Source organism: Panicum virgatum, chromosome 9K (assembly GCF_016808335.1).
Source record: "Panicum virgatum strain AP13 chromosome 9K, P.virgatum_v5, whole genome shotgun sequence".
Lineage (NCBI taxonomy): Eukaryota > Viridiplantae > Streptophyta > Magnoliopsida > Poales > Poaceae > Panicum > Panicum virgatum.
This window is the reverse complement of record NC_053144.1, coordinates 39509917-39581711: the sequence shown is the minus strand read 5'-3', so window position 1 is coordinate 39581711 and position 71795 is coordinate 39509917. Positions and strand designations below refer to the sequence as shown.

General features: G+C 45.1%; 3 protein-coding genes and 1 pseudogene across 6 annotated transcripts; 3 read left to right on the top strand and 1 right to left on the bottom strand.

The window, feature by feature from the left end:
• The first annotated feature begins 45649 nt into the window (after window positions 1-45649).
• Window positions 45650-50738, top strand: LOC120651368 (auxin transporter-like protein 3). Its single transcript, XM_039928842.1, has 4 exons — window positions 45650-45943; window positions 46045-46625; window positions 48403-48868; window positions 50034-50738. Exons 1-4 carry the CDS (start codon window positions 45740-45742, stop codon window positions 50391-50393), a joined length of 1611 nt encoding a protein of 536 aa, XP_039784776.1. The 5' UTR covers window positions 45650-45739; the 3' UTR covers window positions 50394-50738.
• Window positions 50739-59136: 8398 nt separating this feature from the next.
• Window positions 59137-62284, top strand: LOC120651367 (annotated as a pseudogene). The gene is made up of 4 exons (XR_005666148.1): window positions 59137-59587; window positions 60001-60141; window positions 60228-60512; window positions 61334-62284. The product of XR_005666148.1 is annotated as an uncharacterized LOC120651367 (transcript).
• A 780-nt stretch (window positions 62285-63064) lies between these two features.
• On the top strand, window positions 63065-64301 carry LOC120651364. Its single transcript, XM_039928838.1, has 2 exons — window positions 63065-63295; window positions 63385-64301. The coding sequence occupies exons 1-2, from the start codon at window positions 63169-63171 to the stop codon at window positions 64140-64142; spliced, it is 885 nt and encodes a 294-aa protein (XP_039784772.1). The 5' UTR covers window positions 63065-63168; the 3' UTR covers window positions 64143-64301.
• A 106-nt stretch (window positions 64302-64407) lies between these two features.
• Window positions 64408-71203, bottom strand: LOC120651365 (uncharacterized protein At1g10890-like). 3 transcript variants are annotated; one of them, XM_039928839.1, is made up of 5 exons: window positions 70798-71203; window positions 70601-70687; window positions 68829-69038; window positions 65295-65514; window positions 64408-64906 (listed from the first exon to the last, which is right to left on the bottom strand). In XM_039928839.1, exons 1-5 carry the CDS (start codon window positions 70911-70913, stop codon window positions 64673-64675), a joined length of 867 nt encoding a protein of 288 aa, XP_039784773.1. In that variant the 5' UTR covers window positions 70914-71203; the 3' UTR covers window positions 64408-64672. The 3 variants fall into 3 exon arrangements, with proteins under 3 accessions (XP_039784773.1, XP_039784775.1, XP_039784774.1); XM_039928841.1 differs by having other exon boundaries at window positions 64425-64906; window positions 70601-70691; window positions 70798-71193; XM_039928840.1 differs by lacking the exon at window positions 70601-70687 and having other exon boundaries at window positions 64425-64906; window positions 70798-71198.
• Window positions 71204-71795: the final 592 nt, after the last annotated feature.

Sequence of the window (71795 nt, the reverse complement as noted above, 5' to 3'; positions counted from 1 at the left end):
GGGCATTTGTTTAGCCCAGCGGGAAGAATTTTGCGAGGAATGCCTTGGAGCATTTGGCCCAGGTGTCGATGTCTTTTTCTTTGTAAAACCACTATTTCGCCTTCCACAGGAGGGAAAAGGGAAAAAGACGAAGCTTGATTGCATCAGCGGCGACACCCCATATGACAACGGTGTCGTAGAGATCCAGAAAATTCTGCAAATGTGCATTTGCGTCCTCGTTTGGCTTGCCACAGAATGGGCTAGCCTGCACCATGTTAATGAGGCTTGACTTCAGCTCAAAGTGCATGTCCCCAACATTGATGTTGGGGCTAGTGGCCACATTGCCGGTGGAGGGGACGGAGAACTCGCGGAGGGTCTTTTCAGCCATAGCCTCAATAGCAAGTGGTGCTTCCTGAATGGGTTCCTGTGCCGGGAGAAGAGCGAGAGGAGGAACGATGCGAGGTCGTGTCCTTCTGACGAGCCTCTCTGGATTATTTGTGTAGTTTTTCAGCAGGGAGAAACCAGTCATACACTACCCCTGTCTTCTTTCAAAACAAAAATAAAAGAAGATATAAAGTGACATTAGCCTGAAAGAGTAAAGACTATATCCTGAGTATAAAGCCTAGGTTAATATTAGCACAATAACTTTGTTCACATGCCGTCCCTGGCAACGGCGCCAGAAATGTTTGTTGGCATTTCGTAAGTTGATACCGGGTTTGCGATGGCCTCGGTAACAACCTCAGAATTGCCTGTTGGCGGTCCTTAGTGCAATCAATAGAAATGAGGGCGCCAACCCATCCTAGCAACTGCACCCAAGGGTAATGCGACACAGCACACATCCACACTCCAAGAGGAAGGAATAAAAGAGAGAAACAACAAAAGAAAAGGACTACTCTATCTTAAGTCAAGTCAGCTGGAGCTTAGGCTAGGTTAGGTGTCCTAGTGCTTCTATCCAAAGCTGGGTCATGTTAGGGCATGGTTAGGACTGCAGGTGCCAGGAAAATGGGATAGCGGGGAGAAGGTCCCGCACCAGAGTACATCAAGTCCCGTTACCTCTTTGCATGAACTCCTACACCGAATCCGAACGTCGGGGAATACGCTAAACGCAACACAGCTGTTACGCCCAACGGACAGGGCTATCACCACCTGCCGTCTACCCCAGTCACATCGTGAAGCATGGTCATATCCGAAGGATCTCGAATACCCGAGTACCACGCTCGTGTATGAAGTCACTACTCTAGTGTCCCCGGGTCTCCCACCCTTCGGGTGGACAAGAAAAACACTAGAGCAAACCCGAAAGCACAATGAACCTCTATCCGTACCCGGATCATCTGGCTTAACCAAGACCTTTGCATAACTCATGAACGAACTAAGCATGGATTGATAAACTATCAAGATAGTAAAGCAACCATGGCATATCTCTGTATTATGAATAGAAGTCTGACAAGATGAATACAAAGCCATACCGGGAGCCGAGGCTTGCTCAACGACCCCGAGGAAGACTTGCTTCGCTAAAGAGAACTAGCCTAGCTCCACTACCTAGCTAAGAGAGAAAGAGAGAGAGAGCCTTCTTGGAGAGAGTGAAATGAGAGGTGTGTGTGTTGAGGGGGGTGGAGAGAGGCCCTATTTATAGCTCTAGAGGTCGGTTCCCACCAAAAGCACATATGGAAGGTGATCAGGTGCCTTGGCCGTGACTCCTCCCTAAGATGCACCTGGACGTCTTGCAGGCCAGGTTCGGCCGACCCCACCTGGCAACCTCCCGTGCTGATCCTTTGCTGGGTGGTTGATTCGTTGGATCTTATCCTTATCCTCTAGTGCATCTTGCATGGAGGTCCCGTTTCCTCTGACATATGAGCCCTCTTTATAAGGGTGTGACGCCGGATGTGATATTCTGCGTAGTTGTACGGCGTCTGCTGTGTGTTTTCATCTTATTCCGCTCTTGCTCATCTGAAATGTACAAAACTCGAAAACAACTTTGGAGCAAGGTTAGTGATACAAATATGTGAGTAAGGCATGTAGTTTTCCTTTATTATTGAGTATAGTTGATTTGGCACTTAAGCACCGTCAACAAGTATCGAGGCTGTCATCGGCATTGTTTTCGCTGATGACTAGATTTCTAGGAGTAGCATCTAGTGTATTAGCCTGATCATTCGATCGGCCTTTTGTCAAAATATGATCAATGAATCAGTCTCCTTTCTGTCAATATCTTCTTTCACCCAATGCAATTCTCTGAACCTCTTCATTGTACCAACTGACAAACAAAAATCTACACTAATCTGAACACAAACATCTAATCTGAACATGATCAACCTCTGCTGTGTGTTGATTTTTTGCAATAAGGGCGATACATATCATATCGGCCATCACGATTCAACCGATAGCAATAATCAATCGACTATGCATCTACCCAAATGCTAGGATAATATTTGTTCAAATATTTTCTATTAAGAGCTCTAGAAAACTCTTCTCCTTCAAGCATTTCCAGAATGTATGCGTTACCAGGAACACATCAATTTATTTTGAATGGCCCCTCCCATGTTGGTGACCATTTGCCAAATTTTGAACTCTTTGTACCTATCGGCAAAATCAGTTTCCAGACCAGTTGTTCTTGAGCAAAAGTTTTAATTTTAACCTTTTTATCGTACCATCGGCCCACTCTTGCTTTATTCGCTTCAACATTTATGAGAGCTTTCAGCCGATGTTCAGCCAAATCTTCTATTCCATCCTTCATCAAAGTTGAATATTCATCGGCTGTTAACTGATCTTGAAACATGACACATCGCGAAACCAAGTTTTAATTCCCACAAAAGAACAGCTTCATGCCCATATACTAACCGATATGGAAACACTTTAGTAGCACCATGACAGGCCATCCCGTATGCCCATAAAGATTCACTAAGCGTAGTATACCACTTTCTAGGTTGTTCATTAATTTTTCTTTTAATCAACTTGATGACTCCTTTATTAGATGCTTCTGCCTGACCATTAGCTTGGGCATAATATGGAGAAGAATTCAATAATTTAATTCTCATTCCAGTGGCAAATTCTTCAAATTCCTCTGACGTAAACATAGAACCTTGATCGGTCATAATGGTCCGTGGAATACCAAACCGATAGATAATATGCTCTTTGACAAAATCAATCATCCCTTTTGATGTTACATTTTTCAGAGAAATAGCTTCAACCCACTTAGTGAAATAATTTGTTGCCACTAATATAAATTTGTGGTTCTTGCTTGATGGTGGATATATTTGACCGATCAAATCAATTCCCCATCCTCTGAACAGCCACGGCTTGATTATGGGATTCATGGCAGATGCAGGAGCTCTTTGCACGTTCCCAAACTTCTAGCATTCTTGGCAACCTCTATAATACATGAAACTATCTTCCAGCATTGTTGGCCAAAAATAACCGTTCCTCTTGATTACCCACTTCATTTTATATGCCGATTGATGAAACCCACAGACACCTTCATGAATTTCTCACATTAGGACTTTTGCTTCTTCTTTGTCAATGCATCTAAGCAACGCTCCATCAATCGTCCGATAATATAATTTCCCTTCCAACAGCATATACTTGATTGCTTGGAATCTAACCTTTCTATCCACTTTTTTGGAAGGATCTTTCAAATAATCAACAATCTCTTTCCTCCAATCATCAGCTATCAATTCCAAGGTCATAACCCCTTCTATCAGTCGATACCCAGAAGCATACTGGGCTAACTGATTTGTATCAGCATTATAAAATTTGGGGACATATTCAATAGTCACCTTCTTGAATTCTCTCAGCAACCGGACACACTCTTCATGATATACACGTAGAATATCATCTTTGCACTCATATTCTCCAATCAGCTGATTAATCACCAGCATGGAATCTCCAAATATTTCAAATGCATCGGCTTTAATCTGTTGGAGTAATTGAATCCCCTTAAGAATAGCACGATACTCAGCCTGATTATTGGTTGCAGATGCTTCAATTGGAAACGAGAATTCAAAATTTGCCCCCCCCCCCCCCCGAGGAGAACTCAACACTACTCCAATAAAGTCCAAGGAACAAGATCTACCATGGTTAGTTCTGATCCACAATGCTGTACGACAAAATCGGCTACTGCTTCATCATTAATTGCTTTAGCTGATTCATATCTCAAATCAAATTCTGATAGATCTAACATCCATTTCCCTATTCTCCCATTTAAAATCGGCAATGAGAGCATGTATCTAATCACATCATCTTTGCTCACGACAACACACTCAGCCGATAATAAATAATGTCTAAGCTTAGTGCAGAAAAAATATAAGCAAAGACATAATCTTTCAACAGGAGAATACCTGGTTTCAGTCTTCAGCAATCTTCTACTCACGAAATATATAGCTATTTCTTTTTCTTCAAATTTTTGAATAAGGGCGATCCAATAGCATGTTTATCAGCCGATAAATATAACTTAAACGGCTTGTGCTTTTGGGGAGGAACTAACACTGGAGGATTCACCAAATAATGTTTGATTTCATCCAATGCTTTCTAATACTCTTCTTTTCATACAAATTCCTGATCGGCCTTCAACTTCAATAGTGAACTGAACGGCTGAATCTTCCCGGATAAATTAGATATAAATCTCTGAATAAAATTAATCTTGCCGATCAACGATTGAAATTCAACTTTTGTCGTCGGGGCTTCAACTTTGTCAATGGCTGAGATAGTTTTCTGACTAATTTCAATTCCTCGCTCATGCACCATGAAACCCAGGAATTGACTAGCTGACACATCAAAGGCACATTTATTCGGATCATCTTCAAACCGTGCCTCCTTGTGCACTCCAAAGCTTTACGCAAATCAGCCAAGTGTTCTCGGTACCCCTTTGACTTCACAACCACATCATCAATGTATATTTCTACAATCTTCCCGATGAGTTCATGAAAAATATAATTCATGGCTCTCTGATATGTAGCACCGGCATTCTTTAGCCCGAATGTCATAACTACCCATTCGAACAAACCAAGGTGTCCTGGACATCTGAATGCAGTCTTGTGAATGTCTTCTTCTGCCATAAAAATTTGATTGTATCCAGCATTACCATCCATAAAACTGATCACTTTGTGTCCAGTAGCAGCATCCACTAGCATATCAGCTATCGGCATAGGATAGACATCCATCGGTGTAGCTTTGTTAAGATCCCTGAAATCAATGCATACTTGCAATTTTCCATTTTTCTTATAAATAAGAACCACATTAGAAATCCATTCGGCATAGCGACACTGCCGAATAAATTTGGCTTCAATCAACCGTGTAATCTTGGCCTTTATATCTAACAAAGCCTTAGGATTGCATCGTCTTGCCTCCTGCTGATATGGCCGATATCCCGGCTTTATAGGTAAACGATGCTCAACAATGGATCTGTCCAAACCGGGCATCTCTGTACTCCTTGAGTAAACTCTTTAGCTCCTGTTTGTATTCGGGATCGAAATTAGCACTAATAAACGTCGGCCCCGGTCTATCACCATCCCCAATATCAATTTCTTCTAGCATATCGGCCGACGTGAACCCATGCCCTAGTTTCCCCTCTTCTTCAAGAAACTCATCCATTAGGAACTCCTTGAAGAACCGACTACTTGGATCGGTGTCGAATCATCACCAGTCGATAAACCATCATTCTATTCATCATCAGCTTTGGTCTTGACCCACCAAACTTGTGACTTGACCCCTTTCTTGTTCAGAGTCTGCTCTTGTTCTTCTTCTATGATTTTCAGCTGGCGTAACCTCTGAACGCGCCTTTTCTGCGACCTAGTCAAACCTTCTGGACACCACTGCTGTTGATTAGTGCGATGTGTGCACGACTCTCTCTCTTTGGATCTCTGCGCATTGGTTGATCATCTTGCACTCTGTCATCAGCCATTCTCTCAAGCCAATCATGTGCGGGTATTCTTCTACCAACAGGATCACGTAGCATGGTCCTGCCCCCAGTCGATCATGCACAGATATCCTTTTTCCTAGCCGATCATGCACGGGAATACGCTCACGTCGGTGAAACTCATCATCATGATGTGGCTTCTTATATGATCGGCTTCCTTGACCATTGCATTCGGGACAATTATCTGTCGATGGCAATGTCAACCCTTCTTCCCAGCAGTAGACAGAAAAGACACTTCCAATGCTCTTTTTCACGATGTGCTTCTTCTTCTTTGCGCTGCTGCCTCTCGCGGTCACGCTGGAATTTGTTCAACAGCATTTGAGATGTGACACGCCTCCGTGGCACCGAAGAATGTTCGGCCTCCTCCTGCGGACTCTTCCTTTGACTTCATCAGCTGTCATCTATACCTTGGGATTAACAACCCTAGATTTTTTAGCTGATTACGATGTTAGGATCTTGGCTCATGGAGGACCCTTCTCTTTGGTCATGTCTACCATGTTGGTGGCAAACGAATGCTGATCAATCTTCATTGTCCTCTTAGGAGTTTCAAACTTCAGCTTCCCTTGCTCGAAAGCCAACTGAATCTGATATCGGAAGACCTTGCACTCGTTTGTGTCATAAGACGTGGCATTATGCCATTTGCAGTACTTCATGTTCTTGAGCTCTTCTTCCGATGGGATCTTGTGGTATGGCTTCAACTTGATCAATCCTTCTGACAATAACAAGTCAAAGATCTTGTTAGCTTTGGTGACGTCAAACCCATATGATTCGGGTTCTTTCTTTCAGAACGGACACATCACCGGCTTTTTGTTGTTTTGGATCCACTCAGCCAATGCGACCGTTTCTTTCTCTTCATCAGAATCAGGATCAACAGAATACTCAACAAGATTTACCTTCTTCTAAAATGGCTTCATTGATTCGTATGACCGAATCTCTCCTGTCATCCGACTGGCGATCTGGCTAATGCTTTCAAACTCCTGCGATGTGTATTTCTCCTTGATGTGTGGCAAGAGTCCATTAAAGGTTGCATTGGCTAACTGCTGGTCTGACAGAACTAGACTGTAGCATCAGTTCTTGACATCTCTGAACCTCTAAATGGAGGCAACCACAGATTCATCATTCCTTTGCCTTAAGCTAGTCAGATCTGTTAACTTCAATTCAGTAATTCCAAAGAAGAAGAACTGATGGAACTGCTTTTCCAAATCGGCCCAATATAATATGGAATTTGCTGGTAATGTAGTAAAGCATGCAAAGGCCGACCCAGACAAAGATAAAGAAAACAATCGGACTCTGAGTGGCTCCTGATTGGCTGCTTCTCCACACTGTAGGATGAATCTATTGACATGCTCAACTGTGGAAACATCCCCTTGTCCTGAAAACTTGGTGAAATCAGGAATCTTGTACTTGTGTGGGAGAGGAATCTGATCATAAGCCGAGGGATAGGGACTTCTGTACATGATGGACTGTTGCTTTAGTCTTAACCCGAATTGCTCCCTCATCACTTCAGCTATTTTGGAAGCCCAATCAATCTGCTGACCAACTGCTGGTGTTTGCTGAGGAGAAACCAGATTTGTTGGACTTGCAGCTGCTGCAAGTTGTGGTGACGTAGGGGTCATCGGCCGTCCTGCCGATGCCATCTGTTGTGCCTGCTGAGCCATCGGATTGGGTAGTTGATGAGCCATCTGGTTAATTGGCTATTGATACATGGTCAACGCGGAAGTAGCCGCCGGCTGTGGAGCTGATGGACTAGCTGACTGCTGAGCTGAAGGGTCCATGTATGGCATGTTGACATTTCGCAAAACTCCTGTCATCTGATCGTGGAATATCTAGTTAATTCCACCCTGATGAGGATATCTAGAAATCAGAATCTCTGAAGGAGTCTTGGGCTGTAGAAGAATTGCAAGATGCTGCTGTGGGATCACTGGCGATGGCGCCGATGCATTGAACTGTTCAACCATATGTGGACTCCATGTATTTTGAGCAGTCGGCTGTGCTGCCGACGCATTCTGCTGAGAAAGCCATCAGCTGAGTAGCCGATGCACTCTGCTGAGGAGCCATCGGCTAAGTAGCCGATGCATTAGACTGTGCAGTGGATGTCGGAGTAAAAAATTCTGGTGGCAAGCCAAGTCCAGTAGCTGGATTCCATCCTTTTGGGAATCCAGATGTAGATCCTCCTTATACCGCCATGGGAACAGGTGGCGGAGTCGAGTAGATGGGATTTTGCTGATGTGGTGATGTCACGACAGTAGTTTGCGTTGACGCCTGATTGTTACTTGTTTCTGGTCAGCTATCTGGAGCCGACAAAGCTGCTGCTACTGCCTCTTCTAGAGGAGCGAAGTTCATCTGATCTGGCTGTATATAGCTTGGTCCCACACAACCTGGGAACGTACCTTCCGCAAAGGTCTTAACCACCGCATTGTGCACCGTATTACCCGTGACTGTCGCACTCTTGATGAAAGCTTGCCCCACAGCCTGATAGATCATGTATGTCATCTTGTTCTTACGCTGTGCTTCTGTCAAAGGCTGAAGCTTTGGGAAATCAAACTTCTTGACCACCTCACCAGATCTAGTGATACTGTATGATTTGAGGCATTCACGCTCATATCTATCCACACTTTCACGCAACTCCTTCTGCTGATCTTCCTTAAGCTTGTCCTTATTAACGGGGACGTAGTTTCCTTCATCAACTTCATCGATTATTGTCATATTGAAGCTTCTTGTCCCACCAGGCATGCCAAAAGATGTGTTGACACAAAAATCAACACACTAGAATCCGAGGGCAAGTGTTCGCCAACCTCCAGAAAGTCAACCAAGCGTGCCAGTCAATTTGACCTGTAATTGACAAGGGATAAACAAAAGTTAAATCTGAGAGCGTATCGGCTGGGATTCCGAATATCTCTCGCTCAAACATATCGGCAAGCTCTGCCGATAGAAAAAATAACAAAAAGATATTAAATATGTGTGCGGAATAAATAAGCGTGTCGACAGATTCAGCCGATGCGGAGAACGACGAAATCAGCTTAGGGGAACCGATTACACGTGCGTAACAAGATCCAAGTTACAAATGTGTAACTTAGATTATGTTACTCAATAATGCTTGAAACAAATCTAAACCAGTCTTTATGATAATATGATGATATTACAAATTCTATAGCCGATCTATCGTGTTTCGAAGCAGATAAATATAATAATGGCCAAAAACACAGGAAAAACCTATAAATCTAGCCGATTCGATAAATTATGAATAAATCAAGACGAGAAAATAGCGATGCACCCAAGATCAAAGCCTAGATGAATTCGATAACTTTTGAATAGATCTGAAAGAAGCCACAGCGATACGCTCGGAAGTTAAAGCTCAGATTTACTCGAAAAATGAAGACTCACCAACAAATCAAGTCGCTCGAATGTGAGACGTCCTTAATCAACTTGAAAGAACTCGCCGAAAAAGAAAATAGCGAAGTCGCCGACAGAAAAGTAAATTGCAAGGAAATTGTAAAGCGTTGTTGTATTGGATGTGTATCAACTTTCTCCGGTCCTGTACAACTGATATATATAGCCGAACGCTAACAAGTCCTAGCCGATTACTGCAAACACATTACTTGACTAAAAAGTAAAGATTCCCTAAAATAAACTATCTAAAAATTACAACCGAATCATCAGAATTCCCATAAAGTTCGGACTTTTTCTTCCTTCTGACTCGTCGGCAACTTGCATCGGCCGATTACCAAATCGTGCAAATCAGTATCTTCATGGAATATTCTTCTGGCCTATCGGCCGCAGTTCCATCGGCCGGCCCCGATACTATGTGTGCATATTTTGGTTTCTTCCAAATTGGCAACCTTTCCTTCACAGCATCACCTTCCTTGACACGTGTCAAAAAACGGTGTCAACATCTGGTAAACAATCGCAAGTTATTTCTCCTAATTTCGATTTCCCATTTGTGAGTATTCATTGTGTGCACATTCTGCTTGGAGTTCTTCAGGATGTTCTATTTCAAGTGTATTTACACATCAGGTGGTGCCCTTCATGAGCTTCCTCACATTTTATTCTCTTATTTTGACAACCAAAATTGGCACGGCTGTGCAGGCCGGTCTAACCGGTATGCATAGACCGGTCATACTGGTCAAGGTGACTTTGTCAAAATGTAAATTTGACTTCACCATTGCGTAGCTCTCGTCGAGACGATCAAAATGCTTATATGGAACATCTGATTTGGACATCGTATGAGAGAGTTATGACTTCGGGAAGACTTCACCCAGACCCAGACCGGTTGACTAGGGCAGTCAGACCGGTCTAGATAGCCCAGTCCGAGTTAGGAGTTGTATTTTGACATAAAATTAATTAATTAGGGTTTCAACTCCTAATGGGATAAGACCATCTATCCCTATAAATATAAAGGGTCATGGCCGATTGAGGGCATCCAACCCAATCGAACCAATCATAACAACCTATCTTTAACTTTTTTAACTTTCTGTCTAGTTACCCTACTTTTCCAATCTCAACATGATATTCTTCCTTCATCTCCATGACATTTGAAGACGCCCTAGCTAGCCTACCGAGTCTAGGGCAATCCAAGGTGCGCCTGCCCCGACAGGGTCCCTCCCGGATGCGTGTTCGTTGAATCCTCGTCGGGCTATCTTGGCGAGACCGGTCTGACCGGTTGGTACCGTGGCACTGAAAGGAGCGTCGCTGCTCGCCGCGCAATCGTGCGCGTTCATGTGTTGGCCTAGAATAGGCGCCAACAGATCACTCGTGAATTCTGCTTCTCAGGAGTTTGTGCACCCCAGATGTTTTTGTTTTGACATCAGGCACCCAGATGTTGATGCCTAGAGAAATATGGTAGCAAGACTTCTGACAACAACATCACAATTCATCTTTTCAGAAATTGTATGTACCACTGCTTCAGATACAATGAAAAGAGAATTGACTGCACACCTTTTGTTCAGATATCTTCAAAAAAACTCAGGAACTCCTCTTTTTTTGTAGTAAGTTCGGCACTTGTGCTGATCCGAAGAAGTTTGAATTGTTCTTTTGATTTCTGAACATACAGATTGGGGAAAGCATTGTGGATGTAGTGCTGCAACAATTTTGTACAGTAACATTAGTTGTAGTTACCACCATTCTATGTGGTGTTACATATTGGTGTTTACTCTGCACCTTGCTCCTGAGCAGTGTCAATGTTTAGTGTATTCAATATCAAAGTTCATCCTTCAGAAATCAAAAGTATTCCTGGGGTTGGAACGGCTTGGCTCACGAGGTCAGCTCGGCGTCTGGTCCGGTGGCTTATCCCAAAATCACGGAGCATAAAAGCCCGCACAGGAACCGGCCTGGTTTGCTATATCGTGCGGCTGATGGTATGGCTACGGAATAAACTATTCTATAGCCGGTCACAGATTATACTAGAGTATAGAGAGAGAAAGGAGGGTTGTGGACTTGTGGCCGGCTCGGTAAGGTAGAAGGAAGGGATGAGGATTAGAATTCAGGTATGCAAATGAGAGGATTATGGGCCGTTAATAGGCTAGCCGTGCTTGGGTTGGTATTACGTGCCAAGGTGGCAGCCCAGGCAAGGACACGATCACTATAGCTATCGGACCAGGCTCGTGACATGTTTCAGTACTATCAGGCATCGACCCATGGTGTCCGGCCCATCTGGTCATCTACTATATACTAGGGAGGCTACTGTTTATGAGCTCGAATCCTTGAGCACTTGCTTATTTTGCATGAAAAATCTTGTGGGGTGGCTTGAAAATATTACCACCCCCACCCAGTTCCAAACGGGAAATGATGTGCTATATATTAGCAATGGCGACTTAAATGTAACGATCCCCCAACCGGTGTGATGGCCCCCCTTGAACCAGCGGTGATGAGGTTTGTGCAGCAGTGATAGGTACAAGAACACTTGTTTGTACAGGATTCCATAAGGAATAAACACTAGAGATTCCTAAGCCCTGACTCGAGGTGACTAGAACAACTGTAACAGAAGATGTTAGCAAGGGATAGTATTGAGATCACGCTAACTCAAATTAAATTGCAGGGTTTCAAGGTACACTATAGGGTTTAAGAGTTATTTGTACATGTATCCATCGCTTTACGTAAAAGGCGGGGCTCGCTCCTTCAGTAGTCAATATCGGAAGGGTGGAGCAAAGCATGCGAAAAGATGTCAATCAGCTGGACAGAATGATGTGTTTTGCAGAGGCGATGACGAACGCCCCTACATTTTAACCTAATGATGCGTGCGGCGCTGCATCGGCAAAGCGGCCGCTTTGTTGGCTGGCTGCCTGCAGGAAGGCCTGCCGCTCCTGCCGGCCGGCCCTCCTCCATCCGTCCAGGCAAACCTCTGCGCTTGGGCTCCTGCGCACCAGATGCTGGATAGCTTCCTGTGTGAAGGAGAGGGAGAGAGATCGATAGACAGGGTGCTGGACCAGCTGAGCGGAGCCATCATGCGTGGATGCAAGCATGCTGCTGCGGGATCGGGATCACTGAGAGACAGAGCATGGAGGCTGAGTGCAGGTGCTCCCTGGGACGAGGGCCATTAATATTGCATCGCATCCAAGAGATACGTGGTGGTGTGCATGTGGTGGTGTGATCGCGGCCCGACTCACCTGCCCCTGGTGTGTGTGCTCCCAGCACCAACAAAAACGAAGCCGCACCGCACTACTGCAAAACCTGTCATTACAAAAGTCCTATCACCGTCGGTTCCCTTTGGAACTGGCGATGATAATGGACATCCCGTCACGGTGATACTGATTGAACGGACATCACCGCCTGTTAGTAATACGACCTAACGGTGATGCAATCACCATACCACTCTGTCACTCCTCTCCGTCCCATTATTATTGCTCTCTCGGTGACCAAGCGGAGATGGGCCGATCCTAATCTAATGGATTTCTAAACCTGCAGTGATGGTATTTCTAATTAACTTGACCGTGATGAGGGTTGTTCTAGTAGTGTCAGTGAAGCAAGAGCTGAGTTGTGCAAACAAAAGGAATATTTGTCAGTAGATTTTTTTTTTAGATCCAAGGAAGAATTGTATTATATGAAAGCTGAGTACATCATCAACTTATACAAAGCACTCTCAATATACTCATGCACTAAGTTTCTTCAAATCTCAATCCCAAATCTGTGCAAAACATTAAATAGAAGACCACACAGACATACAATACTCAGCAAGCAGGCTGAGAACAAGTGCCCAAAGAACGGCAACCAACATCCCTGTAGGCTGGAACGAGTACAATCTTCTTCTTTCTCTTTCTGCCACCGATGAAGAAGAGAGACAGATCCCAATCTATCCAATCCAAGACTGATCGACATCAGCTCGGGGGACAGACTTATTCTCACAAGCCTTCCACCGTGATTGGATCTAACCACGACAAAACGGAGAAGTGGCCGGAGAAAATTATTCCACGACGATGGCACCATCCACACCTCAATGATGCCATCCGGAAACCTAATATTCCATGTGGTCGCCCCAAGAAAGTTGCCAACGCCGTAGATGCCGCCACCTCCTTCATCAGAGCAGCCATGGAGAGACCCAATCCAGCCTATCTCTTCACCGTTGCTGGAGAGGAGGACGAGGAAACAAATCTTCCATACCATGAAATGCGGCATGGAGAAACCCTAACCCTAACCTAATAAACTCAATCTATTAGAGACTATTGGAAGATATGGATCCCCACTCCCTCCGGCCTCCGGCGAGATGCAAGAGGTGGGAAGGAAGGGGGACCAAATGGTGGAGGAGGCGAGAGCTGGTGGATCGGTAGGAGGGGGCGCGCTGCCCACGTCAGGGCGGAGCGGTGCGAGGAGAGGTAGAGAGAGATGGGGATCAAAGAATCTATTCAGGCTTGTTGTAAGCAAATATTCAGGCAACAACGGAACATTGGGTGTTGATCTCCACTGACTTGGTCCAATGGCCGAGTCGGGCCCTTGACTCGGCTCCCTGGTTGGGGGAGCCCAACCCAACTGGGTTGTGGGCCTCTATCGTGCCGGCACTATATAGAGGAGGTGGGGGCTGCAGAGGAAGAGTACTGAGTGAGAATCATGCCCATTTGCCCACCACCAGGACCCAACCGACCGAGTGAGTGAGTGTTGATCAGCTGAGTGAGAATGGCGCCCATTTGCCCACCTCGGTGACCCTACCGACCGACTGAGTGCCGGAAGCGGCGGGAAGCCCACTGCCACTGTTCCACGACGCCGCCACCCTTGCACCGCCGCATCGTCGTCTCGATCTGCATCATGCCGTGGCCTCGACCTCGAACTACTCCGGTGTTCTCCGACCTCCATGGTGGCGCCATGGAAGTCGGCAATGTTTTTCCCACTATAAAGTCTACTCCCACTCGATCTACTCCTAGACATTCCAATAGATTGTAACAGTTCCAACAAGTAGCTTATCAGCAAACAAATTAAAGGTGTGGGCATTGAAAGTGCCATGCATGTCTCATGCTCAACCGTGAGCTGGGAACCCCTCCATTGGATTCTATCCCCCGGCCCTCACGCATTGGAGCCTTGGAGGATACAATGCAGCATGTAAAGTTCGCTAGCTAGTTTGAACCTGGTTCTTGGTGGCAGAAAAGAAATTACGGCACGATCGACAAAATAAGAAGCCACACCATCATAGCAAGCTCAAAGACGACGCGCATCTCAATGACGTGGAATATCTATCTTGATCCGAACTTCATTAACATAATACGGAACTAGTAGCTAATTACGTGCAGCGTGTACGCATCATCATCAGGGCGACCTGCTTGAGGATTTTGCATGCCAAAAGACAAGTATAGTAGCTTGCTGGCCTGAACGAACAGTGAGAGACGGCATGTATGATGCCTCATAACAACTCTCCGTATCTTTATGAGAGTCATACGATGCGAGAATAAGATCAGGCAGGGATCTCCCAAAGGAATAAAGTACACACACACACAATGCATATGCAGTCGGGGTCGACAGGACTGAATGAATGCTCAGGTCGATCGGTATAATAATACTACGATATGATCGATGTATACATGTCAATGCAATGCGGCCGTCGCCTCGCCTCTGAGGAATATAATCGATCGATCGATCGGTACACTTTAGCACCGTACCACATAAAGTGGCCTCCTTTGACAATTAGTCGGAGTCGCTTTTGCCAAAGGCCTTGTCTCATCTACACCACTACCACGTTCCAAAAGCCATCGTCACGAGCAGATAGCGTGTGTGTATGCTCTCTCTCTCTCTCTCTCTCTCTCTCTCTCTCTCTCTCTCTCTCTCTCTCTCTCTCTCTCTCTCCCTCCCTCCCTCTCCCTCCCTCTCCCTCTCTCTCTCTCCCTCTCTCTCCAGTTGCATCTCTGCCGCCATGAGAATCAGCTAGATGGATGGAGCATATGGAGATTATTCCAGCTGCAACCCTCAATGCAGGCAAGTGGTGGTATGTGTATGATTCGTTATGAGTAGAAACATACGATAGTGGCGCGTAGCCAGGCGCGCAGGGATACCGGCTTTGTCTTGAGTAGGAGGGTGTGCCGCGCGCGGCAGCCCACGAGACGCGGCGGGCACCATGTCCCCTTCCGGGCGGGTGCCCCTCGTCTCATCCCTCGTCGCTGCCGCGAGCTCTCGCTCGCATGATGAAGAGAGGGGTGCAGGACGGCCAGCTCCACTGTGTCTGCCTGCTGGATTTACGCCTTCAGATGGCAGCATGCATGCATCGTTTTTTGTTTTTTTTAACATGCAGCACATATATATAAGCCTGCTGAGGATCCAGACAGACCGGAATTACTTTAGATTCGAACACAAGTTCTCATATGGTGAACTGAATTTATTTATATTTAACTAGTAAAAAAGAATTAGATTTGACCGTTGAACTAGCTACCAGCAGCTAATTAATTAATATGCATGCATGTAAATGAAAAATTGACAGATAGTATAGCGTTCTCTCTTTTTTTTTCTGAAGGTTGAAGGTGTGAAGTATTCACACATTATATTTAAAGTTCATATAGGATCATTATTTACAGCTGCTGAGCTGATAGTGAGTGACCATACCAGTTGGTGATTATTATTAGAATCCAAATAAAGCCTAGCCGACTGCTATAATACACATGATCCTACTGCAAGCAAACACGGCGGCAGGAGACGGCCGGCGTGTCGCCGAGAACATGCGGCCATCATTGGTGAGGTTGCTAGTGCTAGAGGAGGAGCCCCAGCCCGGCGGACAATCACTTCAGCTTGACCGGTCATGACCATATTGACATGCCTTGTCGTTAAGCAAGGGGTGCCTAATAGGGCATGCGTGCCACTTCAGCAAGATGAAGCTTTGAACAAAGTTTTTGGCTGTATTGTCGTCCTTTGTTTCTAGGATCCTAGAATTAGGGGTACGGGTACCTAATAGATGGGCTAGCTCCAAATGATGCCTACATTCCAGGGCGAACAATGATGATAATAAATGGTCAGAAAATTTGGTTTGACCACTATCCTGAATTGTACTACTGGCTATTACTTTTTGCTTTTTTAACTGCCACGAACTCCTCTAAAAATTCAATTTCTATTTTGATTGCTCATATTATTTGAGTTTTGACAAAAACAAGGCCATGACTGCTGCACGAGTGTACATAATTGACCTCAACGACATTGCCCACGCCGACCTCCCCTTTGGAGTAGATACACACCATGCCAAAGCCACCTGTTTTACATTTCCATATGGGATTCATGTACTTTTAGTGAAGGGTTTCAAACTCAAGTTAAGGAGGGGGTTTCTTTTCTTATAAAAAGAATACTCATCACTCCATTCTAAGTTATAGATCATCATTTTAACTTTTCAAAACCTAATAGTCAATCATGCTCAAGCGTCTGTGATGGAATAAGACATGGAAACTAAAATTCCTTCCATATGAACCAACTGATTAGCTAGGCCAAGGCAAGTTGCAGCGCTGTACGTGGCTGTGGCCGCTAATAGTAAACATGCATCCTGCGGAATCTAAACGGAGTAGCAGGCTCGACGCACAACAAATTCTACTTAGCTTTGCTCTAAGCAGCAGCATTTGCATCGGAGGGGCCAAAAGAGAGCAGGGAAAGCGGAGACACTGTGGCAGGCGGGGCGAAGGAATGTCCCCCAGCCCAGGTTACCGCCGTGCCCCCCGGGGCTCACGCGCTCCGTTGCATGCTCTCGTCCCAGCCTGCTTCTCGATCGTGACCCGCTTCGATAGATCTCACACTTACATCTGGGTCCATCGCTGCAAGAACCGCCGGGAGGGCCCACATCCTTGCTTCCGGGCCTCTGGCAGCGGCACGCAGATGCTATAATGAGTGCCATGATGAGTGTGTTTCTTGCTGCTGCTGCTGCATCACTGGTCTCCATGTGTGCAAAGTGCCTTTGGAGTTTGGAGTGCTCATACCTCTCTCTCTCTCGTTCGTGGATGGATGCAGCAACTGACATAGGGCAGGGAAGAAAGATATTATATATATAAATAAATAAACAAGAGGGAACGCATTGCAGTTCTCAAAAGCTGGGTGACACGCTCGCCACAAAACGCAATTATGCGGTTCTCTGCTCTCCATGCCCTCCGCTCCTCTCTCCCCGATGCCCCGGGCAAGTTTTTTTAGAATCACACAGTACAACGAAGACGCCCACAATATACATGCACACTCACATTCTATGAATACACGTATGCAAATCCTATACCTATGAGCACCTCCGAAGGACTGAGCACCGGCAGATCTGAAGATTTCCGAAGTCACCACTGGCGCCTCGTTTACCCCTATGAAGTCACCCCGGGCTAGTTTCTTTTACCATTCCTTTCCCTCTTCTTTGTTTGGATGCGTTGATGAAGGTCCAAGCCTCCATTCTCCAATGAGACGCGATGTTCTAGCTAGCTCGTGTTGGTATGCTGCATATTCTTTCATGCAAAAATATTAATATTTTTGGGTAGATGCAAAATATATATTGTTGGTGTGTCGACCGTGCATGTACCCATCACCAGTAACCAAACCAGTGTACACTATATAGAATGCAATTTCAGGTAGATGCAAACTACCTAGGGCTGTTCGAATTGAACATCCTGGACGTACAGCACTATCAGCTTTCACTGCCAGAAAACGACACATTCGTCCACGAACATTAGTACTGGTCGCACTTTCGACCGGTACTAACGTCTCAATTTAATACCGGGCAAACACTACAGTACCCCCTGGGAGCCCATTAGTACCGGCTGGTGGCTCCAGCCGGTACTAAATTGAGTTCCACCCTGTAGAGCGTGTTGGTCTTGTTAGCGGTTGTATTCGTCGTTTGATTAAGAAAGCTTTTCATATATTCTCCCTTGGCAAAGAAAGCCGTAAATTTTATCATGAATTTAACGTTGAGTTGTATGGTACTGATGATGATCGTGAGTTGAAGGCTCGATATAATGCAAGACGTGAAGAGTCGGGGCTGGCGGAATATGACCGTTCCGTGTCAAGACTTCGCGAGGCAGTTCACAAGGCATCGGTCAAAAGATCTCATGATGAGTAGTTTGTATTAGGTAGCTAGCATGTAGTGTAATCTATATTTATTAATTTGGACTTTTATTTATCATGTTGTTTAATTTAAGCATGTTATGTGATGGATGTTCGGACCTTTTGTATTTCAATGTTAAATTCGCAGAAATGGCATTTGTATTTCATTATGTTATGTGACAAATGATATGAATACAAGTAAAATAATGTTGTTACTTAATACAAAATTGTAGATCAATGGACCGACATTGGATGTACGGCGACCGGTGCACCATGGTGTGGATTAATAGTCTAAAGTCTTTTCTCGATGCGGCGGAGGCCCACAAGTTATCGAAAGGTTTCATGTGTTGTCCATGCCGCCTTTGCCAAAATAAAAAGGAATACTCTAAGAGAAGCACTCTACACGCCCACATTTATGAAAAGGGTTTTATGAATAACTATACTCTTTGGACCAAGCACGGTGAACCTGGAGTTATGATGCAAGATGGTGAAGGAGATAATGATGATAATATTACAGACTGGGCTCACTTTTATGAAGCGGAAGCCTTTGAAGATGAATCCATGGATGATGCTGAAGAAATGGACGAGGCTGGAGAAAATTCAGCAGAAGACCAACCACCTGATGAATTAGGTCAGGTTCTAATGGATTCACAAAGAGACAGTGAAACTTTGAAGGAGTCAAAGAAGTTTGAGAAGATGTTGGAGGATCACAAAAAATTGTTATATCCAGATTGGAAGCAAGGACTGAAAAAGTTAATTACGACACTTGAAATGTTGCAGTGGAAGGCAGCTAATGGTGTCACCGATAAGGGGATTTGAGGAGCTACTAGGAATCGTAAAGAACAAGCTTCCAGAGGGGAATGAACTGTCCTCTACAACATACGAGGCAAAGAAGGTTGTTTGCCCTCTTGGATTGGAGGTTCAGAAAATTCATGCGTGTCCTAACGACTATATTCTCTATCGCGATGAATATGAGAAACTGGATGCTTGTCCTGTCTATGATGCGAAACGGTACAAGATCAAGCAAAATGATCCTAGTGATGTCGACGGGGAGCCTGTTAAGAAAAAAGTTCCCGCAAAGGTGATGTGGTATTTCCCAATAATACCATGTTTGAAGCGCCTTTTCGGAAACAAGAACCATGCTAAGTTGATGCGGTGGCACAAAGAAGAGCGTAAGCAAGATCAGATACTGAGACACCCCACTGATGGGTCCCAGTGGAGAAATGTGGATAGAGAATTTCCAGATTTTGATATGGACCCAAGAAACAAAAGGTTTTGTTTAAGTACGGATGGAATGAATCCTTTTGGCGAGTGGGGCAGCAGTCATAGTACATGGCCTGTGACACTATGTATGTTTAACCTTCCTTCTTGACTATACATGAAGCAGAAGTACATGATGATGCCGGTGCTTATCCAAGGCCTGAAACAACCTGGCAATGACATTGACATGTACCTAAGACCGCTGGTTGATGAACTTTTACTGCTGTGGAAGAATGAAGGTGTACGTGTGTGGGAAGAGTACAAACAGAAGAATTTTGACCTCCGAGCATTGCTTTTCGTAACCATCAATGATTGGCCTGCACTTAGTAATCTCTCCAGTCAGTTGAATAAGGGCTACCAGGCATGCACCCATTGCCTTGATGAAACTGACAGCTTTTATTTGAAAAATTATCGGAAGGTCGTATATATGGGTCATTGTCGATTCCTTCCCCTAAACCACCCCTTGAGAAAGAAAGGGAAACATTTCAAAGGGGAACCAAAAACTCATGCTAAGCCTATGTTCCATGACGGAAAACGTGTTTTCTCGATGATAAAGGATGTTCGTGTAGTGTTTGGAAAGGGCCGTGGCAGCCAACAAGTTTCGAATGATGAAAACGGACGTGCTCCAATATGGAAGAAGAAGTCAATATTGTGGGAGCTACCTTACTAGGAAGTCTTGGAGGTACGCAATGCAATTGATGTGATGCACTTGACAAAGAATCTTTGTGTAAACCTGCTAGGTTTCCTGAGTACGTATGGGCAGGCAAAAGATACCTATGAAGCAAGACGTGATCTAAAAGAAATGAAACAACGAGAAGACTTGCGTCCTGAAAAGAGAGAGAAAGGACAACACCACTTGCGCCCTCCTAGTTACACTCTCAGCAAAGAGGAGAAGGAAAGTTTGTTTGATTGCTTGAATAGTATGAAGGTACCGTCTAGGTACTCCTCGAATATGCAAGGAAGAATAAATATGAAAGAGAAAAACTTCACAAACTTAAAGTCTCATGACTGCCACGTCCTAATGACGCAATTGCTTCCGGTTCCGCTAATGGGTATTCTACCAGAGAATGTCAGATTGGCGATTGTTAAGCTATGTGCCTTCCTCAATGAAATTTCGCAAAAGGCTATCGATCCAAATAAACTCACAAAGCTACAAAATGACGTGGTCCAATGTCTTGTTAGCTTTGAGATGATGTTTCCACATTCATTCTTTAATATTATGACACATCTTCTGGTTCATATTATGAAAGAGATAAACATTCTAGGCCCTGTATTTCTGCACAATATGTTCCCTTTCGAGAGGTACATGGCAGTCCTAAAGAAATACGTTCGCAACCGGTCTCGCCCAGAGAGATGTATCGCTAAGGGCTATGGAACAGAGGAGATCATTGAGTTTTGTGTTGACTTTACTGATGATCTAAGGCCAATTGGGGTTCCCATGTCACGCCATGAAGGGAGACTGAAGGGAAAGAGCACACTAGGGAAGAAATCTAATATGTAAATCTCCGAAAGTAAAATCCGCAAAGCAAACTTCACCGTTTTACAGAATTCAACTCTCATGGCTCCATATATGGATGAGCACATGAATATTGTACATTCCGAAAACCCACAGAAGTCTGAGGCCTAGATTACATGTCATCACATAGATAGCTTTGCTGTTTGGCTCAGACGAAAACTCATGGGTGATAGAACAATTGATGAACAACTTCAATGGCTGGCTAGGGGACCATCGATCGCAGTAATGCAATACCAAGGGTACGAGATAAATGGATATACATTTTACACAAGAGCCCAAGACAAAAAGAGCACGAACCAAAATAGCGGTGTGCGTATTTATGCAATAGGCAATGATGGGAATAAAGACAGCTACTTTGGTGTCATTGAGGAGATATGGGAGCTTGACTATGGACCTTAGAAGATTCCTTCGTTTCGGTGCCAATGGGTGAACCAAGCAGGAGGCGGCATAACAACAGACCAGTACGGGATGACGATAGTGGACTTTAAAAAAATTGGATATAAAGACGAACCATTCGTCCTCACCAATAATGTCGCACAAGTGTTCTATGTGAAGGACATGTCTAGCAAACCTAAGAAAAATTAAGGCAAATCCGACGACAAGCCAAAACGCCACATAGTTCTTCCAGGAAAAAGAAAAATTATTCGAGTTGAAGACAGTTCGGATAAGTCAGAAGACTTTGATCAGTTTGATGACCGTTCTCCATTCTCATTCGATGTTGACACCAGCATCCTGTTATCCAAAGAGGACGCTCCTTACTTATGTGGCGATCACGACCAAGGCACTTTTGTAAAAAGAAAAGTTATCAATGTTTCATTAAATAATGATGTGCAATTATTATGTTGTACTTTGATGTTCATGTGATCAAATGATTTATGTAATATATTTGCAAGAGCAAACTCACAAATGTTAGTATTTTTAATGAATTTATTTGAAACCGGGCAACTTAAATGTATATTCCTATTAACAAAATGATATAAACTACAAAAATTTCAATGTGCATGTGCAAGAAAACATATCTTACTATTTTGAATGAAATTATTTAATTTCTTCAAAAAAACACATTTCAAACTCTTTTTTGACTCAATATTACAAGTTCAGAGCATAAACTTATATTCAACTTGATGCAGTGATGTGACTACATAACTATTAACCTTTTTAATTGTGAAAACAATAAATAAATGCATTTTAATGCATTTATATAATAATTTACGCACAAACCACATTTGAAACACAAAAAAAGAAAAATTAGAAACAATATGACGAATTAAGTAAATTATATATACTAAAATTAACGAAGTGGCTACAAAAACATAATTTTGCATGGGCAATATAATGTATATATCTATTTTTTAATAATTTATTTTAGTTACTAAACATTAATAACATATAGGACATGAAAAAGAAAATATGTAATTTGGCTGTTTAGTACCGGTCCAAATATATGTCCGGTACTAAACAGCCTCAACGAAAATTTTCTGTCAGTTGAGGCTGTTTAGTACCGGGCAGAGCCACCGCCCGGTACTAAACGCGCCAGTTTAGTACCGGGCGGTGGCTGCGACCGGTACTAAAGGTCGCAGACTCCAGTTTAGTACCGGGCGCAGACACCACCCGGTACTAAACTGACAAATCTATATAACCCAACACTTAGCCCCGATCTCGATCGATCCCCCATCCCTCTTCTCTCGTCGTCGTCACCGTCCTCGCGCTTCGCCGCCACCGCGCTGTCGCCTCGCCGAAGCATCCCGTCCCGGCGGCATTCGCGTCCTCGCCTGCGCCCGGCCCAGCCGCCGCCGCGACTCGCCACCGCCGGTGAGTCCTCTACTCGCTCATCTCGCCTCCGCGTCGACCCCGCGCACCGGCCTCCGCGCGCTATCGCCGCTGCCGATTGAAGCCCCGGCCGGCCCCCTCGCCCTCATCGCTGCCGCCTCCGTCTGCGCCGCCATCCCGGGCCCTGCACTCCTCCGCGCCGCCACGCGCCCTGCTCTGCCGGCCCACCGGTATGCCGCTCCAGTCACGCCCGCCTCCCCCACCCCGGCCGCCGGCGGCTAGCCCGCCCGACCGGCCCGCACGCAATTGAGCTGACGTCAGCCCTCTAGGGGCTGACGTCAGTTTTTTTGTTTTTTGTTTTTTTATATTATTAGATAGTTATATATAGGAGTTGTAGAAAATTGTAGAAATGGTAGATAAATTAGAAAAGTGGTAGAATAAAATAGAAAATGGTAGAATAAATTAGAAAATTGGTAGAATAATTGAGAAAAATAGTAAAAAATGGTAGAAATTAGAACATTTTGTAAGAAATTCTATATATTTGTTAATACTTGTTTAAATTCGTTATCTATTTGAAATAAATTAGAAAATTGTAGAAATGGTACATAAATTAGAAAAATGGTAGAATAAAATAGAAAAATGGTAGAATAAATTAGAAAATTGGGAGAATAATTTAGAAAAATAGTAAAAAATGGTGGAAATGGTAGAAATTAGAAAATTTTGTAAGAAATACTATAAATCGTTTAATACATGTTTAAATTGGTTATCTATTTAAAATAAATTAGAAAATTATAGAAATGGTAGATAAATTAAAAAAATGGTAGATACATTAGAAAATTGGTAGAATAAATTAGAAATACTTATTTAGTAATTATAAAAATAGCAGAACTTTGTAAAAATACTATAAATTGGTTAATACTTGTTTAAATTAGTTAACATTTTAAAAATTGGTGAATATTTTTCTCTGAATATTTTTGTAGAAAATTCATGAAATGTTAGAATATTTTTTCCATGAAATTGTAGCGAATTGTGAGGCACATTGTATAGAATTTCATGGCGCATTGGATATTGTAAAATTCATGTATATGTATCTTGATATTTATTGTAATAAATGTTGTATTATATATGAATATATATGATCTAAATTATGTTTCATAGAACTTCATTTATTTAACTCGTAATTTATTATATACGATGTTAACTTATATAAAATTGCATACCGCACAACTGTTATTTCACGTAGACATCAAAATGGAACCTTTTCGGCGTGAGGACGATGACGCATTCCTCCACGACACAATTTGTGAAAGCGGAGAAGATGCCGAGTATGATGGCAGCTAGTATTTGAACAATACTGGTGAAGGCGATGCTGACCAGTCAGACCAAATAGCTGCGCAAGACGATACAGCCGAAGTTAGTATTGAAATTCGTACATACAAATATATGTAGAACTTCATGATGAATTATGTTCCTACAAATGTTCAACGTGTATGAAATGTCTATTTCTCCAGGCATCCGGATCGAGGAAGCCGAAACGGAAATGCATGTGGCTCAAAGAAAAGGATGGAGGGGCATACCACCGTCACCTCATTGTACCCAGATGGTGAACCAAAGTCTCCCAAGGGTGCTAAGACAACAGTCGTCAATCAATGCGGGGTATTATGTGCGTGAGAATATCCCCATCAGCTTCAGGCTATGGAAGAAAAGCAAAGCCACCGACAGTGATGATTACATCGTCCCAGAAATAGAAAAGGAAATGCTATGGGCAGATGTGAAATGACACTTCAGTGTTCCGGAGGAGCACGAACAACTATTTAAGGATTGGGTCATGAAGAAGATGGCTATTGCGTTTCAGATGTTTAAGAAAAACTTGAACAAAGACTACGCTAAAAAGGGCCTCACCCCATACTTTGAGAAGGACTTCAAGAATCAACGTCCTTATTGGGATGCATTTGTGCAATACAAATTGTCCGAGGACAGCGAACAACACAAGCCAAAGAGAATGCGAGCAAGAAAAAACACTTCCATCATCTTGGCCAGGGAGGTTACAAGGTGGCTATTCCGAAATGGCAGAAAATGGAAGAGGACCTCATTGCAAGAGGAATCGTACCGGCAACCTTCAACTGGCCGTTGTGAGCAAAGTATTTCTTTTATGCTCATGGAGGTACATTGAACATGGAAGATGGCTCGTTTGTCACTAGCGACGCCATAAGAGAAGCGGCCACCAAGCTCGATGACGCACTCAAGGCCGTGTCAGAAGGCAGCTTCAAGCCTGATAGACAGAAAGACGAGCTGACGTACGCTCTCGGGACACCCGAACACACTGGACGTGTCCGAGGCATGGGCATAGTTCCATGGAAGCATGGCTTCAGTGGCGACATAGAGACGTATCGAAGCCGATACAGAAGAAAGGCTGAAGTAGCAAAGAAGATGCGTGCCCTAGAAGAATGGGTTGCTTCGATCGAAGGTGCACTTGAAGCTAGCCAGCACTAACAGCTAGAAGTCGGATCAACGGCTCAGTTGGAGACGAGCCTAGTCGGCTCGCAGCATCATAGCAGCGTCGCTTCAATGGAACACCCTGCCGCAAATCGAGAGGACGACATCGCCGTGAGGACCCCCTGTGAGCTTCTATATCAGCTAAGGAAAAAACTAAAAGTAGTCGCTCACGGGGTTGCTGAAGTCCCTGTTCAAGGCGGGACAATCCACGGCATGACGATTCCAGAAGGATATGCTAGAGTCATGGTTGACCGTGTCGAGCAAGGATGGGAAGACCTCAACCTCGAGATCCCTGGAGGCAATGGAGAAGAGGAACTAGGACAGGCCGTCCACACTTGGATCTGTTGGAAGAAACAATACATAAGAATTGCAAAAAGGGATGCTAGCCCGTATCCGAGGTCACCAGCTGCTCAAGGGTACCCCAGCGTTAGTCCATCGCCATCACCGGCCGCAGCCCGGGACCCCAGCGTTAGTCCATTGCCGTCACCGGCCGCTTCCGGGGACCCCAGTGTTAGTCTGCCTCCACCACCTCCTCCCCCTGCAAAGAAGAAGCAATCTGCTTGGGTGCCGCCACCGCCACCTCCAAGGCCGAAGAAGACCCAACAACACAAGAAGAAAGAGAAGCCCCCGCCAGAGAAGTCAGGTTACGAATTGACTGATGAGGAATTGACTGCTTGGGTGCAAGAAGACATGCGCAAGCAGTTGAAGCCAAAGAAGCCTCCGCCAAAGGAACCAGTGGATCCAGCAAGGAAGAAATTCTTTATATCCATGATGTGCCAACCAAAGCAGAAAGAATCGATGTCGGACTACGACCGCTCGATCACAAAGTCATGGGAGAAGAAGAGTAATCGTCGAGAGAACCAGAGAGTTCCCCAGCTCGGAGAACAACCCAACAAAACGATACCCCCTCTAGTAGTGCTTTCAAAAGAGGATGAAGCTATTGCTGAGTTTGTCAAGGAAACAAACCTCACAAAAGCTCAGCTCCTAGGTGATGAAAAAATCCCGGTTCTCCAAGGGGCAGGAAGAAAGCCATTTGTAATGGGGGAACCTCTGATGTGGCCAGAGTTGATTGACACCCTACCAACAAGAATGCGTGAGTTCCATGAGTGGTACTTGAAAGCATGTGCAGAGGGGTATATAATGCTAGTCGCTCGAATTAAACATACCCATTTCTATCGGGGGATGGATGACATTTGGATTGATTTCGACCATTTTTTGTTTCTACTCCATCAAGACACCCTAGACAAGTGCCTCTTTAGTGTATGGGCTATGTAAGTGTTTCCTGTCAATTCTATACTCTAGGTCTACTAAGTCATTTTGATTTCTCATTCCCTCCTTTTATTTGTAATCGTGCAGGATGAAAATGCAAGAATGCCGAAAGAGCGAGATTTATAACGTTGGCTTCATGGATCCGAATGTTATACATGAGGAGAGTGTACGCAAATATCCTAATCGAACCGAGAATAATATATTCATGTCCTTGCAAGGGCAGCACGATCGCACATTCATTCTATTTCCGTACAACTTTGAGTGAGTCCTTTGACTTTTTGAGTCACTTCAATTAGCCAATAATTGTATATATCTAACATTTCTTCTAGCCATATGTATGTATCAATAGTTTCCACTGGATCCTACTTGTGATCGAAATCGATCAGTCCCGATTTACTATGTGGGACTCCTTGAAGAAGCCACCAGAAAAATATCAAAATCTCATACACATCATGCAAAGGGCATGGTCTTGGTTCCTCAAAGCGCAATTAGGAGTCACGTCAACACCGACTGAACTTGAATTCAACCATAACAAGCCGGTACGAATATTACACATCTACTTTCATTTATTCAAACAGCATGAATATTTCATAACATGTATATATGTATATAGTGTTTGAGACAGAATCAAGGAACCAACCTCTGCGGATACTACGTATGTGAGCACATGCACTATTTTTGCAGAGAAGCCAAGAGGATGACACAACAAACATTTGAAGTACGTATAACATTAGTAACAATTTCTTGCATCTAATTTCATGCAGGTACAAAATTAAAATATTGGTGTTTATTTATTGTTGACAGATTTGGAATATGAAAGAGAACCTCATCGAACCAGAAAGAATCAGGGCAATTCAAGAAGCACTCTGTGGATTCCTATTGGATGAAGTGATAAATTCAAAAGGTGAATTTCATTCCGATCCAAGGATAAGTGTGGCTCGAGCTGAACAAAAGAAACGCCGCAAGAACGATGCCAGTGCCGATGACGATGAAGATGATTAGAATTTATGAGCATTCATACTTGTAAATATTAATTTCTTTTATCCATGTATGTATATAATTTCTAACATTTCTTCTATCCATGTATGTATATAATTTCTTTTATTTGCTCTGCTCCATATACAAATACAAATTCTAGATACGAGTACGAATACAAAAACCGTTGCGAGTACGACTACTAATACTAATTAATTGAAAAAAAAGAGAACAAATATAAAGGATCCAAAATAAAAGAAAACCCGTTTAGTACCAGTTAGTATCTAAACTGCCTGGCCCAGGTGCTGGCGTGGCCAACAGTTTAGTACCGGTTGGTGTTACCAACCGGTACTAAAAAGGCCGTTTAGTACCAGGCGAAGTGATCGGTACTAAGTGCACGCGCACTTAGTACTGGAGGAGCGGTACCGGTTGGGAAACCGGTACAAACCGGGGGTTCCCGACTGGTACTAAAGCCATCTTTTCTAGCAGTATTTGGTATGCATCCATATCACATATTCAATATTGTAAACCGGGTCGATGGTCGAGATGGGGGGAGAGAAATTTTAGAATTTGTGTTCCAATTAGTGAACCTTTCAGGATCTGACACGTACTCTAACCAACGTGTTAGTGACTCAAATTGACCCCACATGTTATTGTGATACGAGTGTCATTGGGGGAGCTCCCCTAGTCCAGTCATGCATAATTTCACCTATAGTGACTCGTAGAAGAAGATGTTAGATCACCCATGTCCTGAGGGATTTGTTTGTCAGTTAATTGTCATCCAAAGAGAGCTACAAAATCTTCTTGGGCTGCGAAATCCAGAAGTCATCCAAAACATGACAGGCTCAAAAGTACATAAAAAATAAACAATTTATTAGCTTATTATCATGCATTAATTTCCTGTACTGATCATGTAATAGGTCATCCTGGAGCCTAAGATGTTGAGACATATATTATCGGGCATCTGTGGTGAAGATCTAAGCTCAAACAGCCCGACCCTTGTACACCCCACAGTTTCTGATATATATGATCAATAACCTCCTGGCCGCGCCCTTCCTTTGCATTGATACAGGAATGACCACGTATGAACACGTTCCAAACTCGTTCCATTCAGACTCAATAAGTCAAGAACAGAGGTTGCGTGTCATCAAGAAAGCATGCCTGTGTTAGGGCTCTCATTCGAAAACATGGAGGACGGGGCCTAGATTCTTTAGCTCCCCCGCTCCCCCCATCATTGGGAGGTATCACTACTACAAAACAGGCCTTTGTTCCTGGCCATTTGTCCCGGCAGCCTTTGGGCCCGGGACAATAGGTGGCTTTTGTCTCGGGTCCAACGGCTAGCCGGGCCAGCGGGGGGGACGGGGGCCTTTTGTCCCGGTTGGAGACACAACCGGGACAAAATGGGAGCCTTTTGTCCCGGTTGGTGGTTCCAACCGGGACAAAAGGCCCGCGTAGCCTTTTGTCCCGGTTGGAACCACCAACCGGGACAAAAGTCCCCCCTTTTGTCCCGGTTCGTGCCTCCAACCGGGACAAAAGGCCTTGCGCCCCTTATCCCCTTCCCTCTCCCCCCGCCCGAGCCATTCAGCTCACTTGTTTTCTTGCTGTTCTTGGCTCGGGATAGAGGAGTTCTTGCTCATTTCTTCACCACATTTGTGAAGATCTTTGATTCCCCGTCCATCCATCTGCTCTAAAGGTTTGGGGCTTGTTTTTCTCTTCTTCCTTGGCTTGTATAGTTCATTTCATACTTTAGAAATAGAGAAAATGTGTAGCTAGCTCATTTCTTGGACATTTAGCTAGCTAGATTGCATATGTAGGTGTAATTTTCTTTTAGATTTAGATGAGTATATGGATAGTAGAAATTTTTAGAATGAGTGTAGATACTTCATGTGATGTACTTGTATATATGACCATATTGTGGATAGTTGATTTTTTTATTCGTGAATGAATTAATGAAATGAGTATATTATAGAATTTTTTGTATTATGAATGGATTATTTTGACACTCTAGTGATGTATTTAATCAGGCTCACATTGAAACCATCTAGAAGCTAAAAAAATCTTTATTTCGAAACAAGTATACGTCGTTAATCTCCATCCAACGGTGATGGCACTACCTTTCAGGGATACACGATGCGCTATAAGGACGTCGCAAATCGGTTGGTCGCATCACCAGCACTTCCGATTGATAAGAAGACAGCATTTGACGCAGTCAGCATGCCGTTGTTGTACTGAGAGCATATGAACGAGCATGCTGCCTGTGCCAAGTGCTGTGCCTATTAATCGTAAATATTGGTGCTGCGACTAGCCGATTGGTGACATCCTTGTACCGCACCGTGTCCCCCCGAAAGGCAGTGTCATCACCGCAGGGTTGAGGTTACTGACATATACATTTTCAGAAATAAAGGTTTATTTTTCTTCTAGAGGGTTTCTGGATATTGAAAAGAGTGTACTCCTGGAACTGAAGGGTGTCAAAGTAATTAGAAGTTATAGAGATTTCTTTCAATTAATTAGAGATTTCTTGAGGATTAATGATACATTTCGTCTTTTTTTATATAATTTCATTGTTATTTGCAAGAGTTATTAATCTAATCATTGTAATTGTAATAGTAAATAATTTTTGCTTTGTAATGGTAAGAATTTATAATTTTGTGGAAAATAAAGGTATTTTTCAGTAAAATATGGCTTCAGCAGCTGGAGGGAGTGGCGCCGGTGGGGGTGATCGTTGTCCTTCTGGAGAGAAGGGCACAACTCGAGTAGGTCGTCGGTCCAAAAAACCTAGTGCTTTTCATAGGGCAGCGCTCCGTTATTTGGAAAAAGAATATAGAGAATGCATGGCAAGGGGCGAGGAACCTCCGTTTGATCTTGAGGATTTATTGCGGCGTTACGGTTCGTCACCACCAAACTCGGAGGTTTCAGCTCCGCCATCTTATTCTGCGCCAGCAAGAAATCCGTTAGAACATTCTGCGTTCCAACGCAAGGACGGTTGAAAACCTATGTGTTGTTGACCGAATTTTTAAATTTCATGTATAGTACTCCTTTGTTAAGTTCTGTAATGGATTAAGTACCCCTTTTAATTAATCAAGATGTATGATAGATATTGCATATCTTTTAATTATTCATGTTATGTTACATTTAGTTTAATTTAGGTTTGATATATTTTATTTATTCGATACGTGTAAAGAATTCAAATCGATTTATTTAAAATGCAGATGGACCGGCAATGGATGTACAATGCTGACCGACGTTCGAAAGAATTCATTGATGGCCTGCATTATTTTTTGTCTGTGGCTGAGGCAAACAAGCAGAATGGTTTTATGTGCTGCCCGTGTGTTCATTGCAACAATAACAAGGATTACTCATCTTCAAGAATCCTACACAGCCACATTTTCGCAAATGGTTTCATGAAAAAGTATGTTTGTTGGACGAAGCACGGAGAACAGGGGGTTACCATGGAAGACAATGAAGAAGAAGATTTTGACGACCACTTTCCCGGGAATGCTGGAATCGGTGCATTCGATGACGATATTCCCATGGAAGAGCCCGAAGTAGATGTAGCAGAAAATGATCCCAGCGACGATCTGGGGCAAGCATTGCACAATGTGCAGGCAGACTGTGAGAGTGAAACGGAGAGGTTGAAGTTCCAGAAGTTGTTAGAGGACCACCATAAGTTGTTGTACCCAGATTGTCAAAATGGATTTAAGAAACTTGGCACCACCTTGGAGTTGCTGCAATGGAAGGCGACAAATGGTGTATCCGACAAGGGATTTGGTGAATTACTCAAACTTGTTAAAAAAATGCTTCCTAAGGACAATGAATTGCCTGCCACAACGTATGAAGCCAAACAACTTGTTTGCCCTTTGGGACTGGAAGTGCAAAAGATACATGCATGCCCCAACAACTGCATCCTCTACCGAGGCGAGTACGAGAATTTGGATGCATGTCCCGTATGCAGTGCATTGCGTTACAAGATTAGAAAAGATGATCCTGGAGATGTCGAGGGGGAGCCTCCCCGGAAGAGAGTTCCTGCGAAGGTCATGTGGTATTTGCCTATAATACCACGTTTGAAGCGTCTGTTTAGAAATAAAGATAATGCTAAGTTGATGCGATGGCACAAAGAGGAACGCAAGAAAGACTCGATGTTGAGACACCCCACTGATGGGTCGCAGTGGAGAAAAATAGATAGAACGTACCCTAAATTTGATTTGGATGCGAGAAACATAAGGTTCGGTTTGAGTACGGATGGCATGAATCCTTTTGGTGAGATGAGCAGTGGTCATAGCACTTGGCCTGTGACTCTTTGTCTGTACAATCTTCCACCATGGCTCTGCATGAAACGAAAGTTCATCATGATGCCAGTGCTTATCCCGGGTCCAAAGCAGCCCGGAAATGACATTGATGTGTACCTAAGACCATTGGTCGAAGAACTCTTATTGCTCTGGGGCGATGAAGGTGTACGGATGTGGGATGAATACAAACAGGAAAACTTCAACCTACGAGCATTGCTGTTCGTAACGATCAATGACTGGCCTGCTCTTAGTAACTTGTCAGGACATTCGAACAAGGGATACAAAGCATGCACACACTGTTTAGATGATACCGATAATATATGGTTGACTCACTGTAAGAAGGTTGTATACATGGGTCATCGTCGGTTTCTTCCCATCAGGCATGCGGTACGAAAGAAGGGCAAGCATTTCAAAGGCCAAGCGGACCACCGAACAAAACTGATGCACCGTAGTGGTAAAGACGTCTTCAACATGGTAAAAGATCTAGAAGTTGTTTTTGGAAAGGGATCTGGTAGCCAACCTGTTCCGAACGAAAACGGAATGGCGCCCATGTGGAAGAAGAAATCTATATTTTGGGAGCTACCATATTGGGAAGTCTTAGATGTTCATCATGCAATTGATGTGATGCACCTCACGAAGAATTTTTGCGTCAACCTGATAGCATTCTTGGGAGTGTACGGAAAGACAAAAGATACAGTAGAAGCACGTTAAGAATTGCAACGTATGGAAGAACGAGATGCCTTACATCCACAACAGCGAGATAATGGACGACAATACTTAAGTCCTGCCAGCTATACTCTTAGCAAGGAAGAGAAAGAAACCATGTTTGACTGCTTGAGCAGTATAAAGGTTCCATCTGGATACTCATCCAATATAAAAGGAATCTTAAATTTGACAGAGAAGAAATTTACAAATCTCAAGTCCCATGACTGCCATGTGCTTATGACCGAACTTCTTCCGGTTGAGCTGCGGGGGATTCTGCCTGATAACGTCCGGTTAACCATCGTGAAGATATGTGCCTTCCTCAACGCAGTTTCTCAGAAGATAATTGACCCGGAGAATTCGATAAAGCTGCAAAACGATGTGGTGCAATGTCTTGTTGGCTTTGAGCTGATATTTCCACCATCTTTCTTCAACATCATGACACATCTTCTAGTGCACCTTGTCAAAGAGATTGATATTCTCGGACCAGTATTTCTACACAACATGTTCCCATTCGAAAGGTTCATGGGGGTACTCAAGAAATGTGTTCGTAATAGAGCTCGTCCAGAAGGAAGCATCGCCAGTGCCTACGGAACTGAGGAGGTCATTGACTTTTGTGTTGACTTTATTGATGACATTAAACTGATTGGAGTCCCTGAATCGCGATATGAGGGGAGACTAACTGGAAAGGGTACATTAGGAAAGAAATCTTATGTCTGCACAGATGATTTCTCATTCAAGAAAGCGCATTATACGGTTCTTCAACAATCATCCTTGGTTGACCCATATATCGAGGAACACCAGAAAATTCTGCTCTCCAATTTCCCGGAAAAGTCTGAGGCATGGATTACACGTGAGCACATGAACACTTTCTGTAGCTGGTTGCGGAAGCATCTAATGCATAACATGGATATAAGTGAACAACTGTTCTTATTGGCTAGGGGACCATCTTGGAATATCTTAACATACCAAGGGTACGAGATAAATGGAAACACATTTTATACGATAGCCCAAGATAAAAAGAGTACCAACCAAAACAGCGGTGTTCGTATGGATGCCACGGACAATAATGGAAAAAAAGACACATATTACGGCTACATTGAAGAGATATGGGAGCTGGATTACGGTCCCAATTTCAAGGTGCCTCTATTTTGTTGCCAATGGGTTAAGCTATCTGGAGGAGGGGTAACAAAAGATGAGTATGGGATGACAATAGTTGATCTCAACAATCTTGGGTATAGAGACGAGCCATTTGTCCTAGCCCAGGATGTCGCTCAGGTTTTCTACATTAAGGACATGTCCAGCAAGCTAAAGAAGGGGATCAACAAGCAAAAGGATGAGCCTAAGCGACACATAGTTCTATCAGGAAAGAGAAACATCGTTGGAGTGGAGGACAAGACAGACTTTTCAGAAGAATATAATAATTTTGTTGCCATTCCACCTTTCAAAGTAAATGCTGATCCATGCATCCTGCTAGCCAATGATGATGCTCCATACTTGCGCCGTGATCATAATCAAGGGACATTTGTGAAGAGAAAGTCTGTTACCGCTAATCCTTCATGTACTTGAATCATTTTATATTATTGTATAAAAACATAATCGCAATTCGAATACTTTTATTATATATGTACTGTACAATTATATTTTATGTGTTATTTATATTATTTTATATATTTTTCACTTAATTACTAGACTCAATTATAATTTTCATTCAATAATGGATTACTCAACTAATTTTATTTATTTCACCACCCGCCCAAAAACCCCTTTTGTCCCGGGTGAATCCACCACCCGGGACAAAAGGTCCTTTTGTCCCGGGTGGTGGTTTCACCCGGGACAAAAGGGGGGCCTTTTGTCCCGGGTGAAGCCACCACCCGGGACAAAAGGCCCCCCCATATATTTCCTAGCTTCCTCCCTCCTTCGCCCTTCCTCCCTCCCGCCGTCCGTTCCCCTGCTCCCCCCACCGCTCGAGCTCCCCGAGCACCGCCGCCGTCGACGTCGCCGCCTAGAGCCCCGCCGCGCGAGCCCACGTCACCGAGCGCCGTCGTCCCTGCGAGCGCCGCCGCCGTTGACGTCCGCCGCCCTCGTCTTCGCCGCCCCCGGCCTCCACTCCGCGCGCGCATTGGGTATACTAGCAAGCTGTTGTAAAAAAAATTCGTCTTTCATCGTATTATTGGTATTGCGCACCGCATTGGACATGGAGGATCTGATAGTGTTAGAATCGATTGATGAATAACTATATATGATCAGGAGCTAATTATTGTTTTCATCGTCTTGAGCTTTGAAGTAATTTATTTAAAGGTTGAGCAGTAACATGCTACCAGAAGAAATTAAGGTACTACTAATAGATGGATCACTGATCTAGCATTGTGGAACAATAACTATGCAGATAATTTTTACCAGAATTCTGGCAATTGTCGAATGTAGTAAATGTTAGCAAGGCATTAGGTATTGTTAGAAACAGAACTACCGGAAATAGGTAGCATCATATACCTGTGAATTGTAAGTAAACCCCATCATGAGTTATTAATTCTTATTAGTCCATATTTGTACATATCCCGCTCATGAATTTTTTTATGAAAGGCACAGTTTTGAAAGCAGAAAAAGTAAAACACTACTCTGCTTTTCTATGTGCATGAATAGTATGCTCATCTTTTGATGGATCACGTCAAATATTGTACATGAATCTGTATTTGCAACGACCTTCTTTTTTTGATAGTTATTTGCAACCTTCTTGGTTAACTAGACAAAGGTGCTTTTATGTAGTCTGGGTCTGGCTGGCATGCTGTTAGCTGCAGAGGTTCAGCGAAGTTTAGGGTCAATGTCCGAAAACCAGAAGAGGGTAGTGCAGGATGTTACGGGATCCCATTGTTGACAATGAACCATTGTGGCTTCAAACCGATGCTTTTGTGTACAATGGTCCTTCCTAGTATTAAGAAAATTTGGCATGATGTGACTGAAAAAGTTTATTTCCACTACGCAGCATGTCGTGAAGGAGCAAATAGTTGATCAAATTCAGTTGAGGGATAATTATTTTAGCATATCTAATACTTCTTGGTATAATTAGTATTGCTTTAATTAGATGAATCTCATTACAAGCTAAAACTACATTCTTTGTGGGACAAAATTTGGATGCAAAAAACTATACTTATTTTGACATGGAGAGAGTATCATATACAACTTATGGACCCAATTCAATAAAGCCTAGCAAGGAAGCCCCAAATGCAAAAGAATCATTCTCTCCGTCTCTGCTCATAGCTCGCCCTGAGCCCACGTCCCCCCCGGCTCCGCGTTCGCCCCAGTGCGCCTCCGGCCCTCAGCTTTGAGCCCTTCGCCTTCGGCCCTCGGCCCTCCGCCTATCCCTAGCCGCAAATTTCTGGAGTGGATTATTTAGATAATTTTTAAGGGTTTTATTTGTATTCATATTTTAGTTACGATGGACCCGCGACACATAGACGCGGAAGACGAACAGTTCCTGTTGAATATGATTGGCGAAGGTCAAGGAGATGTCGCTGAACAAGCTGATGATGGCAGCAATACCGACATATATTTGAATATGTCCGGTGATGGAATTGAGGCACCATCTATTCAGGATGACGCTGCTGCTGAACAAAGTGCTAATGTACATATCAAAACTATACTTATTTGTAGTGACAATCATATTTTCATCTGAATCTATATGAATACTATGAATGTTTTTTTTATAGCCGTCTGGATCATCGTCGCAGCAGAAAAAGACGAAGCGAGGCCCAACAAAAAAACTGGAAGGGCGGTTCATTATAACGGAAGTTGGTCCAGATGGCGAACCGATCGCTCCAGAAGCTGCCGCCAAAAAATTCATAAGACAATCCGGATGTATTGTCAGGGACCACATCCCGATCAGCTTTAGGCTCTGGAAAGCTTCCAATCCAAGCGAGGAACGGGATGCGGTACCCGAAAGAGAAAAAGAATTGTGCTGGCGGGAGCTTAAGAAAAACTTCACGGTTCCAGCTGAATCCGAAGAGATATGCAAGCGCTGGACCCTGAGTAAGATGGCCGAACAACTGCGATCATTCAAGAAAATTTTGACGAAGAAATATATCAAGACCGGGACCACACCCGTATTTACCGGCGAGCTCGAAAAGCTCAGGGGTCACTGGGATGCATTTGTGGAATACAAGTCTTCAGAGCTTGGGCTTCAGAAGGTGCAGAAGGCCAAAGACAACGCCTCGAAGAAAGTGTACCATCACACTCTAGGCCAAGGAGGCTACAAGCTTGCAGTACCCAAATGGGAGAAGATGGAGCAGGATCTGCTTGACAGAGGCATCCGACCTGCGACCATGAACTGGCCTGAAAGGTCAAGGACCTGGTTTTATGGTCACGGGGGAAGCTTGGACCCATTGACTGGTGACTGCATCTATGGGCCAAACATCCAGCGAGCAGCCCAGAGACTACAGGAGGCCATACAAGCAGCGGCCGAGGGAACATTCCAGCCGGATAGAGAGAGGGACGAGCTGACTTACGCCCTTGGGAATCCAGAGCATCCGGGCCGCACAAGAGGCAAAGGCGTGGTTCCGTGGAAGTATGGGTTCAGGGATTACATTGATTCATATAGAAGCCGGCAAAGAAGAAAGAATGATGAGCGGGAGCACCTGCGAAGGCTAGAGGAACGGCTCATGTCACACGATCAAAGACTGGAGGAAGAGGTTCAACGCCAAGTGGCCGTAGCAATGAGCCAGCAACATCAAGCGCAAACGTTGCCTCCAGAGCCTAGTGTCGCAGCCGATCACCTGTCTCAGCGGAAAAGCAGCTGCGCTTCCACAGACGTCGCCGCTTCCGAGCCCACGGGGATCCAGGCCGCAGTTGAAGCGTCGGCCCCGCAGCGATTTCCAGTGGATGAGATCACCCACCGGACACATTGTGACCTGCAGACTGCCGTTAAGAACTTAATGTTCACTGTTGCGTACGGTACCGCCATGCCAACCGAACCAGGCGACGTGTACCACGGGCAGCAAATTCCGCCTAGATACACAAGAGTTGGCGTGGAGCAGGTGTGCCAGGGTTGGGAGACGCTCGAGCTTGATATTCCTGGAGGCGATGGGGAGAGGACACTAGCAGAAGCCATTCATGGCTACATCCTATGGGATAAGCGCTACATTGTCCTAAAGTCGGATGATCAAACACCAAGACCGGCATCTCAGCATGCCTCTCCAAGACCGGCATCTCCGCAAAACTCCCCAAGGGCAGCACTGTCTCGGCAAGGTTCACCGGCACATTCTCCATCACCATCATCTCATGCGCCGATGAACACTCAAGCGTCACCGTCGCCTCCATGGTCACCCCCTCCGCCGCCGGCAAAGAAGCAGAAACGGCCGCCGGCAAAGAAGGTAGTTGCACCGGCTAGGGAGCCTCCAAAGAAGAAGGAAAAGAAGAAGAAAACCAAGGAGGCTCCTATTAAACCCTGGGACATGAGCCTTGAAGAATGCGATCGGATAACTCAAGAAAGAGTTAAAGAGCACTTCAAGCCGAAGCCGAAGCCGGAGCCCGAGAAAGTGATAAATCCGATAGATTTGAAATTTTTTAAGGGAATGTGCGAAGCAAATAAGAGAAAATTCATTCCGAGAGACCCCCCTTCAGACTACGAACGCACAATTATCAAAACTACTGAGAAAAAGAAGTGACAATCAAAGTCGTCGTCGTCCGACGTTCCACAGCTCGGAGCCCAAAAGAAACAATCAATAGAGCCTCTCGTAGTGGGACAGACGACGCAAGAACAAGACTTTGTTACATTTCTGAAAGAATCAAACCTGACGGCCGCTCAGATTGCAGGGGGAGAAGATATTCCAAAGGCCGATGTGGTCGTCAAATGGACGTTTGAGATCGGCAAAACTCTTGTACCCCCCGAAGTAGTGTCTGTGCTTCCAACGCAAATGTATAAGCTGCACCAGCACTACATGCGTGCGATGGCCGATTGCATCTTCATGCAGGGCGCAAAGATTAAAGATGACGATTTCTTACGGGGGGAGGCCATTATATGGATAAACTGGGAAGAAATTTACCAACTATTCCATCAGGAGGCCCTCGACATCTCTATAGTCGGCTTGTGGGTTCTGTAAGTATTTTACTCTCCTTACGTATTGTTTTGCATGATCTCAACATACTGATCTCTTGATTTATTTGGTATCATGTAGAATGGAGATACATACTTGCAGAAGAAAGGGATACTCTCACCTCGGCTTCATCGACCCAATTACTTGTAATTGGAGGCTTCTACGGGACAATCCCGATGACATATTCCAAAACTTGTTCAAGTACATAAGCGTTCATCACAACAAGCAAATGATATTGTTTCCTTACAACTTTGCGTGAGTGATTCCTTCCGTCTAACTCTTTCTATTCTATAATCGAATTGTTTAAACCTTAACTACCAAGAACTGCCTCCGTATAATCTTGCAGTGAACACTTTGTCCTAATTGTCATAATTCCCGAGAAGAGCCTACTCGTGGTTATGGACTCATTGAGGAGACCTCCAGAACAATACGAAAATCTTCTTAACATGATGAAAAAGTAATTCTACCACTACTCCGTCCATGACCGATAATTTGAATCACTTTCTTACTTGACTATAATTGTTCTAATCATGCACAGGGTTTGGAAAGAATTCGCTAAAAATCATCCAGGCAAATTTGACAAGGAATTGAAGATCAAGACAGATTTTCCGGTACGCGCTTGGATGATTCGTTGCACGATTCATTAGTTTTATTATATATTCATGGAAATACCTGATAATTTCTTCTCTCTTAAAGTGTATGAGGCAGAAACCAGGCACTGTATTGTGCGTATACTATGTATGCGAGAACATCCATGGTCTGGTAGGTCCTCCAAAGGGCTGGACAGATTGGGAGGAGGAAGTAAGTAAAAAAACTTGTTAATATTTGAACTCGTATTTTAATTAGTCGAAATTAATTATCCCCTTTTTCCATAGGTCGGGGAGATGCGCGATAAACTCATACCGGAGGAAAAGGTTATGGCGATTCAAGAACAATTCTCCGGATTTATTGTTGAGCAAGTCCTCGATCCAAAAGGCGAATTCTACTATGATGGAATATCTAATATTGACAATCACAGTAAATATGACAATATACGCGTATATATGTAATTAAGAACGAATATAACTATGTAAATATATATGTGTGTCTATGTATTAAATTTCTATTTATGAGTATGTATGTATGTATTAAATTTCCAAAAGGCGAATTCTACTATGTAATTAAGAACGAATATACCTATGCAAATATGATGGAGTATGTATGTATTATATATATAAGCACTCCAATAATATATATGTGTATATATATATATTTATATAATATTGGTCCTAGACATTTTCATATGTAAAGGAATTCACATGTATAGATATGTGTATACATATATATATATATAAGTGAATTAATTTATATATGAAAACTATCTAGGACAAATATTATATAAGTAACTATATATATATATGTATATATTAGTGGAGATCATACACACTGAATTCTAATACATAAGTTTAATTGAAATGCAAAAGTATAATTGAAATAGAAAAAAAATTGAGAAAAGAAAAACATGAAAAAAAAGAGACCTTTTGTCCCGGTTGGTAACACCAACCGGGACAAAAGGGTGCGCCAGCCACGTGGGCGCTGGCTGCACCTTTTGTCCCGGTTGGTGTTACCAACCGGGATAAAAGGTCCTCTTTTGTCCCGGTTGCCACACCCGGGACAAAAGGGGGTGTTCCCCCTTTTGTCCCGGACAGGTGTTCCCGGTTGGGAAACCGGGACAACAGCGGTTTCCCAACCGGGACAAATCAACGTTTTTGTAGTAGTGTATGGGTACCTGCCTCCTCTAGGTTAAGCATGCACGGATGCACCACCACCATGAAATGAGTTCCAATAAGTCGGCAAAAAGGGTCTGGTCTCACGGGAAAAAAAAAGGCATGCGTCATGCGACAAGTTGCATGCGTCCTGGACAGGCTACATTCAATCTCCACAAGCAGGACAGATTATCATCGCCTGCCTTCATGTGTATTTAGGTCATGTTTGGTTTTCATAAGTTAGGTGACTAAAACTAGTGACTTATAAGCTCATTAAAGATCCTGTTTTACCTCACCTCCTCTCCTTCCATTATGGCTTTAAGTGTGGGTCCCACGCAAAAAGAGGGAAAGAAGGTGACTTATAAGTTTTAAGCAGGGGTGTACCAACTTATTGCTAAGTCCTATGACTTAATAAGCTAGTGCCATTTGGTAAAATAAGTCACTTTTTGCACTTTTCAACTTATAAGCAGGTGACTTATTTGTAACTAACCAGGGCCTTAGCCCGCCGCTTTCTTAAGTGAATGAAATGGTTTTCTTCGTGATCCGAGATAGAATATACTGATGGGAAAATGTGGCTTGTATATGGCTATAGCGTATATATATTTGGAGTGGCCTGGCCCATGGTACCATACTGATGGGGGAGTGACTTCTAAAACATGATATCAAGTGTAGCTACAACTATCTAACTACTAGGCAAAGTTTCAGTAATAACTACTGCACGCGATTACTGATAGACTTTATAAAATGTGATTCAGTAATATGGATATTCAGTTTTGTAATTTCTGATAAGTTTGTTCAGTAATTTGACTGTTGCGTGTAGAATAAGCACTAACCCTAAGGTGAAGAATAGTGTTGACATACTGAAATTAATATATTTAGTCATCTTAAATTAGTGTTGGTGTATCATTAGTCAAGTAAAAATAGTATCATTACTCATCAATCATAGAGACAGCTTTTAGTAAGTTATTTTTTACATAATTTAAAATATTAAAAATAATGTATTTATAGCCTAAAGACTTTATGAGTTGTGATAATGCTACTTAGATCTATAGTCAAAAGATGAAAGTAAAGTCTAGAGGTCAAATCTTTACATGTATTTTATTTTTTTTACGAATATGGACAGCTAGTGTATACTATCCATCCAACATCCATGTTTACATTGAGTACCGATACAAATTTGGGTAGTAACTTGTTCAAAAATGAAATTGGATACATCTATTACAGTATTCATTTCAAACTGAATGTGGATATAATATATTGATGTTTAAGCGTAGATGTAATTTGGATCGCTGCTATCCATTTTCCACCCCTCCTAAAATGAGAAACAAATGGATCCAGTACCTTAATCGAAGTATGTGTAGCAAAAGAGATAAAAACATTATCAAATAACGAATGCGGACACGAATATCTATATATATTGATGTTTTAGCACATCCGGATACAAGGTACGGGTATTAGCATGGCTGATGGGTGGTATCCATTTTCCACCCAGGGGGCTGATGCCCCTGCCTGGAGCTGCTGCATCCAATGGAGAAATGGGAAGGATAAGAGAGGGAAAAAAAGAAGGAAATAATAAAAATGGAGAGATAGCGAGGAGACGAATAAGCTTCACCCTACTAATGGTTTGGGTTGAAATGAGTTTTATGGATTGGGTTTTGAGATGGATTGTGTTTGGATGGTGAAATGTGTTGAATTAAGTAATGGGTTGGGGTGGAGTGGGTTCTATATAAATACGGGTTGAGATGGGTTGGGCTGGATTGAAATGGATATTTTGTCCAAATAGTATGGATTCTAAAACTAAAAATCACACATTCACACCATAAATTTTTTGAAATTGACTGAAATTTATTGAAGAATCACACCATAAATTTTTTGAAATTGTCTGAAATTTATTGAAGATGACTCAGTATGACTCGCAGATACTCTTAGTAAGGCAGTGTGGTTAGATCTACACGTGGGCCCCACACAAAGATCCGGACCCTAAAAATAAAATCTCGCGTTTTTGCAATTGACTGAAACTTATTGGAGATGACTCAGCATGACTAGCAGCTACTCTGTGCAAAGCTGTGTGGCAAAAAATATACGTGGGCCCCACATCAAGAGTTAGACCCTAGAAATAAAACATCGCATTCACACTATAAAATTTTATCAAAATTGGCTGCAACTTATTGGAGATGACTCAGTGTGACTGACAGCTACTTTGTGTAAAGCAGTGTGACTAAAACTACACGTGGGCCCCACGTCAAGAGTCAGACCCTGTAAATAAAATCTCGCATTCACACTATAAAATTTTATCAAAATTAGCTGAAATTTTTTGAAGATGACTCTATATGGCTGGCAGCTACTCTGTGCAAAGCAGTGTGGCTAAAACAGTAAAACTATACGTGGGCCCCATGTCAAGAGCGGAGGCACTAAACTAGTTGGAAAGAATTAGACGTAATAGTTCGAAACCGGTTTGTTTGGGTTGAAACTATTGGTTTGGTTTGCTTTGGGAGTAAATAGTAATTAGTTTGGATTAGTTTGGGTGGAATAGCAAGTAGATGGAGTTGGTTTGATTTCTAAAGTATATTAATAATGAAATGGTTTGGTTTGATTTTGGATTGGTTTTCAAACCATTAGCAGAGTGAAATAAGCTCAGCCTCGTCCCCCCACTGTTTCCGGCGCCGTCCCAAAACCGAGAAGAAGGGGCCTAAGCACGGCAGGTGCCGAGAAACAATTAGAACGACACCTTAACCGAAGCAAGTGCATGCAGAATGAAAAAAAAAACGAGAAAAAAAGGAAATCCGTAATCCAAACCGACCGTTGGCCTCATCACGTGCAAAGAAAAGGTAGTACATGACACGACATAATCAGCTGCCTTTCTTACCTGATCCCTGCCATAATTCCCCAACTAAAGCCGTCATCAGCAAAGCGTGCGATGGATGGAGCGAGCGAGCGGCAAAAAGACAAGCGGCAGATGCGATTAGCAATTGTTTAATTAGAGACGACGAGGAGAACGGATGAACCCAGAGGAATTGTTTATCAAGTGGCTCCAGCAATAAGCAATAAGCAGTAAGCAGCAGCTAGCCAGCAACATCCGCTCTAATCAACACGCTAATCGCGGCCCCCGAGGCCGGCTTGCCGGCGCGGGCGCGCAGCCGGAGCCCGGCGCCTCGCTCGCCGCGGGACCCCGAGCCGAGTGCATGCATGCATGCGCGCGCGGGCGAACCGAGCTAGCAGAGCGAGACCACCCCGGCCGGCCACCCGCTCGTGCAGCGTCGTAGACCACGCCTGGACGGGCCGCCAGAGCCCCGTATGGGACGCGCGCACCGGGGCTAGCTAGCTAGTATTTTTCTGTACGGTCTCCAAGGGCCATGCTCCGATCCGCGCCCGGCCGCACACGCAAACTACTAGTCAGTGGTGAAGTATTGGAGACGACCCGGCCTACAGTACAATAGCAAGAGGACAGAGCAGCAAAACTCTGAGTGTTTTTTTTCAAGCTAATAAGAAATATCTGGGTTGGATTTGCATATACAATTAATAATGCAATGAATCGCTTCAAGATCGATGCTTCACATTGTCAAAGAAAGGCTCGTTCGAAAGCAAGGAATAGAAGGATCTTATAAGAATTTCACTCAAGTTTTACTATCCACATTGTCATAAATACTTTATGCTTTGACCATTAATAAATTTATAAGCGTCAATAGATTTCAAAATATTTAGTTTAAAAGTATAAAAAATTATACACGCACATTTCTCTTGAAAGGTATGATCCATATATACAGTCTCATATTTTTGTTAGGACATAATGGTCAAAATTGATTGTTAAAGACCAAAAAGAGTTAGGAGAATAATAAAATAGTTAACAAGCAGAATTAAGAGGCATTCTGCTGAGAATGCATGCACCTTAATTATTAGCAATAATGCTACATTCAAAAGAGAACTTGTATTCACAATTCACATATACGTATATATATATGGCAGGGCTCACTCAAGACGCACCTTAAGGCATTGTTTGTTTCTAGGAATTTTTTTTAAGTCTCTGCCACATCAAAAAGAATCTTACTATTTTAGAGTATCAAATAAAATTTGTTTATAATTTTTTTGACAGCTGAGTGCTAATTCGCGAGACGAATCTAATGAGCCTAATTAACCCATATATAATTTGCTATAGTGATGCTACAGTAACCATCCTCTAAAAATGGATTACATATCTCATTAGATTCGTCTCGTGGTTTAGTCCTACAATTCTGCAGTTAGTTTTATACTTAACCTTTATTTAATACTTCTAAATACTAAAGTTCTCTTTGATGTGACATGGATTAAAGTTTAACCTCTAAAACCAAACAACCCCTAATTCTTGTTTTCCATACATAAGACTGTGATATCAAAACCAGGACTCTCATTGTTTACTCGGCGACTAATCACTTCATTGTTTAATACCTATAAGATTTTCATAAACAGAATTAGACCTGTCAGCCCCAAAAATTTCTTTTGGGATATTCATGTTTTACACAACTGTTGCGCTCCCGGTGTGAGGTGATTGGAATGGATAATTGGATTGATAGCCCCAGCAGAGTAGTGAGCTGCCAATACTAGACAAGAAAGGATGGGAGGGGCTGATGAGAAGATGGGTCGAGTTGGAGGAGATGGCTAGATTATTAGGGTTAATATCGGAAAAAGAAAAGAAAAGCTTCTGCTCTGGATTTGGAATGCAAGCATGGCTCTGTACCAAATCCTTTTTCCTGAAGTTCTTAAGAATTTCTCGATCGTATCTGAATGGGGTGCTACTAAATGTAACGATGAGATGGTGAGGAAATCTAGGCCGTTGAGCACCCATGCATCCAATGGACGACACGTTAAGTTTGTTCTTTTAGCGACATCACTCAAGTGATCCACAAACTTTATCCCCAAAAAAGTGAAGCTCATACATTGCCCCACTTATAATGTCCAGGCAGCGCACACTTTCTTCGTATGCCCCCCAGCTGACAATTATGTCCCACGAGCAGCAAGCCCCTCCCTCCTTTCCCCAAGATTTTTCACCCCATCTTTTTACACCTTTCTTTTTCTTTTCCACTCTGAAGAGGCAAGTGCCCAAATAAAATAAAGGTAGGGGAGGCGGGGGGCATGAAAAGGAAGGGTGCTGGGTTTCTTTATGCCCCAGCTGCTGGGGTGCTGTCTCCCCGTCCCTCCATATATACGACGCCACCCCTCCCCTGCTATTCACACTGCTCCCACGCCGAAGCACCACCACCAAGGCCCAAGCAGCTGCTCATTAGTGAGCTAGAAGTAGCTAGCTAGAAAGAACAATGGCTGCCGGCGGCGGCGGCATGGCCGACGAGAAGGCGCCCGAGGCGTTCGGGCTGAGCCGGCACGTGGCGGAGGCGGAGATGGAGGAGGAGCACGGCGGTGCTGGTGGCGGCGAGTCGTCCAGCGTCAAGTCGAAGCTGTCCGGGCTGCTGTGGCACGGCGGGTCGGCGTACGACGCCTGGTTCAGCTGCGCCTCCAACCAGGTATGCAATGCATGCATCCTTTACTTAAATTAAGTTGTTAATTTCTGCATGAACAACACAATGGTAATAATAAGGTTGCTGATTGGGTTTGCTGCACGCAGGTCGCTCAGGTCCTCCTGACCCTTCCCTACTCGTTCGCCCAGCTGGGCATGCTGAGCGGCATCCTGTTCCAGCTCTTCTACGGCCTGATGGGCAGCTGGACGGCGTACCTGATCAGCATCCTGTACCTGGAGTACCGCACCCGGAAGGAGCGCGACAAGGTGGACTACCGGAACCACGTGATCCAGTGGTTCGAGGTCCTGGACGGGCTGCTGGGCCGCCACTGGCGCAACGCCGGCCTCGCCTTCAACTGCACCTTCCTCCTCTTCGGCTCCGTCATCCAGCTCATCGGCTGCGCCAGCAACATCTACTACGTCAACGACCGCCTCGACAAGCGGACGTGGACCTACATCTTCGGCGCCTGCTGCGCCACCACCGTCTTCATCCCCTCCTTCCACAACTACCGGGTCTGGTCCTTCCTCGGCCTCGTCATGACCACCTACACCGCCTGGTACATCGCCGTCGCCTCGCTCCTCCACGGCCAGGTCGAGGGGGTCGCGCACTCGGGGCCCACCAGGATCGTCCTCTACTTCACCGGCGCCACCAACATCCTCTACACATTCGGCGGCCACGCAGTCACAGTGTGAGCACTACTGCTGCTTCTCTCTCTCTGCTGTTTCATTCATTCCCAAGTAATTAATTAATCTGTTTTAATTAATTAGTATTAGTATTAGTATTAGTCGTGGCTAACCGAAAGTAGCTGTGACTGTGAATGTGAGGGCACTGCAACGGTCACTGGGTAGCAGCGAGCGGGCGGGCGCGCGTGCGACGTGCGTGCGCGCACGCCAGAAGCTCGCGGCCCGGCACATGCACGGGATGACGGGAATGATGCGGGGCCCATGTGTCCCGGGGACCACTCGCCGGCCGGTTCCGGTAGGCATGCATGGCGAGCATGCCGTAGCTGAGACTGAGAGGCCATGGGCCACACGGTGATTAATTAGGCACAGAGATAATAAGTTAATACTAATAGCTGATGATCTTTCATCTTTGGGGCCGGCCAAAGAGCAAGAGTCCAAATGAACTGGTGTGGTTGCTTTGTTTGAACTAAGGGGCCGTTTAGTTCCCAAAATTTTTTGATCAAAAATTTTTGTCTCCCCTTTGAACACATACATGAAACATTAAATATAGTTAAACAACAAACTAATTACACAGTTTAGATGTACACGATGAGATAAATTTTTTGAGCCTAATTAGTGCGTGATTAGCCGTAAGTGCTACAGTAACCCGCATGTGCTAATGATGCGGTCGAAGGCTTCAAAAGATTCGTCTCGCGGTTTCCAAGCAAGTTCTGAAATAAGTTTTTTAATTAGCGCCCGATTAGTCCTCCCGACATCTGGTCAAACAATCGATGTGACCTTTGAACCAAAAATTTTCACTAACTAAACACCCCTTAATTAATGATCCATGCATGGTCTTGAGCTAAAGTTAGTAGATGCACATGAGCTAGCTAGTAGATGCATATATATATATGGTGACACCAGTAGTTCCCTTTGTGACCTCAACTGGAGTATGTGAATGTGAAGAATTAATCGTTCCACAAGGAGTTGTCGTCGTCGTTGCACAAAGAACGATGCACGCGGACAAGCAACCTAGCACGCACCACACACAGCAGTCAGTGGGCCTCCCTTCTGCTTTTCGGCCCCGTTTAGATCCAAAAACTCCCAAAAAACCAAACTTTCCATCACATCTCCATCCCATCGAAATATTAAATGTAGCACATGACTCATACATAAAATATTAAATGTAGATAAATAAAAAAACTAATTGCATAGTTTTGATGTACGTTGCGAGACGAATCTTTTGAGCCTAATTAAGTCATGATAGAACAATATCTATCACAAACAAACGAAAAGTGCTACGTATTTTTTTCAGCGCTACAGTGTCCTTTTAAGGGGAACTAAACACAGCCTCATCACCGCCTGCTCCGACAGCCCTCCAGCAAGGACAAGACCGTTGCATGCACCACCCGCGTGCTCGCCGGCCGCCAACCAAGCTGGCGAGACACCGTCACGCAGCTCCTTCAACAGTCTGATAATATAAGCAGATCCCTTATCAATAATCCATCTCCTGTTGAACCGACACCCATGCACAGAGTCCCACCGACAGCTGGGCCCCGCATGCCACGAGGCACCAGGACCCCGCGCCGTGGAAAGTCCCACACCTCTCTGCCTGCATGCGTAGCTTCCTTTAACTTTATTTTTTCTCAAGATTTAGCTTCCTTTAACTTGTCTTGCATAGTACTGCATGCTGGTCCAGCAGCGGCTGATCGATATGATCTCGCCCGTTCAAATAAATGTAACTAATAGCTGATCGACGACTCTGTACGTACATGTAAATGATGATGCATATGACGGCTGCAGGGAGATCATGCACGCGATGTGGCGTCCCCAGAAGTTCAAGTCCATCTACCTGCTGGCCACGGTGTACGTGCTGACGCTGACCCTGCCGTCCGCCGCCGCCGCGTACTGGGCGTTCGGCGACGCGCTGCTGACCCACTCGAACGCGCTGGCGCTGCTGCCGCGCACGCCCTTCCGCGACGCCGCCGTGGTGCTCATGCTCATCCACCAGTTCATCACCTTCGGGTTCGCGTGCACCCCGCTCTACTTCGTCTGGGAGAAGCTCATCGGCCTCCACGACTGCCGCAGCCTCTGCAAGCGCGCCGCCGCCAGGCTCCCCGTCGTCGTGCCCATCTGGTTCCTCGCCATCATCTTCCCCTTCTTCGGGCCCATCAACTCCGCCGTCGGCTCGCTCCTCGTCAGCTTCACCGTCTACATCATCCCGGCGATGGCGCATATGGTCACCTTCAGGTCGCCGCAGTCCAGGGAGGTACGCTAGTGTGCAGCTTTAATTCTTGTCCATTTCGATCTGCATGCATTCACGCTGTCTTTCTTGATCGGCCATCCAGTTGACGAGACACTTTCTTGGATGTGCATGCCTACACTGGGGCCCGTCGCCATTGTCGCAGTCGCAAACAACGTCGTCGTCGTTGCAGACGCGATGGACATGTCGATGTCATGTAGTAGGACACACACACGCAGCTAAATCAACAAAAACTGCAGTTAGCTAGCTAGTTCAATTATTTGCTCAGACACGATAGATCGATTCTAGAGACTAGCAGCTAGCTCCTTCATACAAAGCACATACAGGGCCCACCGAACCTGTCCATGACCTGCTGCTGCTTCTTGCATCCACAGCCCAATCAGCTAGCCTGCATGGAATGGAAGCAGCAGGTCGGTGATCGATCGCGGCGCGTCGGTGGCCATGGCCTGTCTCAATACCTGCACAACACATTGATTGAAGCCCATGCAAGCCGGCCTGTACCCTGTAGCGAGATCTCGTAGCACCCATAGCCATGCTTGTCAAGTCGTATACTAGCTACTACATGCATCTCTAGTACTGGATGGCCGGCCGGTGCAGTGCAGTGGTACGGTGTCGTGTCACTGAAGGCAAGACAAAACTGCAGCGACAGCAATTCCTTTTCCGGCCAGCGCCGCAAGTGGTGGCGATAATTAATAAAACTAGCCAGCCAGTGTGCTGCTGGAAAGCCACATGCACTCAAACGCACAAGGGTGCAGGGGTGAGCGGGAGCGCCTTTGGACCTTGCGGTGTCCGGGAGCCCTTGGCATGGACGGAGCAGGCGCCCCATGCCATTGCAGACATATTGTTCTGCTCGGGCCTATGATAGATGTGGAGGAGGAGGTGGAGGACACCAATGATATGATATGATGAGGCCCACCATGGGAGCTAGCAGCCAGTGGGTAGACTACTTGAGAGTTGAGAGAGCTTGAGCTCTCAGCAGCAGTCACATCCAACAAAATGCCCTGACCCACTTTGAAATAATCGATCATTACACATATGCATCCCCAATAAGAATTTCCTTTATCATATATATCATCATTATGAAATATATGTAACTTTTCCTTTTCTTCGTTGTTACTAGTAGCTAGCTGGTTATCAACACACTAATTAATGCATTCATGGTAACTGCCAGAACGCGGTGGAGCGGCCGCCGAGGTTCGCCGGAGGGTGGACGGGCGCGTACGTGATCAACTCCTTCGTGGTGGCGTGGGTGCTGGTGGTCGGCTTCGGCTTCGGCGGCTGGGCCAGCATTACCAACTTCGTGCAGCAGGTCAACACCTTCGGCCTCTTCGCCAAGTGCTACCAGTGCCCGCCGCACCTCGCTGCCCCGCCGCCGCCCATGGCCCCGGCCCCCGCCATGCCACCGGCGACGGCCTTCAACGCCACCGGGTTCTTCCCTCCGGTCCCAGCCCCAGCTCCGGCGCCGTCGCCCATGATGAACTTCTTCCTCCGCCACCACCACCACAGGCACCACGGCCGCCATGGCCTGTGATCGACATGGCCGCCTCAAGTTAATCTGGCAGATTAGTATATGTTCTCCGTTCGAGTTTGCTGTAGTTGTAGTGCTACTGCCTACTTGTTGATGGGCAGCAGCGAGGTTGTTCAAGGTAGCCCTAGTAAAAATTCCTTTGTTCTACTACTCTATGCCACCATCTCTTCATGTTGAGAGATAAAAGAGAGTCTGGGGCGGCTAGGTACCTCGAGCTTTGTACCGGTAGCATGCATTTCAAGCAGAGATGTGATACGTTTGGAGTCTCTTGTCCTGTGCCGTGTCCTTGTGTGGAGCTGCTTTCGAGAAAGATGCAGAAAAGAAAAGAGAGAAATGCATGGAATGTTACTGGAGGGAGAGCTGTGTTAGTTGTTCTCATGCAGATGCATCAGTCTGTCATATGCATGCCGGCCTCCCGTTCCCTCTCTTGTCACTGCAAGCATCGCTGTATTAACAATGGTCACACAGGGAATGGTACGGCACGCATACTTTGGGCCACTCGGAAGTCAGAAGAAGCTGTGTGCATCAAACAGAGTGAGAACCCTATCTAATGCATTAAGGAAAATGGTCCTGTTAGGCTATTATTGTGATTTTAGTAATTAAGTGATGGCATAGTCAATGTGACTAACAAATTGTTGGCTCATATTCGTAGGATTATGAGGTCCTATGGATCAACTCCAATTTATAGCCAAGATTTGTCCAAATCACATCCAAGATGCTCTAGTCATAGCAAATAAAAATCCGGATTGGAAGAGAATATTTTAGGGTGTCCAAATGATAGCTAAGATGGATTGGTCAAGTGACAGCCTGAAATGAAGCATCGGCTAGCATCGAAAATGAACGGGTTGGTGCAATTTGAGAATTGCAACGACGGTCAAATGCACAAAACCCCTCAAGCACCGGATCATCCGACACTCTGAAGTCAGGCGTCGGTGCAATGCCAAATTGATTTGGTGATTTGCTTAGTCCAGAAGGTTTGGGTCAAAAGTGCTATCAGCACCAGATCAGCCAGCATTACTGAAGAAGGCGTCAGTGTAAGCATGGTTTGATTACTCGAAGAGCATGTCAAGGCACAGAAGGTTTCGGTCAAAAACTCTTCTGCATCGGATGAAACGGGCACCGGTTGAGCGTCGTTTCTACGACACAAGCAAAAGTGGCTTTGGGAGAAAGGGGCCAGCTGCCATGTGGCTGAAAAGGGTAACACACGATCCGACACCCTCCAGATATAGTATGTTCATCTTTTCGTGGCCATTGGAGCAATGGCTCTCGGTGTTGTTGACTCGAGTCCACAATCGAAGTACCACATCGTCTCTTAGTTACCAAATGCAACCGTGTGTCGGTGTTTAACCACCAAACTGTCCGAGGGATACTCCCGAGATGATTGATTGTAGCCAGGGAGTCACCGAGATCTGAACGCAATGGTGCAAAGAACACAAAGTTTTAGATAGATTTGGGCTGCTGAGAGCATAATACCCCACGTCCCGTGTGGTGGTTTGTATTGCCTTACAAATTGTATGTTAAGGAGGGATCTCTGCCTGCCCTTATATAGTCTCGAGGGACAGAGTTATATGAAGAATCCTAGCACAGAGTCTTACTCGAACACGGTCGAGTAGTTTCCTTGTATGTCAACTAGTCCTACGCCTAATCGGGTAGTTATAGTAGGATAAGGTACATACCATGTGCTATCCATTATTTTAGAATATTCTACGCCTATAAGCAGTCCCATTGCCCCGGGTCTGACAAGCCTCTGAGCTCTTTGTTGACGCTCAATAACGATCATTTCCAGGTGTCAGCTTGATCAGAAAATCATGAGAGTTTGCATTTCTTACATGCATTATTATCCAAATAAATCCATGAATCACACTTTACTTTTTAGAATATGCAAGATATTTTTTTGAGCTAATATTCTGGTTGCAAGCACACTTTGGTCCGACATAAAATCACAGAAAATATCAAAGCGCAGAATCAGGCTCAAATGGACCAAGTGTAGCCCAAGAATCAAAACAAACCCAATCAAGATAGGCCATCCACTACTACAAAATTCTATTAACCGAGGCACTTTAAAATTACCTCGAAGGCGGGTACATTAAAAAACCGTCTCGGTTAATACATTCGATTAACCGAGACGTTCATTTCTTATTTACCGAGGCAGTTACGACAACCGTCTAAGGTTTTAAATCTCCGGCTATAGCTGTCGCTATAGCCAGAGATAGCTGCTGAGGAAAGAAATAGCTAGGAGATGCAACTTTTAGCGCTAAACAATGGTCACCGTTAATAGCCGGAGATAACCAGCGATAGCAGCTAATTCATAGATTTTTTAGCAGCAGCAAAACGCAAATGGCCCACAAAAGGACCGTGGCCCATAGAATGGCAGCCCACGAAGGCACGAAATAGCAGCCCACACTAGCTTCAACGTTCAGAACCCTGCGAGCTTTGGCGGACGGAGACGATGAGCAGCGTTGGACATATCTATGAGCTTTTTTTTTCTTATTTTTACAGAAACAGCTAAATCTCTTAGCCGCCAGCTATCTCCGACTATAGCTGCACTTAGCTATTGCATAGGACAGGAGCTAAGAGGCTTAGCCGGAGATTTTAAGCTTTGCAACTGCCTCGCAAAATATATTAACCGAGGCGGTCATTGTTACTCAACTGTCTCGGTAAATCAAGTCCAGCCCAATAGCCCATAAAGCCCAATTGGGAGCACATGGATATAAGAAATTCTAACCCTAGCTCTATCCTCCCCACCACAAGAATCGCCTCCATCTCTCTCTCTCTCTCGAACCCACCGGCGGCGTTGGGCGAGGCGGCACTCCTCTCCCTTGCCCTCCCTCACTACTCCCTCTCCCCGCGTGTGACATCCCGAAAAATCAACCAAATTAAAACATGCGATAAAAATAATTATTTGCAAAACTTTCATCGTTGAGCTCAAAACCCCCATAAACCCCGAACCCTATTTTCCGGAATCTCTCTCTGTTCCAAGTGTCCGATTTCCAACCCCCGACCGCTTCCCTGTGGCCTCGTCCGCGCGCGCACGCGACGTTGCGCGTGGCCGACCGGCGCCGCGATCGCGGTGCGAATCTCTCCATCTCTCTCTCTCTCCCTTTTCCACTCTCTCTCCCCTTCTTTTCTTTTTCTTTTTCTTTTTTTCCATTTTCCTTTTCTATTCTTTTTCTCTCCCCTCTCTCCTTCCTTTCTCCTCTGCCGCGCGCGCTTGGCCCGGCCCCCCTCGCCTCCTGCCCGCACGTGCCCGCTCCGCCGCTCCGCTCGGCGCGCCGCCCCTCTCTCCTCCCCGCGCGCGCTGCTGGGCAGCTCGCCACCGCGCACGCCGGCCATGCTCCCCGTCCTGCCCCTGCTCCGCACGCCCCCCTGGCCCACGCACTCCACCACGCCAAGCACCTCACGGTCTCCCTCTACCCACGCCGAGCGAGACGAGGCCACGCGCACACCGCGCTCGGCGCCGCCCGCTCGGCTCGGTGCCGCTTCCCCGTCCCGCGCACACGCGCGCACCGGCACACGTGTGTGCACGAACACGCTCACTGTGCACTCCGCGACACCGGCCCGCGCAGCTGTGCCACGCCGCCGCCCGCGCGCGCACCCCCCCCGCACGTCGTACCCCTTCCTGCCCCACGCGCGCTCCGTCCACGCGCACCACGTGCCGTGCCGCTCGCCGCGACGCCTGCCGTTCGCTTGGTGCCGATGCGCGCGCACTCGCCACGCGACGTGCGCCGCCCGCCGTGCCGCTCACCGCTGCGGCTCGATGCCGGCCGCCTCCGGTCCCGCTCGCCCCGCTCCCGGGCCCGCCCGCGCTCGCCAAGCCACTGCTCCACGTGCACCCGCCGCGCCGCGCGTCGCCTTGCAACAGCGCCGCCGCTGCCACCTCCCTGTGCCTTCCGCGTGCCTGCGCGCCTGCCCGTGCCATCACGTCGCCGCTGTGCCGCATCGCCGCCCGCGCCGCCGTGTCGCGCCGCCATTAACGCGCCCGCACCGCCCGCCGAGCCGCCACCGACGCACCCCTCCCCCACCGACCTAAATCGCCTATAAAAGGGCACCCAGCATGGCTCACCCTCCCCACAACCCCGCTTGCCGGCCATAGCTTCCCTTCCTAGACCGCAGCGCCGCCGCCGCAGTCTCCTCCACCCACCGCCGCCCGCTTCCGTCGACCCGCCTCTGCGCGCCGCCCCAGCCCGAGGTGAGGACGGGAATCACACCCGCGCACCTCCCTTTCCCTTTCCCCCTCGTTCCCGGCCGCCGGCGTGGCCCAGAACGGCCGGATTAGCCGCCGCCGACGCCCTATAGCCGCCTCCTCTGTTTCCCGTGGAGGGAGGAGGAAGAAAGGGGCATATTAGCCCATAACCCCCTCCCCTTTCTTCTAATTGTTAAAAGAACCCCTCCACCCTTTGGCTTTTATGCAAAAGCATCCCTGCCCTTTATGATATTCACAAACAAACCCTTCCAATATGCAACATATTTATAAATAAACCCCTGACCCTTTTTAGGAGGACCCAAATAGTTTCTAAAATACAAACCAAGCCCCTGCCTTCTCAAATATAATTACAAACAAGTCCCTGAACCCTTATTTAACCCCCTAAAACTCTATATAACCTATCATTTCATGCGCCAAACGAACTCGGATCTACCTGAAACTTTACCACGCCTCTCATGACATAGTTTCGTCCATGCCATTAGGAAACCGCCCGAAAATATTACTCCAAACTCCATATCTTAATTATTTCCGATTCGAGCTCAACGATAAAACTTTTATTTCTTTTTTCTTGATTGTGTGTTTGTTTGTATGCGTCGTAGACCACGGTGTGAACGAAGGAGAGCCCGTTGACGAGCAGTACTATGAGCCAGCGAATGAGGACCAGTTCCGTGACCCCGAGCCCGAAGGACAGTGCTTCGACCAGGACCTCCTCGAAGGCTTCGAAGACGGCAAGTTCAATCCCATCCTTTGATGCATGTTTTGTCCTAGTTTTTATAAACACAACCTATTGGCCTGTTTTACAAAATTGCATATGTTTTGCCTGCTGAAAACACGGTTGGATAGCCACCCCTTGATTTGTTATAACCATTCGTTGACCACCTAGATTAATGTCTGATTTTGTTTGGACGTTAATCGCTGCTAGAACGCTTAGGATCTTATACAAAATACAACTTGTTTTATAAAGAAAAGGTGTGCATGTGTGGGAAGGGATAAAAGTGGATTTTCGAAAAGATAAGTCTGGACGGGATGGATGGCATTTCTGTGTGATTTGCCGTTTGGTGTGCTTGTGCCTGTGTGGCCGGGCAAGGAAGGGAGATATCCATCTTGTCACAATTAAGGATCGAGTTGGTGTGTCATCTCACCTAACTCCACTATCATGCAAACCACTCGACCGTTGTATGGGCAACGGCTTAGCATAAACCCCACTAGTTAGTTTGATAGCCATCAGGAGAGCGGAGAGCAACGGGTGATCAAGGAGAAGGGATTAGCTCTGTGTGACTTATGCCCCGGTTACAACCCCTTGGTGCATCCCGTGATGGCTAGTCAGGTCTAGCTAAGGTGGGTAATGACTTTGTTGGGATCTGCACCAACACTAAGGTGATCGAGTTGCGGTACCCCGCTTGTGGGTCGCACACCTCTACAGAGTTAAGAATCTATTCGAATAGCCGTGCCCACGGTACTGGGCGAGTTACGGTGTGGTCACATAACTAGTGTTTATTCTGGGATGGGTTGGCGTGAGTTGTTTCGGAAATGTGTCCGGCAGTTGTGCCGTGTGCTACGGCGGATGAGGGGTCCAGTAGCAGCCTTAAAACTTGGATCCTGTGTGGATCAACCCTTCGTGTTACTCGGTACAAGAAAAATGGTTTTGGAAATGCTTGCTTTCAAATGAACCCTTGCATAAAATATTATTTTTGGCAAAAGCAAACTTTAACCTTATCCTTGAATTACCCTGTGCATTATATTATGTTTATTCCCCCTCCGTGGGTGTGATTGGACTTGCTGAGTACGTTTGTACTCGCCCCATTCTTAATTTTTACAGAGGAAGACCCCGACTTCATTCCAGAGGACGTTGAGTAGGGTACCGTCCTGCACCCAGCCTTGCCTGTGGATTAGGGTCACCCGCAGGAGATACCGCATGGCGCAAGACTCTGATGACCCCATTTTTGTAATTAATATCGTTGTGTGGGTGTGGGTTGTAATCCTCGCGATAATGGCGCTTCTCTGCCCATTACCGCGTAGAGTTGTACGGTGATGAACCATCTGATATAATAAATGTGTCATCAGCCTCCTGTGACTGATGTTGTTATCACATTTAAGTCTTCTCTTATGAGGGGACGCTTCATGGCGGCGGCGGCCAATGCGGTGGGGTCGCGTGGCCCCCCGATGGCGGCGGCCAAGGCATGGGGGTATGCGGCCCCTGCGGTGGTGCGGCACGGCATGGCGTGGGGGCTCGCGGCCCCCGACGGCAGCGAGGCCCGGCGCGGGGGCGCGCGGCCCCGGAGGCGACGAGGACCGGCGCGGGGCCGGGCAGCCCCAGCGAAGGTGAGGCTCGACGGCGGCAGCTCCCCTCCCCTCCCAGGCGGCGCTCTCATGTCCTCCCGCCGGCGTCGGATCTGGCCTCGGCGCCGAGGCCAGATCCGGCGAGACGCGGCTGGATCCGGCGAGGACGTGGCCGGATTCGGCGGCACGGGGCCTCCACGGCGGTAGGGCTCCACGGCGCCGGCGTCGGAGGACGGCGGCGGCAGCCTGGATCTGGTGGCGGCGCACCGATGGGCTCGGCGGGCCTCGCCGTTTTTTTTAATTTTTTATTTGATTAACTGTGGCGGGCCTGTCGAACGCCTCTGGAAATGCCTCCATTAACCGTGACGGTATGTCCGAGGCGGTTGGCTTGCCCGCCTCAAAAAAGCTATTTTGACGGCCTCCAAAAAGAAATTCTGTAGTAGTGATACCTCGGTATTCCGACAAGGCAAGGCCCAGACAAGCCCAACTCCCAGTAGTTGGGGGCGGTTGGAGCCCTGGGTGGGCCGGCCGACCACCCTGGTTGGACGACCAGCCCATGTGCCCCACTGCCTTCAGCTGGCCACGTGGAGGCGTCCCATTGGCTCCCCATGTCAGTTCTTGGAGGAAGAGGTCGTGGCTCCCTTCTATAAATACGGAGGGGTAGAGAACACACACACACACACCATCTCTCATCTCAAGGCATTCTTACTTAGTCTACAGGCTTATTGGAGTTTAGGAGAAGTTTAGGAGTCATTGAGTCCCCGTAGTTGCTTGGGAGTTCTGGTATGGGTTCATCTCTAGTTCTCTCTTGTAACATTCGGTCGTTTGTAATAGAATTAGACTCTGATTACCGATATCTGCTTAAAGTATGTTCTGAGTTATCTGATATATGCTTCGTGATCTAGTTGTGTTATCATTCGATGCTTGCATTGCATGATCGCCCTGTGCTTGCGATGGTTAACATATTGGCCTTATTAGAACTATATCAACTGCTCCAGTATTCGTATGTTTGCTCTAGTATGATGTATGTACATTCGGAGGGTGGGAGCTCCGCGCGGGATACTAGAGTATCACTTACTAATGTAGACATGGTGTCTAGACTAGATAAGTGTTGCTGGATGTCAACATTTTCCACGGTTTGTAGAGGTAGCCGACAGGTGGTGACAGCCCTGTTCGAGCTCTACTAATCCTCCACATTCGGATTGGGGGTAGGAGGTACATAAAGCCGCCTAGGTGAATGGGCTTCTCCCGTCAACTAGAAAGCGGTCTCCCAGTTGTGTAGTTTAATCTCTGACAATCTAACCATAAGATAGCATAGATATAGCTAGCCTAGCACATCTGACTTGAGCTCTAACTTCTGCCTTTCTCCCTGCCTATAGAATTCCTCTGTTTATTTATCTTGAAGGTAGTTTGTGTGTGTGTCACACTACCTCCTATCATATTATTTATCTTACCTTTTTTATGCAATTGAATATCCAATCCAGATCAAGTTCATTAACTAGCGTATGTATCTCCATTCGCCGTCTTCCCTGCGAAAATATAAATGACACCCTGGTATACTCCCGGGTAAAATGCTACAGCGGTATTTCGTGTGCTTGTGGATTTATTCGTGTTTCATGAAATACCTGCCACCCCCTTGGCGTCTGCGGGCATCATTGCTGACTTTCAGTGGTGACGTTGGTAGGCACCCACACTCTTCTTAGTCCAGTGTTGCAGGCTTCGAGTACTTCTGATGGCGTCTTCGAATGCTTCAAGTGCTCCGTCGAGTGCTTCGAGTAGTCTTCCGAGTACTTCCTTAATTGCATCGAGGCTATGAGGTGCTCAAGCCCCAGTCATCTTTTATATGATGCACGAAGAAGCGCTTCATATGAATTAGCCCCCGAGCCTTAGGTTGAATCGTAGAATCAGACTGAGAGTCAAATCAGTATTCCAAAGCTTACTATCTAAATATCTTTGAAAAACAAACCATTTATGCCACATGTCCCGCGACCTCAAGCCTTGAATCCAAATTCTATAGACCTCCACACCGGGCACAAGGCCTTTAGGAGCTCACAGGCTCTAGGGCGAGGGCAGGAGCTGCGGAGGGTAAAGTGGGTTGGGAGACTACACGAAGAAGGCGAGATCGCGGCAGCGTCCTCTTTCACGACCCAAATCTATTCTATTTTTCTATATATCTCTACTACTAAAAAACGGCTAAGGGTGACATTTTTTTTTCCGTCCATCGTCCGCTCTCGTCGTCCGGCCTTAGACGGCCACAGATTGCACATTCGACCAGCGTTTCCATCTGATCCACCAACCTCCACCCGTCTCTCACCTCTCCCCGCCCCTGTCCAATCCACTGATTCCGCCCCGACACCCTCCACCCCTCCCCTCGCGTAGCCCCAACGTCCGGCACCCTCCCCCTCCTCTTCATCTCCTGCGCCGTGCGCTCGGCCCTGCCTTCCTCCACCACAAGCCACGGCCTCCCTCCTGTGCCGCCACGCCTCCAGGGCACGAGCCGCGAGCGCATCGACCCGGTGGAGTCCATTTGCCATGCCCACTGCCACCAACAGCGCGCACTCGGCACCCCCTTCCTCCTCCACGAGCTGTGGCACCCCTCCTCCTCCGCAGCGCCGCCTGGGCGCGAGCCATGGGCGGATCGAGCCGGTGGAGTCCATCCGCCACGATCGCTGCCACCAACTGAATCCAAACGCCTCAGCTGATCCGCCCAAAGGTATAAGCTAAAACTCAAATATTTACTGTTTGATATTATTTTCTAATTTGATCATTGTGTCATTGAAGTTTGATAATTAGAACTAATGTAATAAAAAACTGTTCATGGGTTACAGTTTGTGCATGCTCATTGCATGTTGGATTTTGGAAGTTTGATACTTTATGATTGCTATATCTTTAGTACTTCACATATGCTGAGGTGGTAATTCTAAATTTACATCTAATTCGCAAGCCTAATGAGCTGATCCGAGCTAGCTCATTAGGCTAAATGAGGCTGACCGAGCGGAGCCAAGCTGGCTCGGTGTCCAGCCCTTTATCGTAACCAATTTTGCCTTACAGTAATCCGTTTCTCAATTAAAAGAAAACTAGGAGCCCACGAGCTCATCTCAATCCCAGCCCCTCCAATTCTTGCAGGCTATCTCCACCTTCCTCCACGCAGATCCAGGCATCCCCTTCTCCCTTGCTTCCAATTCCTCACCGTCGGGCGTGCAGACTGCTGAGGGGATCCATCTGCACCTGGGTTGACTTCTGTCTTCACTGGTGCGGAGGCTCTAGGTTTCTCGCATCGCTCCGTTCATTTTCTTCTGGAGTACATATTCCAAATCTATGTGAATTAAACTTCATGCTCATGTCTATGTTAGGTCCGCCCTGGATTAGACTTTTGAATTGGCGATCAATGACTGTTGTAGATGCCGAAAAATCTAGGCAAATTAAGTGAAGGGATCCTTTGCTGGCTGAGGAACAAATAGATCTTTCAATCACTAGATGTGATTAGGCCTTCAGCCATGCAGAAATCCAATGCATAGGCCTTTCCTACTATTATCTTCGAGGATGCTCTTCGGAGAGAAATGGAGTATCGTAAGAGATTGCAGAGGACTCACCCTCATCTACTGATTGCCCTCAATGGAGACCCTGAACGGCATAAAGTAATTAAGGTTTTTTTGTTATGTCCTCTATATTTTGCGGTACAACACTAAGAAAAATTCTTCAGGGATCAGAAATGTGTAATGTGTAGAGCAATTTAAGGATTTTATTTGACTATAAACAGTATTTTCCCATTGATCCGAAATTATAATCTGAAGTAGATTAATTTCTTTCATAAACCCAGCATATAGTTGAATATGATCCAACAGTCAATATGAGAGTTGCACACAATGATAGGCTCACAATAGATGCCCGCCTTCTATTTTCTGTTTTTTCCCTTCTCATCCATTACACTTGAATCTACCTAGAACACATTAACAGATCTCAGATAGTCAGATGATATATGATTTATCAGCAATTTAGCTCTAAAGTTTCTCTTTCGTATTTCTATTCATGTCCTTATTTTGTTTGGGCAATGTAAGCCAGCAATATAAAGTAATAATTTTTTTTTCGCTTGGACCTCCTCTTGCTCACAGGCAAAACTTTGATTATTATTACCAAAAGCCCCAGTTTCATAAAGGACATTCAATAATCAATATCATCTGATCTTGCAGACTATGGTTTTGGCTATGGATTTGCTTAAATATGCTTGGTTGCTGACTTTTCACCTTCCAATTATTATGAGCATTTTACAAATCAATTTTCTTCGGATCATAAAATTGGTTATATTATGTTATTTATAGTTGCCAGTCATTTGTTTCTTCTCGAGTGTTGTGCTGTTGGTTTATGTGCTATTCATTGCTTTGCATCACATAGGTACTTTTAACTGCGAAAATTGTTCATTACTAATTTTGATTGTGTAACAAAGTATTTTTAATTTCAGGAGGTCGGTAAAGATTCAATATGTGATGATTTTAAGAGAAAGTTCACCCCAGATAGCACTATACCTCAACAGCAGTCTAGTTTCAGTTGTTCCGCTGTACAGAGACAGACAGCTATCAGTTGTTCCGCTGTACAGAGACAGACAGCTAATTGGTACCCCATCAAGAAAAAAGTGAAAGTTCCACCCCTTCCTTCCCAGATTCTGCAGTGTCCTAGACCAAATGTGGTACCTTCTTTTTGGTGTAAGATTTGCAAGGTTGATTGTGTTTCTGAATTCAGTTTCGCTGCCCACATTGGAGGGAAAAAACATAAGGCTAAAAAGCTGGAGATCTTTGGAAATAGGAACACTGGGGTTAGTGTTCGGGTACTAGGAATCCTGTGCAAAATAGCCATGCAGTCTCTGGAAGCAGAAACAGTGAATCAAATGTGTCTAGTGGTATTGTTTCTGCAAGCTGTGATCTGTCATCTAGAAGATGAACTAATGGAATAGAAGAAAGTGGATGCACTGCCCCACAAATGAGCAGCATGAGTTTTACTGAAATCTGATGTCTATAATATGCTCCTTGTGCATTTTCCTCTGAAACGTAGAGTAATGTGTTAAGTTCTCAAACAATCAGTGCACTATGGAAATTTCATCTTATGGTGTTGTACCATGCAACAATACATAAGTTGAAAAAGGTTGCAGTACCCTATTGGGGACGCTATCTATATATGCAAGATTGGTGCTAGTCAGTTTTCTTACTTCTTTCTTGATTAGGAGGTAAAAACTCAGAAGCTAGTGCTGATAAATTACTAGATCATTTTGGCTGAAGGCATGAATGTGTATAATGGAGACGGTCTGGTGAGCCATATTGTAGCATTTGCAGGTTATTGATTTATTATTCTGTAGTAGATAGCTGTAAACTAGCAAATGACTACAATATTAGTTAAATATCAATCCCATTACATCCAACAAGCAGATCTTCCTTTTATTTTCACATCTCCTACTTTTTGTATCTCTATCTCTAGCTATCTCTACTATTTCTAAAGCAAAATGTTTCCTTGGTCTGTCAATCGGAATCTTAATCGGTGTCCGGACAAATCAATCTGAATTCTAATCGGACCTTGGACAAATCAATCGAAATCCTAATTGGAACACGGACAATCAATATCTCACACAATCACGGCACGGCATGTCTCTAGCAATGCACAGGTACTATGCTAGTATACTAAAAAAAATACAGAGTTCACCTTCACACTTCGTCCATCGCATCGCCCAATGTTCGTGGTTCGCTAGATCAAACGGTTATGGAAAAGGTCGACATGTGTTGGCCCTGCTCTGCTTTTGCCCAAGAGCAATTTCTCTTGGCCCAGGGCTTCCCAGCCACACGCTGCCCCCAGCCATCACCAAAGACTGGTCTCCCAGCAGGCCGTGGCATAGTGACAGGCAGCTGTTAAACTCGATCCAAGAAGCATGGTCCATTGGTCCTGTCGCCACCATGCTCCAAGTTGCTGTTGGTCAGTGTGTTCTCATCCCCCCGAGCCTCCCCAGCCAAGAGTTCCCAACGTGGCTTGTAGTTGAGCCGCACTTCCTGAGCCACATTTTGTGGCTGGTGCACATGTCGGTCGCTTAGACGGGCCACGTTGCCGGGCGCCATTGGACCAGATCGGAGCGCGAAAAAGCGAACTAGCTATATCCCCAATCCACAGGACCAAGATCTTGTGGCGCTCAGGCTCCGCTGCCTCCGGCTCCACCCGTTCGTCCTATTTACTTGTGGCTCTCTCCTACCTTGTATAGCACTAGTCCAAGTGAGCTCGTGATCGACCCCGGGCCAGTAGCACGCTAGCTAGCTAGCAATGGAGACGTCTTGCTTCTTGACATCCAAACCATCGCCCGGGACGCCGGCCAGGGTCGTCGTTGCCAAGCCCAATAAGCCTCATCTTCTCTTCGGCACCCGGCGTGCGGGCCCGTCCTCCGTCACTTGTGAGCGATCACTTTACTCGTGGACCTCTTCTTTAGCTGCTTCTCGCTCAATGCTCTGCTCACCAGAGCGACGCGCACTTCGTGTGCAGGTTGCAGCAGCTTCAACGCGCGGCCGTCGGAGGACGGCGCGGTTCCGGTGATCGACCCCGACTGGCGGTCCTTCCGCGCGCAGCTCTACTTCGCCGAGCAGCACGCCAAGAGCGTGAACCCGTCCGTGACCGCGACACCGCCGCAGCCTGTGAAGATCGGCGACAAGTGGGCGCACCCGCTGGTGGAGCCCGAGAAGGGGTGCCTGCTCATCGCCACGGAGAAGCTGGAGAGCTCGCACATCTTCGAGCGCACGGTGATCCTCCTCCTGTCTGCCGGCGGCGTGCTGGGCCCCGTCGGCGTGATCCTGAACCGCCCGTCGCTCATGTCCATCAAGGAGGCGGAGTCCATCTTCGCGGACGACGCCGACATCGCGGGCACCTTCTCGAGCCGCCCGCTCTTCTTCGGCGGGCCGCTGGAGGAGTTCTTCTTCTTGCTGGGGCCCCGGGCAGCCGCCGGCAGCGACGTGGTGGCCCGGACGGGGCTGTTCGAGGAGGTGATGCCCGGCCTGCACTACGGGACACGGGAGAGCGTCGGGTGCGCCGCGGAGCTCACCAAGCGCGGCGTGGTGGGCATCCGGGACTTCCGCTTCTTCGACGGCTTCTGCGGGTGGGAGCGCGAGCAGCTGCGCGACGAGGTGCGCACCGGGCTCTGGCGCGTCGCCGCGTGCAGCCCCGCCGTGCTGGGGCTCGCCAGCGTCGTCAAGGGCGGCCTCTGGGAGGAGGTGCAGGGGCTCGTCAAAGAGAGGAGGGTGTGGTGATTGACTGACTGCTGCCGGTGGTCGGTGGGTGTACAAGTTTGGCTTTGTAATTAGTTAACTTGCAAGCAAATTCATCAAGAATTGATGTTCCAGATTGTCGGTGGTGTCGGAACCTCCTGAATTCAGTGCTGGTACGTCTTGCCCAGCATGACAAACACATTTAATTGTTCTCTGCATGGACGTCAAATGCCCCCTTTAACACATGACCATCTTCATGCTCACATGTACAGTAGTTATCAAAACAAAGTTTAAACTGTACGAAACATTTAAGAAACACTCCCATTAGAGGAAGAGAACATTCCATATTAATTTGCGTAAGAAAAATCAGTGTCTCAGGAATACCAATCCAGCACATAGAAAACAAATTAAAGTACACCAGATGGACGCTAGAACAAGATTACGTCAACACTGGTCACAAATCACAACCTAAGGAGCTATTGAACTCAAACTAATCAGTCATTGAATTTGTGTTTTGACATAATTAGCCACCGCAGTCGGTTCTCTGCTCAATTTTATATGATGGCACCAGGTCAACGCCGGCTTTTCCCTAGTAATCTCAGCTCATTAGCTCTCTCTTCTTCCTCTTCCATTTTCTTTCTGCGTAAAGCTTCTTCTCTTTGCTTTTGTATTCTTTCCAGCTCCAAATATCGCTCTAACTCTTTCTGCTGCTGCTCGAGAGCTTCTTTTCTTTGAGCCTCCGACACTTTACGCCTGTTCTCTTCAAGCATTCTATCAAGCTCCTCCCTCTCTCTTCTTTCTTGCTCCTGCGAAGTTTGATTGAAATACAATTTGAGGGGTTGATGATTTGAGTGGTTCTTTGAATAAGACTGAATTATAAAAGGGTTTATAATGCTTCACAAAAGACAGAAGGTTAAAATCACCTTTAAGACATTGACTACACTCTGAAGGCAACTATTCTTTATGCATAGACTACATCCTTTGGTTAAAGCAGGACTTATGATGACGTTGAATCAGTAAAAGCCAAACTAGTAAAACACTGTTAATCCAAGCAAAAAGGGTTCCACAGTCCCCAGAAGAACCTATATTTCATTTGAGCTGCATATTTCATTTTCAACAATTTACTAGATATCTAATTGTGTTATTATGAACAATAATCAGTAATAGAAATCATCATGGATGCATAACACTTACTGCTTTCTGCCTGGCTTCATAAAGAGCTGCTTCTTTTTCTCTTTGTAGCTGAGCATCAACCTCATCAAATAACTTTCTAATACCCTCCTCAATTCGGCGCTTTATGTCAAGTTTCACCTCGTCAGAATTCAGACGTTCCTCAACATTTTTCCTTATAGCTTCTTCGACTCTTCTAGCAAGCTCCTCTTCCAATAACTTAAATTCAGCTTCCTTTTGACGCCTGGAAATCAATACCATGTTATACCAGGGACTGATATTTACATGCTACAATCATTATCACCAACTGCAATACAAACTGATAGCTGGCTTCATCACATTATGCCAGCCAGGCAATTCTAATCTAAACAAATGTGCAATAATATTGCTGACTAAAATGAGCAAAAAAATCTATTTGAAGCTAACGATGGCCATAACTACGAGAATGTGTATGCTTATGAATTTATGATAAGTAGAGCCAGAACACGTGAACTGAGTTCTCAACAGGAAAAACATCTACTAGAGAAGCTTCGATAGCAACGAGTCAATGACATTAGTAAAATAGTGTTATAGCCAAACAAAGATGAGAAGCAACAAGCATGGTAGAAACTTTATGAGGAAGGAGATTTTGCTTGATTAAAAAAAGGTAAAATGCTCTATCACTATAAACAAATCATATTCCAATAACTGATATGACAGTGACATGAACTTCCTATAGATAGGTGTTCATACATCTAAGTTAGGCATATGCACCTCTACATCTCATAGAGTCATAGGTAATGCATATGCACCCCTACATCTCGTAGGTAATGCATATGCACGTGTGAAAGTTCATTGAATTACACACAGATAAATGCTTCTATGAAAAAATTATGAATGCATTTAGATCAGTGTCATAAAAGTCTTGTTTACTGGCTGAGAGCTCCTATCTGATCTCCCCGTTAATGATTCTTTTGTAGTATTATTATTGTTAGAAAATGCTAAACATAGGTCTTATATTAGTGATGTATACTATTGATTCTAGAGTAAATTCCCTTATTGACACAAGAATTTATTTGGATCCCCTCACTGCCATTGAATTTTTCCATTTCCCTACACTGCCACTATTCTAAATTTACATTCCCTTTATTGCCATTTCCGTCAAAAATCTGTTAACTTCCTCTCTCTGACATCTTGGCCCACAAACAACCGCTCTGCTATCAATTGACATATGCACGTACCCGCTCAATTCGCGGGCAAACTGGCTGGAGAGGATAAGCGTTAGGCAAGCTTGTTACTCTAAAGAAAGTTTATGACGTTGAGAACGCAAGTTCCCTGAAAAAATTACATGTTGCAATTTAAGTAAACAATAATAAAATAAAAAATATAAGCGCGAGTATCAGGATACCAGATATCCATTCCAAAGGACATGCAGACATGTCAAGGGAAGGTTTCAGAATACCGTGTCCCTATTGGGATTGGAGTACATAACTTGGTGCACAAGCCGGTTGGATAAATTGCAAATCTGATTGGACTCTACAACGAAGCCACCCATGATACAACAGGGAACCCTAGCAGACTTCAAGAACAAAGGTCGTGCCTGGCTACTATATAATGGGAGAGGGGCGCCATATGCAGGGGACAGAAGCTGTAGATTTTACACTTGCATGCTCAGCAACCTTGCCCTCATTGTAATAGGCTTCACACTTGTCCATCCAGATCAATACAAATACAAAAATAGGATGGGTATTACTCTCGATCAAGGACCTCTAAAAACCCTTGCATGTTCTTGTCTAAGCAGTAGATACCTTGTCGATCTGAGATCTAGTCGACAGAGGATCCCTTGTCGACGCTAACCAGCCTCAACACATAGTAATCACTAATCACATCAAGATAATTGTTGGGATCAAGTATAGGAGGTGGACCTGAACCTCAACCATGACCCCATCAACAATCCTGGCAGGCTAGGTATATCTAATAAAAGGAATGAATTGCAATGGATAATTCAGTCCAAGTTATCTACCCTTTCAATCAGGAAAGTCATCTTTATAAATTTGGTAGGAATATATCCTTTAGGTATGGTTTGCTTCTTGAATGTATAAGCTCCTCAGGCTGGCAATTATAAACAAAGATTACCATGGTCACGTGGGAGGTCTGGAAGCACCGCAATGCCTGTGTGTTTGAGGGTGCTCAACCAAGTTTCAGTTGCTCCTCCAGACAGTGTCTAATGAGTGTGTTCTTTGGTGCATGGCAGGAGCTTCCAAGCTCAAGGAGCTCCTTGTTAGGTCACTGCCCCGGGCACCTTATGTCCTCCAGGTGCGGCCATGGTTTGTTTCTTTGTAAGAGTCAACCTAGTGGTGTGAGTTGTACTGATTACAGGGGTTGTCTAACCTCTGTACTCATTCCTTTCTTCTTCCCTAAATGAAATGACGCGCAGTCCTCCTGCACCGTTTGGAAAAAAAAAACATACCCTCCCCTATCTTTTCACATAACCATAACAGACCACATCACATGTCTTGAAGTTGGATTTGATTATTATTAATCTTTATAGTGAGCGTAGCAAAATGTAACAATTTGATCAAATTTGATGGAGGCTCAGCTAAAAGGGCCTAGTCATAAACACCTCATGCCAATGCCAAGTCGAAACTTTTTTCTAAACAAAATTGACAAATAGCTATATATTGCAATTCCTTTCAAATATTTCATATTAAAAAATAATATACACTGTAAACTATAAATCAAGTAGTCAAGGACCATGCACTCACCACTAGGCTGATACCAAGGCATAAAAGAATCCTGCAAAACTGTGGTTTGTATGCCCCCATTTTGGCCCAGTTCCTCAGTCAAAATATTATTGATTTTAGGACCAACAAGCACCTAAAGCATGTTAAGAAATTTCCATGATTTAGTGACAAGCAACTTGTCAAATTTGCTGTATAATATAAGCTTGCTTAATCCTGTCTGCAGAATGGCATTTCTTAAATTGTTATTGGAATTATAATGAATATGCCTTCACAATCCATCACTAACAGTCCGGGTTTATTTACAAGATTATAATTTTATATTTTTCTTTGATCATTGTTCCCCATTCTCATGTTTCTCCATTCTGGTTCACTCAATCACTTGGTACTGCCAATCAAAATATCTCACTACAACCCTGAAACTAAAAATACTACTTCATAACAATTCTTTTGCATTTCTCACTACAACCAAGAAATCTCGATTCAGAGAGGCATATATACAATTTTGGAGCATGTACGGAAGTCCTACTTGTGTTATTTGTTCACATGTAAATGACACATTATGTTGCAATGCTCAAGTATTGGTGACTTTGTCTTGAAGGGAAATATGGTGACCTTTTGGTTGATGATCAAAATATATTCAAATTGTGTGGGTTATTAAAACCAACTTATCAGCTGATTGTAGAGGGCCTAATGCTTGACATGGAATGCTAAGCTAAGTGCTAACGGATAGTCCTTAGAATGTAAAGATTTGTCTATAAAAAATTAAGAGGCAACAAAAGTGGGAAATGCAAATACAGCAATTTGTATGCAGGTCCCAAGAGAAGACGATGGGTACCTTTTCGTTTCTTCCTCCATCTTGTGCTTTTCAGATAAATTCATTTTCTCTGATCCGTGACTTGGACTGCATGAGTTATTTACAAATGAACTTGTAGTACTCCGACTTCTTCGTCTTCTGTGTCTCCTTGGAGATGGTGGACTTCTGTGCCTTCTCGGAGTTGGTGAGTTGCTTCTATCCCATAGTGGAGGAGGAGACCGAGTTTTTCGCCTAAAACATGGAAAAATGAAACTTTAAAACAGAAAATATAACAGTAGAAATGGAAGCTGATAAGGTCTTGGTAACTATATTTAACTATAAGTGGAAGAGTGGACATGCCAACATCGCTTCATAAAAAAATTGAATTCAGATCGCATCCCAACTAGCCATATCAAGATGCATAGTGAAAATGCACAAACGGTCAAACACATCCATTGAGATTAAAAAATTTATCTGCTTCAGGGAGCCGAGACCACAAAATTGTCCCAAAATTCATTTTTATAAGGCCTGATCATGTTCATGCTTTGACCAACTATTAGTCAAATAATAGTTCAGTTATGTGCCAAAAATCAATGGTATCATATTTAAAAACATTTGCTGATGACTATCATTTTTGTATTGCGAATTGTAAAAGTGAACAGAGGGAGTATGTTCTAAGGGTTCAACAGAAGGCCATGACACTATATTCTATGTTCTAAGCATCAACATACAAGAAACTTACAAAAATGGTTGGCAAAAACATATAAATTAACTAAGACGAAACAGAAGTGGAAGACCAAACAGTCAGTGTCGCCTTTTGACCACATGAACTCCCTCCGATTCACAATTGGTCCATCTTATTGAAACCACGTTTTCAAAATGTCCAGTTAAGGAGAACAAAACTGTAGTTATTTTTGTATTTCTATAGTATTTATCATACATTAATTCTGTGCTTTTGAAATATGTTGGTCATTTCTCATTACCTTTTCAAGAACATAGTGCTTCCTTGGTTCTTATAGTTCACATGGACAAATAATGGAAACCAGAATCCAAAAGAAGAAATCTTATTGGTCATGTTGGGTTTCATCTCATGCCTACCAAACTTGGTTGGGCCATAAAAGCTTTGCTGCTGCTATTGTTGAAGAAATCTTAAAGGTAGGATTAGTTTTCCAGATTTTTTGAAACAATGTTTCCTCACTAATCTTCTATCCATTATAACAACAAAGCTTTTGCTTTGCGGTTATATATGCATCGATAATCAGCTATTCTCTGCAAATTTCATATTTTACGAACAATCATATCAAAATAAAGCCCCCAAGTTACACATTTGTTTATGGCTACCATGGTAAAAAGGGAAAAGCATACTGTTTCCTCTGGACTATCAATGTATCTGTACATAAAAAGTTATAGTTAGACAATCCTGAGTTGAGCTGCATGCTAGTTCTCAAAGTTTGTAAATAATGAATGTTTGAAATCAGAAAAACAAGAAATGAACTTCAAACAAATGGGATTCTAAGTTGTTGTTCGTGTGCACCTGATAAACATAGGCATCTGGTCCTAGATATGGTGTTTAGATCTATATGGAGTAGCAATAGGTTTAGGATACTGCACCGGTACTTGCACATAGGTCACCAGCAAATCAAATAATATTGTGCCCTTCTAGTAATGCGCAGTTCACATTTCATGCATATTTCAATCTAGAGACTTACCAAAACAACTCTAGAAGCGTGTACTGGATACAATTAGATGCATAACGCTCTTGTATTGTTCTGCATTCGTTCATAATAGTATAGCTTTTCAATCTAGAGACTTACCAAAACAACTCTAGAAGCGTGTACTGGATACAATTAGTTGCATAACGCTCTTGTATTGTTCTGCATTCGTTCATATAGTATAGCTGCCTTCCTTCAAACAGGTGGATTGCGAAGATGAAAAAAGCAAACAGTATCTGCCTTCCTTCAATCTAAGCTCTGATAAAAGGAAACCTAGAGAGGGGTACGGGGGCAAGTACCGGGAGGAGTAGGGGGAGCGGCTGCGATCTCGTCTGTTCCTACGGCTGGTGTACCGCGGAGAAGGGGAGCGCCGCCGTCGGAAGGGCGGAGGCGACCGGGACACCGCGCGAGGCATCCGAGCCTGTGCCTTATCCTCCGGGCTCGGCTTGGCTTCGCGACAGCCCAGGTCGAGGAGGGCTGGACGGGATCCGGAGACTGAAGGCCGACCTCCCCGCACCGAGACTGGATGCCGGCGGCTCCTATCCGACAGCGTCGAGGCGGGTGGTACTGCCGGACCAAGGCCGAGAACTCGCGGCGGCGTCCGACGGAAGTCTCACGGCGGGGACAGAATAGACGCGGCCGATGTCGCGGAAGGTGCGCAAGTTCTGATTTCCTCGTAGGTAGTCGGGGCTAAGTCTGCGGCGTAAGAAAGTTCTCTACCTTCAGGGGTCGTTACTGTATCAGCACGGTCGGGACTAAGACACATGTTCTCTGGGACTCTAGAGACGAGTTCTCTATCTTTTTTCTCTATCTTCTTCACGTTACTCCATCGGTTACTTCAAATACCAATCTTTTTTTTTAAATCAAAGTCAAAGGCACAACCTATCGAGTAGTCGGGGCTAAGAGACATACTCTCAGCGGTCCTAGAGACAAGTTATCTACCTTCTTCAGGAGTCGTTACTCCATCGGCTACCTCGAGTATTAACTTTTCTTTGTTAAATCAAAGTTAAAGGCACTGCCTATCGAGTAGTTGGAGCTAAGAGACATTCTCTCCGCGGCCCTAAAGACAAATTCTCTACCTTCTTCAGGAGTCGTTACTCCATTGGCTACCTCGAGTACCAACATTTATTTGTTAAATCAAAATCAAAGGCACGGCTGTCACACCCGGGACAGCGGGACTGCTCACAAGCGCGGAATATTCTAGAGTAGAGAGTAGTACATGGATATACCCTACTTTTATTGTATCTATCCGAATAGGAGTAGAACTAGTCGGAGTACACGGAAACTAGCCGAACTC

Excerpts from the sequence above, each read along its gene's own strand:
- LOC120651368 (XM_039928842.1), top strand. The coding sequence starts at position 45,740 with ATGGCTGCCGGCGGCGGCGGCATGGCCGACGAGAAGGCGCCCGAGGCG. Across the intron at positions 45,944-46,044 it reads TCAGCTGCGCCTCCAACCAG|GTCGCTCAGGTCCTCCTGAC; the intron begins GTATGCAATGCA and ends TGCTGCACGCAG. Across the intron at positions 46,626-48,402 it reads GGCGGCCACGCAGTCACAGT|GGAGATCATGCACGCGATGT; the intron begins GTGAGCACTACT and ends TGACGGCTGCAG.
- LOC120651364 (XM_039928838.1), top strand. The coding sequence starts at position 63,169 with ATGGAGACGTCTTGCTTCTTGACATCCAAACCATCGCCCGGGACGCCG. Across the intron at positions 63,296-63,384 it reads GGGCCCGTCCTCCGTCACTT|GTTGCAGCAGCTTCAACGCG; the intron begins GTGAGCGATCAC and ends CTTCGTGTGCAG.
- LOC120651365 (XM_039928839.1), bottom strand. The coding sequence starts at position 70,913 with ATGCCTCGCGCGGTGTCCCGGTCGCCTCCGCCCTTCCGACGGCGGCGC. Across the intron at positions 69,039-70,600 it reads ACGCTTCTAGAGTTGTTTTG|GCGAAAAACTCGGTCTCCTC; the intron begins GTAAGTCTCTAG and ends TCCATGTTTTAG. Across the intron at positions 65,515-68,828 it reads ATGGAGGAAGAAACGAAAAG|GCGTCAAAAGGAAGCTGAAT; the intron begins GTACCCATCGTC and ends ATTGATTTCCAG.